This window comes from Neopsephotus bourkii, unplaced genomic scaffold (assembly GCF_033783945.1).
Source record: "Neopsephotus bourkii isolate Nb327-2 ecotype Australia unplaced genomic scaffold, CSIRO-AGI_Nbou_v1 NB_1090, whole genome shotgun sequence".
NCBI lineage: Eukaryota > Metazoa > Chordata > Aves > Psittaciformes > Psittacidae > Neopsephotus > Neopsephotus bourkii.
Window position 1 is genome coordinate 159,192 of NW_026901578.1, and position 66,767 is coordinate 225,958.

Consider the following 66,767-nt stretch of genomic DNA (forward strand, 5'->3'; position numbering starts at 1 on the left):
CCCTGTTACATCTCTATGGTTGCGAGTCTTATTATTAAGGTCTCTAAAATTGAAGGTGTCTATGCAAGAGGGTACTTAAAAAGGATTTGATCTGTTCTAAAAGTATAGCTGAACATTAAAACAACAACCAAGGGTCAAAGGATTCCAGCTACTAACAGGTAAGATGGGGAAGGGCATCAGCACCAGCTGGGCATGTGGCTCCAGCGTTCCCAAGGGGGGGGTCCTCTTTAAACCCAAGAAAAACAGAGGGAGATTCACTTACACCAACACATTTAAACTAGCTTTAAACCCAGTGGAAGCATTCACTAGACCAGGAGAAGGATGCTCTTTGGCGAGAGCTTGTCCAGAGCTCTGCTGATGGCTTCAGCACTTTGAAACTCTTCATCCTAGTTCAGAAGGAGTCGTCCTCCTCGGACTCCTCCAGGTACTGGACGGGCTTCTTGAGACGCCCAGGCCTGGCACGGGGCACGGCTGCGATGGGGCTGCCTGCACGAGCACTTGGATCAATGGTAAAGCTGTCATCGTCCTCTGGCTTGGGTTTCTGGAGGGAAAGGATGGTCAAGAAGTGACTCGGACTCTGAGCAGAAACAGGGAAGGCTCAATTAGCCCCTAACCCCCCCACTGTGGCAGGGAAAGGGATGGTTGGGCTGATGAGACCAAACCAACAGCCTGGGATAAGCCTGTGTGCCCACCCCCGGGGTGTCATACGGGAGGTTCTACCTCCACCACACTTTTCCTGCCCCTCTCTCCGGTACCCCCTCAGCCCTAATGGGTGGTGGAGCACAAACCTTTGCTGTGACTGATTTGGAAGGCTTGGAGCCCAAATCTGACTCAGAATCCGAATCCGAAATGGAAGCGGTAAGCTGCCTTTTGACAACTTTCCGTCCCTTGGTCTGCACAGGCTTCTTGTCACCCACTGCTGCGGGCTCAGAGTCCAGGGATCCCTCCTTTGCTGCTGTCTTGGTAGATTTGGGTGCAGGCTTTTTCTTGGTGAGAATATCCACGATGGATGGCTGGTTATCTGAAACGAGAGCGCTGTGTTTAAACCCTTGTTCTGCTGCCTCTCTTCTCCTTCACAGCCTGTGAGTGACTTCCAACACAAACATGCTCTGCACTACACTGTGAGGCCGCGCTGGTTGTCTCACTTTGAAGCATGGTTTTCTAGAAAGATCACTCTTCAGCAAGATGAGGAGAAATGAAGGGGTTTATCTGCTCAGTTCCACTACATTTAGAAGAGCAAATTAAAATGTACCCAAAGCAATTTGCAGGCTATTTCAGGTTGAAAAGGCCTCAGCTCTCAAGGCTGTGTGGCCAATCCAAAAGTTCTGCAAAGGAAGGAATGAATTTCCTATCTACACCAAACCCTTTCTGGAAGAGTTCTTTCTTACCTACATTCCTTAAACAGCATTTGGAAGCCCAGCTCCAAGTTGAGCTGAAATGAGCAGGCCACTTCAGAGTGATAATAGGCTTCCTCAATTTAGGAGTGGAAGAAACAGCTATTTTGCTGTGAAGTAACATGCTATTTCATTGCTGGGACCAAAACCAGCTCGTGATGGGATATGCAAAACAACTCTCCAAGTTTGACAAAGAGTCTGGGCAGCTAAAAAACCCCTGAATCAAATGTGGTAGATTTATGGGGTCAAGCTAGCACTAAATAGATCAAACTACCCCAAAGCAGCTTGTCTTCTTCCTGGGAAGTGAGCTACCACGCTGCTTTCTTCCCAAAAAGACATGAAGGAGAACATTGACTGCAAGACACAAATTCCACTCGGGTTGTCCCTGCCAAGTATTACATAGCACTGTAGGAAGCATTCACTTTTCCTGTTCCCAAACTAAAATTCACTCCCTTCAAGCATGTCTGAGATGAACTCGAACATGATCTGCTTGGAAACAGACTTCTTTAAAAAGGACAACAACCAGGAAACCTCTGCCACAAACCTCAGATCTTTCTGAAGTGAAAACTCGAGTTATTTGGGCCTCTGAATGCCTCGAAATCACTCAGACTGGTTTCCCACAGGAAAAATAATTGTTCATCTAGAAAGGTTACTAAGGTAAACCCTTACCCTTAGTGGCCCCAGCCTTCTTAGCTGCAGCAGGTTTTTTAGCTACAGCCTTGCTGCGAGGCACAGAGACAGAAGGAGCTGCAGCAGCTTGACTCCCGTTTTCAGCAGCAGCATCCCAAACTTGAGCTGAATAAAGAAAACAGAAAGCAAGTCTGAAACAGTCACATTTATCTATAAACATTAGAGCAGGAGAAAATTGGCTTAATCCACTCTATAAAAAGAGCAACTATTCCAACTGGATTTATCCCAAATCCATGTTAGAAATGGACAAGAAGTCTGGTGCCCTGAAACCACCTTGTACCACATCAGTGCCCTCTCATGGAGTTACAGGTAAAGCATGGAGGTTTGGTACTCACCAGGGATAGTGCTTTGCACTGGCTTTTGCTTGGGAGCTTCAGCTGCTTTTTCAGTGGTTTCCCTAGAACACAACACCCCAAAGTATTTTTACAATGTGCTAAATAGGTAGACTGAAGAAAATGAGCTATTAATGTCTATAGAGCAGTCACACTAGAAGCACAACTGATTTCCAGTGACTATGCAGAGAAACACTCACTTTGGAGCAGCTCTGGGCTTGGAAGGGGGTTTTTCTTTGGAGTCTGTATCCGATTCAGTGTTGCCTTCACTGCTGCCCTGAAGTTTAAACTCCTCATCTGACCTGGAGGGATCTGAATCCGAGTCCGAACAGATTACGTTCTTGACTTTGGCTGGTGAAATGACACAGATGTATTTTACACATTTGGCACCATGAAACTCAGTTTCCTTTTCATTATTTTAGCTGCAGTTATTAAAAAATATAGATCTGAATAAACCCAAACAGATACAGAGACTGCCAGCGGAAAGACTCCAAATCACAGGTGTATTCTGCACTCGCTCACCAACAACATACTCGATTTGACAAACACTTGTGCAATTAAAGCAAATGACCTATTTCTCTTGCTGCCCATTTCTGCTTTTCCTCGAAAAGCATCGTGAAAATTTGCTTAAATGGTATAAATATTTACTTCTTCTCTGCAGTATAATAAACAAACCTCTTAAAAATGATTTCTGACCGAGATCTCAGGCTCTGGGAGCTCTCTGAAGAGCCTGTTCAATTTTCTCCTTCACAGACCACCCTTCATTTGTGTTGCACTCACCCGCTGCTTGGCGAACCACTCTCTCTCTTTTAGGAGGCACTTCAAAATCAGTCTCCGAGTCAGACCCTGAGTCAGACCAAGGGTTTCGTTTCTTCCCTTTCTTTAATGGTTTAAATGGTAGCGTGGCCTGTTTCTTACCACCTGAAAAATATTGGAGGTAGGATGAACCAACTTCCAGGCTCTGTAGTTCAAGCTCAACTTAGAGATACATCACTAAATTCAGAGGATTCTGCCTTAAATACTGAAGAGAAACAGCAATCTTACCCTGCCTGTTATCCAGGATCACTTTCACAGCTCCTTTTTCCAAGGATAGTGATCCTAGATATCACTCATCACTTTAGGAAGAGGTCAGATAACCAAACGTACAACCCTTCCCCTCATTTTCCATTGATGCAGTAGCACACAAAAGCATTTACCTTGCTCAGTCTTCAGCTTCTGTGCTAGTCTCCGCTTAAGGCCTGAAGGTTCTTTGTCCCCTGATGGGCTTTCTTCTTGATTCTCATCACATTCATTTTTTTCAGTCTGAAGATACAAGCAGATATCAAATAGAAAGCAAGTCAGCTCACACAGGAGAGGCAACAGGGTAATGCAGAAAGGAGCTGCTTATTTGGGATGTACAAAAGTTGGTGAGCCAAACTGTGTGTAAAAATGATTACAAGTAAATAGGACATGATCTGCCCCCAGAGCTGGCGACTTCAGTGCAAAATTCACCTATTAACAAAAACAGGAACTTTGCCCCCACTCTGAGTGTATTTTTGGCATCGCCTTTGTGTGCTGCTGGTCTGGTTCTGGGGTGTGTGGGGGATGCAGAATTGAACAGGGTGGGTGAAAAACAACAGTGCAGATTATGTGGAAAAACTGTTCGATGGAAGCATCTGTAGGAAAGGAGCCGTGCCTGGCTCCAGGTCAAAATAGGTAAAGGGCTATTTTAGTTTTCTATGTTGCAAATGGCTGAATGGCACAATTAGTGCTATATAAAGGATTCAGTATTTGTCTCCTCAACATCAAGAACAATAATGGCATGAAGTGGCTAAAAGTATTACTGGAAATGCAGAGGCTGTTCTAGAGAAGTGAATTTACTAGCTGAATTTACTGCCTGCTAGAGGATTTATAAAACCCCTAAGGCACCTAGAACAACTTTACTTGCATCTGCCTTTTAATTTCTAAGCTACCAACCCATCTCTGACACTGTGACATACGCTCTTGCCAAAAGATTTCCCTCTAAGCCATCTCCTGATCTGTTAGCAAATCTGTTCTCCTTCAGGCTAAGAAACATCCATTTCCAGTGTTCCCCATGTGTTAGAGTTCTGTCCTTTTCCCTGAATAGCTGTTTCATCAGGACAAGTTCAGCTAACAACCTGCATTTCTTTAGGACTGTATTGATGGGGGTGTAAAGGGAGATTAAGCAGAATGTTCCTTGTTACCTTAATTTTCTTTTTACTTTTCTTCTCTGCCTCTGCCTTCATCTCTGCAGTTATCCGAGGTACAACCCTTTCGCCTTGAGGTGACGGCATTACTTCTGGCAGCTGTGCCTTCTTCACTTTCCCTCCTTTTGCTTTTAAAGGTTTCCCAACAAAGCCTGCCATCTCATCCTGCCTTTGCTTGGCTTCCACTGCCTGCAGAAGCGAGTTTGAAATAAGACAACCATGAGAACACAAAAGAAATAATGTACTCCTGAGCAAAACACCATCACAGACTGCAATGGAGGACTCTGTACTTGCTGATGCATTTCCTACCATCAGTTTAAATGAAGTTTCCCACCCTCAGAATCTGCAGATTTGCACAATTTTGAGCAACAATTTAAGCCAGAGATGCAGTTACTTGGGGAGTAAGGAGAGACACAGGCAGTGACCAGGTGTGATGGTGCAGATGCCTGCCCACAATTCAGGCTCTGTTCGGTAAAGTCCAGCTCATCCCTCATCCACCTTTGTGTTTTGACTCCCTGGCTCAGAGCTGTGGTACTCCTACCCAAGCTAGGAAGGTGAAAAAAGCTTTCATTCTCCATAGTGAGTGCAAGACAGTGCAAGACATAGGAGTTATTTTTAGTCTCCTTGTTATGACAAAAAAGTCAATAAAGAGCTGGTGGCTAAGAGTACGAGGGAGTCAGCTGTCTGCACTGAACACTGACATACATCAAGTTCTTCAACAAAGACAGCAAGGTCTTCCTTCCACAGATCAGAGGGACTCTTGCACTTCAGGGTCTCCAGCTCCTTTTCCTAAAGGGAATCACAGTTGATAATCATTAGTCACATTTTAATCTACAATCAAAAAAATATGTGATGATGCTTATGAAAAAAGGAAGTAACATACTTTGCTGTCTCTCTGCTTACACAGCTCATCTTTCTTCTCTTTAGTCAGATACCAAAGAGGCATGTTAAGCAGATAGTTGAAGTCCGGTCCAGTACTTGCAGCTGCTTCTTTGTCACTCTCCTCCTCCTCCTCCCCCTCTTCTTCCTGAATGTGGATTTAAAACAAACACTGTCAATAAATGCAGTGACATACAAGGGTAGGGTCGTTGATCAAATCTGGACTGCACTCCATGTGCTTGTGGTGTCCTAGGCAAAAAGCAACTTGGGCTTCTTCGCATGAATTAAGAAGCTTCAAGACAGTTGAGATCTATTTAGAGAGGATGACTGAAGCTTTACCTTGTTCTGTGACTCCTTCCAAGCCTTCACTGGATCAGATTCGTACCCTCTCTGGACCAGAACTTGGATCAGCTCTTTCTTGGGTTTGTTTTCTATAAACAGACAGTTCAGGATTGTCAGTTAGTGACCACTGCCAATCACTGGTCTGTAGCATCCCATGGTTCTAGCAGCTCAGCATCCTATCGGCTCTAAACCAGCCTTTCCTTATGGGAGGTGGGACATGTGGAACAGCCTGAAATAACACCTAAAATGTTCCTACTTAGCAGGTGATTTGTCAGGTCAGCATTGCTCCTAAACCTGCCAGGAACTCCTGCCAGAGCACTGTAAATATTTTTTTTCTTCATTTCCATACATGCATTTCCTCTGCTCTCAGTAGTTTTTGAACTTGGAAAAAGAGGTGTGATGGTATCAAAAAGGCTTCATGGTAATAGGCAGGTGGAGGAAAAAAAGCCCTGATAGCACTCAAAAGGCTTTGGTGTAGCTTGTACCTCATTAGACATCACCTGGGAAATTTATGCTCTTAAGTGCCCCAACCAATGGAACTGCTTCAGCTGGAATTTGTTCCTTTTTAAGATACCAGAAGCAATCAACCATGAGACACAAATACAAATGAAACCAGCTCTGTCAGCCTTGGAACTACTTATTACAAAACCCCAAGAAAATGCATTTCAAGGGAATGATTTCTCTTCCTGAGTCAAGTCAGACAGACACAGGCTGTTGGGATTCTGGGGCTGCCCTCAGATACAAACCACAAAGCATCTTATGACACTTTGTCTAGCTGAGTCCTCCAGGAATGTAAGTGAAATACAGACTTGCCTTTTAGACTGAGGTGAAGTTGATTGAAAAATCTGAATGCTGGGAACAAAGATCTGTTTCTTTTCCTAGCTCATGATTCTCAGATGCTGCTAACTTGAGTATCTCCTGAGTTTGAAATCCCAGTCCACTGAGGACACGATTTGAAATACTTTTGCAAAAGTTCACAAAGATAACACACCTTAAGTATGCATTTAAACAGAAAACACTACCTCTCCTTTTAACCCCACCAGTACTTTACTTTTATTCTGAATCAGAAATGCATAGGGATTATAACTAAAATGATTAAAAAAAAAAAAGAATTCTATTCTCAAAATAGTGTCAAACACACAGTAGGAAAGCTGCACAAGTATCTGTGCGCAATGCTCTACAGACCAAGGGTACTCTGTGAAGCATTTTCCTCTTGCATGTTACTGGAAGAAAAAGATAAGCTCTGGTGTTGTTTGCTAAGAGCCAGTCCAGGGCTGAGGGGGTGCTGACAGAACTCAAGGGAGCACCTGGTTCTCCCCATTTCATCAACCAAGTACCCAAGATCAATACATACCGATGACAATTTTGCCATCTATTTTCTCCAGGATGAACCGAGCCTGGTTGCTCAGCTTTGCAGACTCAGCCCCCAACATCCCAATCAACCATTCCTTCCTCAAATTGTAATATCGGAGCCTGAGTTCAAAGAACTCTTTAAGAATGTCTTGGGGAGAGTCGTACTTCTTGAGAAAGCCAACATGGTCAAAAAGAACCTAGATGAAAGAACACGAGTGTTACGATAAAACTGATTTCCAGACCCACTGAGGAGTACCTATAACACAGGTGTGACAGTACAATTGATTAGCAAACAGGTTATAAAACCTTTGTGTTGCTTTAGATATGATTGCAGCTTGCAAGCCCAGCAGCAGAGACAATTTTAGAATATGAAAGTTCTTGAGAGCACGCAGTAGGGTGAAGGTTACTCGAATCTTCAAGCTATCTGTAGGATAAACGTCTTGCATCAAGCTTCACACATTGTCAGAACCCAGACTTTCAAGCGGCAGTGCTGTTGTCACAACAAAGGTTTGTGTAAACTGTGTGATTTCAGATCACTTTGACTCCTTCAGGCAAAACTATACCACTCTGAGCCCATTCCCAAGCCAGCCTCTTGACCTTTTGAAGGTATATTTAGAAAGCAGATTTAAACCCAGTAACAGCAGAACAAAAATAATCAAAGTGAATAGGTTACTGCAAAGAGGATTTTTGTTACAGGCAGCTGTTTTCACAGTCTGAGTTAAACCAAGGACTTTCTTCAGCACAATCTGTTACATACCATGGAGTTGCATGTTAAACTTGTTTGGAGTTTGAAGACCTTATGCACCCCTGCTGCTTTAACTTCTGCTAGTTTTTCTTCAGTCATCTTCACTATAAACTTCACCGTCGTATCTGTGTGATACTCTTTATAGTCTGTGATCAGTGGGGGGGTCTTCTCAGTCCCGTTCAACATTGGCTCCAGAACCTGCTCCTTGTAAGTCTGAGAAAAGAGTCAAAGTCAGACCCATGTTTTCTGTGGAGATGAAAAGCTTCAAAATCAATCACTTTTATTTTACAAGGCAAACTATCCATTCCTAGGGCAAGTTCACTGTTTATTACCTGTGTCCAAGTTCTGACAGGCAGTTCGGTGATCTCAATGGTTGTAGAATTAAGGATAGACACTTCACCACTTATCACATACTGATTAGGTCCCAGCTCATCTATTGTGCCTTTGAAATTCTTGTAACTAGGAAGCTAAGCAGAGAAGAACACTGGGTTCAGTTTTGTGTTGATGCTTCAAGTTTTGAAGCACTTGCTTGAAGTGCTCCAAAGTGCTGAATGAACTGACAAATGAGGCACTGGTTTTTAAATGTATTATTTACCATTGGCAATGGCTCTTCTCCATCCATTAGGCGACGGATATTGTTCACAACTTCCCTAATATCAAAGTTGGGGATCTTACAGGACCAGCCAGTCCCAATCCCTTCTGCCCCATTTATCAGCACCATTGGAATGATAGGCATATACCACTCTGGCTCCACACGTTGGTTATCATCATACAGGAACCTCAGGACATGGTCATCCATTGGTGGGAACACCAGTCGTGCTAGTGGACTAGAATGGAAATAAGATTTTAAGCCCGAACTCTCATTATTAACCTACTCAAATTTATCCCTTTGTTTTCACTCCTATCGCCATTTCTCTGCCATGCCTTTCTCTTCTCTGGGATGATTAGGGACACAGTTTAGTGATGGACTTGTCAGCTCGAGGTTCAGACTTGGACTTCATGGTCTTAAAAGTCTTCTTCAACCTAAATGATTCTATGATAATCAAGTTTACATATCAGAATCTAGCATCCAACTCTCACTTCAGTTGTTGCTTTTGAGTATGAGAGTTGCCCAAAGTTTAAAAGGGAAAAAGTAACTTTAATTTTGAGTCCTGCAACATGCTAATAATATTTAAAACAGTAAGAAATCTTAAATGCTGACCTGAGCATTGTGAAGATGTATCGAGGACTGGCAGAGTCTTTCCCACCATGCAGCCTCGTGCCGAACTGACCAATCGGCTGTAGCAAGTTGAGGTTGTTACTGCCCACAAAGTTCTGAGCTAAGTTAATAATAGTCATCATCAATGATGCCTGTAGTAAAGGAAAGTTCAAAGCTAAGAATGCAGAATTCTTCACTGAATGGACAAAGTTAAAGGTAAAATTCACACCAAGATCAAAACTGACATAGAGGATAAACCCTACTAACATAATACTGGAGGAAACCCACTGAAAGAGCATCTCAAGACCATCTATCCAGCCTGGGTGACGGGATGTAATCCAGTGACTCACAGATACATTGCTATCTACCTGTCCTTGAAACCTCCAATGAAAGATTCTGTCAGTCTCCAAAGGGAAGCTTGTTTTAGTGCTCAACTTCTCCTTACCAAGGTATAAAGGCTACTAACATCTGCCCAAATCTAGCACAAATAAGGTGGGTTTTTCTTGCTCTACTTTTTGAATGAAAGATAGTCCCATGAAATCTAGGTAGGACAGGCAGACTGACCAATCTCAGATTAATTTAATAATGAATAATTAATAATGGATATGCAGCCACTTCGCTTTGTTTATACTCAAAACACCTAATTCTGCTCTAAAGTCATCTTAGCTGTCAAGTCAACAGAGGGGCTTTTTTGCCTTTCATTTAAAATGCATTTTGCCCAACCAGGCCAGGTTCTTACTTCACCATGATGGTATGAGGACATCTCAGCTACAGAACCAGCCAGCTGAGCAACCTTCACCTCCCGCTTATCATTTCGTTTGAAACATGTGAAGAGAACTTTTCTTTGACCCGGCTTCAAACCTGTATAAAATAGAAAACACCTTGTGGTTAGAATGTACAGCGTGTTTCACTTCGCTTCTGCTCTCTAGAGACCAAGAACTACTTGAGCACCCAAAGATTCTGCACCCAAAGAGTAAGGTACTTGCGATGAATGCTACAAAACGGACAAGGCATTCAATCCATAGGTTAAAAACTTGGACAGCAGAAAACCAACTTCAGAGCATTGATCCTGAAAACTCAGCAGGTTCACAGACTCTGATATGACATGACATACAAACACCCATTCATTGCGTGCTGGGGAACGCACTATACAGAATCACCACCTTGAAATAACTTACCATCAACCAGTGACGGGATTGATCTTTCATTATCTGAGTTTGAGAACAGCACTAGCTCCTTGTTGATGAAGTTGTTGTATGTCAGGTAAGTAGTGTTTTTCCCATATAGGTATTCCTAAGAAAAACAGATTGCCTTAATTTTAGCAAGGTCTAATCTGTTGGAAATCACACCTGGCTAGTTTCAATAGCATGGAAGCTCCTTGTACAACTGGGTAGACACAGCTCAGGAGCTGAAATCCTTAGCATGGCCCATGATGTTTGAGAAATAAAGGTCTCACAGTCCTGCTGGTATTATTATTTCCCTATTGATAAAGTAGTTTGGAAGGTGAATAGTTAAAAATTAAATTAACTGTTGGACAACTGACAATGAGGCCATGCTGATAAGATGAGAGAAGCAGCTGCTCTGTAAAATCCCAAAACATTTCAACTGTCCCATAATCCAGCAACTGACTCTCCAAATCCAAGCTGTGTGCAGCTCTGATGTGCCAGAATGAAGCTGAGAACAGCCTCAGGGAGAGACAGGAAACCAGTTTACTTATATATGTAAACCCTCTACCTCTGGCAGGCCATGCAGCTTCCGTTGTCTTCTATCCTCCATGAAATTAGTCAGCCACTCCTTTCGCTCTTCTACCTTCTTCTTGCTAAAGGCCTGTATATTACAAAATGAAAAGTAACTCAAGGTCTGACCCAGGAGAAAACTGCAGCAGAACATGCAGAAAAATGTTAAAGGAATATTTACTGTTGTGTCTGAAAATATCAATTGGTTTGTAGTGATTAGTTTGTTCTGAGCTGTATTTAAAACCCATCATTAAAAGGGTACTCTTGGCCTGAGGTCTGTGGACAGATTTGCTTCTACTGGTTAGACTAAAGCCGTAGCCTTGACAACAAAGAGATTGTCTCAAGCCCAAAGGCCTCTAAGAGCATTTTAAGAAAAATACACAGCACTCAAAGCAGTAAAATACCAAAGGTATTAAGTCAGCAGTTAAATCAAGTGCTAGTTACCAGGGTGATCGCAGCATCATCTTCAGGCCCAGTGTATTTGAAGCCAATTCGATGTTTAGCCATATCTGCAAAGTATTCTTTAGCCTCCTTCGATGTGCTGGTACCCAAACCTGCAGAGACAGTATAAGTTAATCCTAGTCAATTCTTAAGTCAAGTTGTAGTTCAAAGGAGTATTTTTGCTATGCCTAGTATCTGTGACATGTTAAAATGCACAGCATGAAGAGGACTTACTGAAAACTTAGGTTACTTTAAAATGAGGTGTAAGGTATCACAAAATACCACAAGAATTGCAGACTGGTGAGCAGTTGCATGCTGTACCGTTGGGTTTTGTTTGTTACTCCTGTAGATATCTGCAAATGTTAACTGCAGATTGGAAACAATTCCTCATATCCAGCACCTGGCAACTTTCTTATTGGTATTAAGCAATGAGCGACTACTTACCTTACAGTGCTAACAGTACACAAGGACTGTGCTATGCAAAACAGCACATAAAACTGAGGATAATTGCCTAAGAGGGGTGAAAGAACGGTTACCTACAAATACTGTCATTCCATTTTGAGATTTTATCCACTTGGAGGTTATTATTTCTTTACTTCTGTAATTTATGTTGCAGGTATTCCTAATCAGGTTATCTTGGGAGGGCAGAGACATGGAAGACACCCAGTCCAAAACTCCTTCCCCAAAGGCAGGGCTAGTTGAGTTTAATGATGAATTCTCTTGATTGGGTCATTTAATTTCACCACATTAAATTTTTTACAAACCTTTGTAGTACTTGATTTTCCATGAATTGTAGTTCTGTGTTCTGTTTTTCCATTCTTCAAATTCGGGAATGCTGTAGAATGCAATTTCTTCTTTGTTTTTAGAGGCCTACAATTAGTAAAGTAATTTGTGAAATGAGAGGCAGATTTGGACCAATGGATCCTTACTCATTCGCCTTCCCGTCCACCCAACCCTTACCTTTATGATGGGAGTAATGAATTCCTCCAGAAAGTTGTGTTTTAGGAGAGATGGCCAGTTGTGATGGATGAAGTTAATCAGCAAACCTTTGATATGTGATCCATCCTGATCCTGATTTAAGAAGAAAAAAAGAGACATTTTATCAGGGACATGCTGGAATTGGCAATTGCTAGATTGATAGTAAATGATTTGATAATTCTGGCTAACTGGCCCTATTAACATTCGCTTCTAACAAGGTGACCATGTGTTGTTTAATCGTTGAAAATTAAGAGAAATAGGAAAGGCATGTTCTTGGTGAAAAGAAGTAAAAGGGACTGGGTCAAGGACCCTGAATCAGCAGACTAAAAGACAGTAATTGGCTACTTGGTGATGCTACTCCCCCTTCTGCTTAATCTGGTTTGTGGCTGAAAAGACATTATGACCCACTAAAATAGAGAATGATGAAATAAATACAGACAATTTGGTACAACGATGGCAGTGGAAGAAAAATGCCATTTTCTTCCTTCTCCCCATTTTCAGTTTGAGTGAACCTAACCTGATCTGTCATGATCATGATCTTGCCATAGCGAAGAGTGTTCAAAGATTCTCGATCTTCATAGTTCTTTTTATACTGCAAACCCACAATCTTGATGATGTTGTTGATTTCAGCGTTTTCCATGATCTGGAAAAGACCACACAGAATAAAAACCAGTCTTTCAGACTTAAAACATAGCACTCGAAGTCTAAAATGATCCATAAACTGTTGACTGAGCTTTGTCTTGTCAGTGGATTTTTGCTGTTTAGAAACTTATTTCTGAACTGGAGCCTAGTGCTTAAATTACTATGTATAATTCCAAATATTTTATAGTCCACAACACAAACACTATTTCTTTAGGCAAAATGCTGAACAGGACTTAATATTCCCACTTAACCAGCAAGGCAGGCTGAAGATGAGACTAAATTCAGGTGTTTAAGGCACTGCTCCTCCGAGTTCCAGTGTTCCAGATTATATTGACTCATTACACTAATGTGCCTTCTAACATGCAGACTGTAACGATGTTCCAACTCACCTGTTTGTGAGAAGCTTCTCTGACATTGAGTATTTTCCCACGAAGTGGAAATACTCCATATTTATCTCTACCAACCACTCCTAGACCAGAGACAGCCAGGGTTTTGGCTGAGTCTCCCTCAGTCAGGATAAGTGTACAGTCTAAAGAATTCTTGCTGCCTAAAAAGATAAAAAAAACCAAGACAATTTCCTAAGTAAGTGAAATGAAAGCCTGCATACTCAAATTGAATGGAAATATCTTCCAACACACACAGGTTTTGTTGCACTGCATGCAGTAAATGGGGATAAACATAGTAAATGGGACTGTCAAGTGGGGATAAACTATAATTACAGGTTCTGTCTTCTTTTTTTTTTCATTCTTTCATTAGTCTAACGAACAAGTTTTAATTGTTTTTGAAGGAATTGGTTACAAAGGATGCAAAACATTTACCAGCATCGTTGGCATCATCCAGCTTAGGAACTCCCTTAATCTTCGTGTGTTTCACAGCTGAACATTTCTTATTCAGCAGGTTCTGAGCTTTAAATTTTACCCAGTTTAGGATACTTTCAACAATGCCACAGGCGATTGCCTGCAAGACAAAAAATAACCCTGAACAACTGGAAAAGCCTTAACAATGATGGAATTTTAAGGTATATACTTTAGTTCATGACACTACTTCAAAAGTATGTATTTGCCACGTTAAACGTAAAATGGAATTTACAGACATCTTGAGTGTGTATACCAATACTTACACCCTTAATAAACTTTTCACTCAGTTTACAGGTTGAGCCAAAGTTCTTTGCCTGCAAAGTCATGTTCTCCTTAGTCTGAGAGTCAAAAGTTGGGTTTTCAATTAAGGCATTCACGAAAATCCACATGTGGTTCTTCACCTGGAGTTAAATACAACAAGCACCACAGATTACACAGGCTCCTCTCAGTAACAGCAGTCAGTGCGTTCTGGTAACTGCCTGTCAGAACCACACAGTGAGGAAAAGATGTTATCACTGTATGGTCTAGAATTTTCCTAGATGTCCTGAAAGAATTTAGGACAGCTAATGAACATTCCTGAACAATACTTTATGATTTGGGATGTCAGAGAAACAACAGCAATTAGCCTAATAGGGATCAGCTAACAGATACTGAGTTTTAGTGCGGCTACACTGACTTACAGTGTTCTGATTATGAAACACATCAGCCAAACAAACAGAAGATTGTTAGTTGGCTTAAACTGGACAACACTTCTATAACTAGCAGATGTATATATATATATTGTCTGTACAGTGGAAATATGTATTAATTAATGTGGTAATGCATTAAGCTGTAGTTACAATGTGCAATAATGCTAGAGTTGTGCTTCCCACCGGGGACACTGTACCTGAAAAGGCTTCACTCCGACTCCGTTCTTGTTCTTCTTTTTCACAACTTCAATGACTTTAGTCACAAGCTGGTCAGCTATGTAATCAACGTGCCTGCCACCCTAAGGGAAAATGGGACCAGAGGCTTGATGGTAATTCCATTTAGAAAAAGAAATCTATTTCAAACTTTATGCATAGCCTTTGCAACATGAAGCAGCTAAGTCTTCTTCACTAACATACATACATTTGAAACAGCTACTGACAAAGAACATGGCATTAGCTTGACTGAATAAACCAAAGAGTTACCTTTGTAGTGGCAATGCTGTTGACAAAGCTAACTTGCTGGAAGCCTTTTTCACTTAAGGTCAAACACACTTCCCACCGAGAATTTACTTCCTCATGGACAACCTTAAGTGTGTTACCGGTTTCATCTACTTTGTCCTTCAGATAGAGGTCCACATAACTGCGGAATCCTTTCACCTGCATACAGATATAAGCAGACAACTCCTTTATAACAGCTCCTATAAATACTTAATTCATATCCTGCTGAAAAGTGGGGAGATAAACCACTCAGGCACATTTTCCACTTACTACGTGCAATGACATAAATTGCTTCAACAAAACCTCACTGTTTAAATGGCATGAGAAATGCAGATGTTACCATTTCTGTTAAATGCTCACTTACAGGCAGCCTCTGTCCATTTAGGAAAACTTTGACATCCTTTGTGGATCCAGCAATATCATATGCTCTTCGAGACATCAGTGCTACAATGTCTTTATCAAGGATTGTCATTTTGAATTTTGACAGATCAGGTTGGAACGTGACACACGTGTAATCCTCTCCATCAAAATGCTTCAGCTTCATTTCACCAGCCTTCCCCATGTTGTCGGTCCAAGTCTGAGAAAAGGAGGTTTTGTAAGCAAGTCTAACACACATAAGCCACTAAAGCTTAGTTTTTGAAAACAGAAAGCCAATTTGCAAGTTTTAGATACTTTCAACTGAAAAAAAACCCCACCACTGGTTAAAAACTAGATTCTGGTTATGTCTGCTCATTTCATTATTCATTTGAGTTTTATTTTGTGGTACAGTAACTGTGGGCTACACTTATTCTAATCACAGTGCTCTGAATGCAAGTTACACCTGGATTTTCGAAACAAAAAATTAGGGTCTTAATGGAAAATCTTGGGTATAATCTTACTGAAATGAGAAGGGTTCATACCTGTCTGAACAGCTTTTTGTATTCGCGACAGGCAGTTTCCACAGTAAATTTTGTGCTAAATATGTTGCACAGTTTGGCTCCATAACCATTTCGCCCCCCTGGAATTAAAGGGAAAAGAGACTCATGTTATTACCTTTGATCAAAACCATCTCAAAGAATTCCAGACTAACAGGAGTTCAGCCACTTCAGCGCAAAGAACAATTGGCAATAAGCAACAATATCCTACGAACTCGGTATGTGACTGTAAACCCATCTTTAATTACAACTAGCATTCAAAGAGAATTTTCCATATTTGCACTGTTATTAATATAGAACATGAAGGTATCTCTCTGGTGGACTCCAAACATCATTTTCAGTTGCATCAGGGGCCCCCTTCCCAATGTTATTTTGGTTCACACACTTTTATCCATCAGGCTGCTCATCTACTAACCCATATTCGAGAGTCTTCCCTACCTGTGACTTTCTTTTCATTGTCGTCATAGTTGCTGGATGTTAGCAGCTGTCCAAAGATAAGAGCAGGCACATAGACCTTCTCCACTTTGTGTTCAACAACTGGAATACCTTTCCCATTGTTCCATACGCTGATTGTGTTATTCTCTCTAGGTAGAGGAAAAAGGGTGTTTTTAAGGCTGCGAATGACTGAGCTATGAAACAAGTGTCACACAAAAGCTCTGGGGAAAGGCCACCATTTCATCAAAAGCAAATCGCTTCTGAGCAAGTGCAGAAACTGCCAGCAGAGGGAGAACAAGTCAACCAAAAAACTCAGCTCAACTCTCTAAATGGACCACCACACGCGGAAATCCTCCATTTGTGCTTGGTGACAGAATACAAAGGTTGAGAGGAAGAGAATGGCCACAACAGAAAACAACCACAAAGCAGTCATTTCACAAGCCAGCACTCTAAGAGACCAAGGCAAAGAAAATAGCCTTTCACCAGAGTTAAATTACTAGTCTCATTTGGATTGACCTCACGGCAGAGACCACCACCACCATCACACCAGTTTAAACAGCGCCCACGTGAGAAAATACAAGGTACTCATGTTGGGAAAGCAATGAACAGAAACAAAGCAAAACTTACACGTCAATTGTAACTTTAATGCATGTCATGTTTTTATCCCTCTGCTTGTTGTCTGCAGCATTGACTAGAATGGAAAGATTACTGTTATTATATTGCATTGTCAAGCAAGACAAAGCTATTAACTGGTAAAGTGTCTTCAGCAGAATGAATGCAAAAACTCAGTACAATGTTACTAACAACCATCTTGGCATGCAAGTATGTTGCAAGTTGAAGATGAGTACTACACGTTAACATAAAAATGAGAAGTCTAGGATGAATTACATCAGGTTTGTAAGCGAGCCATCATCCCACAAAACAGCTTACTAATAACTGATGGAAGGACTTCAGTATCCAGTATCCCCAAGCACAAACCACACACCCTGCAACCGCCACCCACCAAACTGTGCTACAGACATTCGCTGCTCAACAAGGCAACCTGATAAAAGTAGACTTGCATTTCTTAGCTGTTTATTAGACATTCAGCACCCGTTAATCAACCATCAACCACTGACTCAACAGACAGGTCTCCTTACCTAGAATCTCATCAAAGATCTTGTACAAGCCAGGCACAAAGGTCACGTCTCTGCAGTTGAGGCCCACGTCCTCATCAAAAACCCACATTTGCTGAAAAAAAAAAGGCAAAAACCACATGAATCCTTACAAACACCTCCACTTGTGTGCCCTGGGCTTGCAAAGCAGGCGTTTTGTGCTGTATAAACCAATGCTTTGTGCTGTATAAGCAGATATTAATGACTCCCCGCCTGCACCGAGGAGCTCGGGCGGCTCAGCCCCAACCCCGCACCTGGGTGACCATCTCCACGGAGCCGATGTAGGTGTCGGGCCGGAGCAGGATGTGCTCCAGCTGCGTCTTCTTCTGGTAGATGTGCTCCACCGAAAGCGTCTTCTTGACGCCATCGCCCTTCTGCAGCCGGAGGTTCCCGTCCGCGGGCTGCTCGGGGGACAGAGAGCGGCAGTGAGGGGCAGCGGGATCCGGGGGGGATCAGATCGGAGGCGGGGAGGAGTGGGCCCAGGCGGGGGGGACCGCGACACGGAGCCAAGGGAGAGGGGAAGGACCCCGGGGGATCTGAGGGGCCCGGGGGAGCGGAGGGAAGCGGGGAGGAAGCCGGAGCCGTGCGGGGAAGGGGCTCCCCGGGGCAGGAAGGGGTCGGGGGAGACGCACGCACCCTGAGAGGCGCCGGGTGCTCCTGGAGCTCCATGATGGCGGCAGCGCGCGGCTGAGCGGCGGCGATGGCGGCCCCAACCGTCCTTGGGCTTTCAAACCTTCGTTTAGCCCGCCGAAACCCTCCGCCAATCACCGCCCACGGCTCCCCTGCGCGCCGCCAATCGCAGCGGGAAGGCGGTGACATGGGTGGTGCCCCAGCTTTCCCCTCTGGCCAGTCAGAAACGCGCAGCGCGTTCAAACCAGCCACTCAGAAGGGAGAGTGGCGGGACGGGCAGAGGAGCCTGCCAATAGGAGGGCGCTGGTGCTGGAGGCTCTGCCTGCCTGGTTGCTGTTGGCGCGCTGGGCAGGCACTGGTGCCGTACTGGGACCCACTGGGCACGCTCCGGAAGCACAGCGCTGCCTCGGGGACAGGCACCAGTGCTGTGCCCCATGTGTGTACTGGTATCATTGGAGCCCCGTTCCACGGTTTCAGTGTCCCTATGGTGTCCCTGTCTCCCCATTTGTGCTGGTCCCATAGCCCACGGGTGGCCCCAGACCCTCTCCCCCTTCCCCAGGCTGGCTGCAGCGTGACCCCCATTGCCCCTTGCTGCAGCAGGCAGTGTCCTGGGTAAGCTCCCCTACCCCAGTAACAGCACGCTGGGTACCATCCAAACCCCAGCGTTTTGCATCTTTATTTCCATGGCAGTGACAGCATTCCCTTTGCTGGAGCTGCAGGGATGCAGCTGGGCACAGACCAGGGATGCATGGGATTAGCACAGCCTGCGATGAACCCGGCTGCACGCTTGGCATCCTCTTGATGCTCTCACCTGCTCCTGTGCTGCACTTCCCCCTGCACCACCCCATATCCTCACCCACAGGACAGGGGAAGCCGCATGGGGCGTGCAGCCGGAGATCACCGGTGCCACGGCGCTGGCATCACCACATGTGCCGGTAGGGAAAGGCCACCTCCACGCAGAGCACCACCAGCGCCTCGGAGCAGTTGTGCCGCTGCCCAGCCAGGAGCCTGCCCTCACCCAGTGCAGCGGCCAGGCCCTGCCCGGTGCCGGAGCTGCGCCAGCCCTGGCAATCCCGCTTGCGGGCTTGGCTGCCCCGTGGTGTGGATCCGTGCCAGGCCAGCGGCCGGGGCCTGCAGACAGGGATGGGGGTGAGAAGGGCTGGGGCACCCCCTCCAGCTCTTTGCATCCGTGCGAGCAGGAGGATGCGTGCAGACCCCCCCCAAGTGTGGGTGCATTCATTGAGGGTTACCCGGCTGGTGCCCACCGGACTCACCAGAGAGGATCCGTCAGGACATTGCCCCCATTGAAGGAGTAGATGGGACCCCGCAGGGCGGTGCTGGTCTGACCCTCAAAGAGGGAGCTCCAGGACTTGGCCAGGAGCTGCCCCTGTGGGCACAAGCAGTGGCACTGAGCTGGGGGCCAGGGGCTAAGGCGATGCCCTCAGCTCCTCCGAGCTCCCCATAACACAGGTGCTGAGCACGGCCAGGGTGCAGCAGCCCCACAGGGGACAGGGGTACCTGCCTTCAGGTTGACGATAGGGAGGTTCCTGTCCGTCCTCTTGACGATGGAGACCAAGTCCTGGGTAGGGGCTGACAGGAACGCCCGGAAAGTGCCGTAGAGCTGAGCCTCCTGGGACTGCCGGTAGCACTGCAGGTCGGCACCGCGGAGCCCGCTCATGTCCCCGGTGAGGGGCGCGTTCAGTGCGGCAAGGCGGAGCTGCGGGGGAAGCAGGGAGGCTTGGGCATGGCTGGGGTGTGAGGGCTCTGCTCTCCCTTCCCATGTGTGAGGCTGCCTGGGCACGGAAAGGTCCCCCCAGCACCTCTATCAGAGCTGGGCATCACTTACTGATGGGATCCGTGGGGCGATGGTGGTGGGCAGGGTCTGGGGCATCTCTTGTGCCCCTTCTTTCTGGACCTGCAATAACGCAGCTCAGGTCAGCCCAGTGACATCCATCCCTCTGCCATGGTGCAGCCCAACAAGACCCCAGGCCCTGCGTGTGCGCTGCCCTGCAGATACCCCAACCCCATTGCACAAGGACCTGCTGCAGGGCTCACCAGTGAGTCCATTGGGGTCAGTGCAGGCGGTGCCGTGTCAGGACCTTTTGTCTGCACCCGCTTTGCCTCCTGAATGGAAAGGAGAGGACAGTCCCACAGGAGCCTCTATCCCCCTTGGCCAACAAAGGGGGGGCTCTGTCCCCTCGATGGGTACCAGCACCCCTCACCTGGTACCGTGGGGTGGAAGCAGAGGGGTCATCACCAGCAAAGAGCGACTTCGAATCCTCCAGCTGCTCCAAGCAAAGAGCAGAGCGATGGGTTAGGGATGGGTTAGGTCCAACCCTAAACCATTCTATGATTCTATGAACCAGCTCCTTCCCAGGGCTCTGCTGCCCCAGTGACAAATCCAGCTGCCAGGGCTGGATCCTGCCCCTTCCCAACCCTATGAGGGACCCGAAGGGATGTGCTGGGTACCAGGAGGCGGCTCCAGCCGGTGGGGGTCCGGAGGAAGGCGCTGCTCCCTTCCCGCACATAAACCAAGCTCCCCTCAGGCACGGAGCTCCCCGACTTCAGCATCAGCTCCTTGGTCCTGAAGACCCACATCTGGCGCTGGGGGATGGAGAGGGTCATGGCTCAGGGTCATGGCCCAGCTGCTGTGCATGGGGCAAGCAGACAGCCTGGGGGTGCTCGACTATGGCCGTGGCCAGGACCAACCTGGAGATCAACACGGGAGTCCAGAGGCTCCGTCCGAGGGATGTCAGCACCTGGAGAGGGTTGGGGGTTATAAGGCATCCCAGTGCTGGATGCTCTCTGCAGGGATGCTGGTACTGGGAGCCGGGTGGGAGAGCCAGCTGTGGCACTGGGGACCCCATTAAGGGAGGCAAGACTTGATAGAAGGTGGTTCCAAGGAGGATGGAGCACTGGGAACACCTGAGAAATGGGCTCACCTTCTGTCCAGCCTGCATCCGAGGCTGCCTGCGGAGGCAAACGGGGCCCGTCACTGCTGTTGGGCACCAGTGCACCCTTCCCGGTGCATGGGGAGGGGACAGGGTCCCTCCTGGGGACAGTAAGTCTGTGGCTTACCGGCTGCTTGCAGGGCTGCTGGGCACGGATGGGGTAAACCCTCTGGAAGCAAAGAGAGGTGGGTTTGTGGGGAGCCCCTCGTGCTGTGCATGCTCACACATGCATGGGCTCTGGCACAGCCAGTGCTGCACCTTACATTGAGGTAGAGGAGTCCTGGTGCTCCGGGGGGACCAGGGGGCCCGGGGGGGCCGGGGTTCCCAGGGGGACCTCGAAGACCCTGCAGCAGATCAGTGTGGAGGTTGGGCTGGGCTATTGTGGTGCTGCCTTTTTGGGGGGGCAGCTATAAGACACCCCATTGCTGTCCCTCATCCATCCCACTCCCTTCCCCTCCCAGGGCTGACCCCCCCTGGGTTGGGGCAGCACACAGACTCGAGCCAGGCAGTGTCTCTCACATGGGGAATGATGGCTCCGTAAATCTCTGCCTCCTCTTTGCTGCCCTGCAGAGAAAGAGAGGAGATTGAGATGATCTCCATCCTCCTGCTCTCCATCCTCCATCCCTCCGAACCAGCTGGGGCTGTGAGCCCTGGGGCACCCAGAGCCTCCTGGGCACCCCTTGCCGTGATCCCCATGATCCCTGCCTGAGGACTCACCGTCTGGTACCCATTGATGGGTACCCAGGAGCCAGCCTGGCTGCTGGTGCTGGGGAAGTGGGGGTGGCCTGGTTTGCACCCATGTTCCCCATAGCAGCACCCCTGGGTGAGACACAGAAAAGGCACAGTCATATTCTGTGATGGGGATGCTGCGTGTGTGCATGGGGGCACTGCATGCTTGCATGGGCGTGCACACATGTGCATTGCATGTTCCACGGGGATAGCATGACTCTCCAGTCCCCCCTCCCCGTGCCCCAGCCCGTCTGGGGACCCCAGTGATGCCACTGGGTGAGTGAAGGTTGGTGCTGCCCACGGAGGCATCACTCGTGGTGCAGGGCTTCACATTCAGGTTGTGGGGATGGGGCCCACCCCCTGCACCAGTGCTCGTGGCTACTAACCCGCTCTCCGGGGTCGCCCTTTTCTCCCTGGAAGGAAAGCAGAGAGGTCCCATTGGTGCCCAGCTATGGGGTACAGTCACAGCCCCCCTGCTCAGCACTGCGCCTCACTCCACCGGTAACACCCACCATGGAGCTGCTTGGTTTTGACACCAGCACCGGGGACCAGCGTGGCCGATGCTGTCCCCATGCCCCGGGTGCCAACACCATCACTTACAGTGCCCTGGCTCACCTTGGGGCCCGGTGGCCCTGCTGATCCATGGTGCCCTGCGTGGCGCAGGTCGCACTGAAGGAGAGGATGTGCTGGGGTGAGCATGGGGCAGGTCCCTGAGCACCTGCAGCCCTGGGACCTACCCCCTACTCACCCTGTAGTCCCCCGGTGGCCCTGGTGGCCCCATGGGCCCAGGCATGCCCGGGGCACCGGTCTCTCCAGTGCGGCCAGGGTTCCCTGGCATGCCCGGCAGTCCATATTCACCCTTCTCGCCCTGCCAGCATACATGGGGTGGTGAGTGTGGGGGCTTAGCACCCTGGACCCATCACAGCAGGGCTGGGGCAGAGCAAGGGGCTCAGGGTCCATCCCCATTGCGCTGGCTCTGAGCTCCTGCAGGGCCATGGACGGGCTGGGCTGGGACCCCCTTACCTTTAGTCCAGGGAATCCCGGCTCCCCTCGGAGCCCTGGTTTGCCAGGGAGTGATGTAGGTCCAATGGGACCGGGGGGGCCTTCGTGCCCAGGCACCCCAGGGGGACCTTGGGGCCCTGGGAGCCCCGGTGCCCCTGGGGGTCCGTCTGTCCCAGCCAAGCCTGGAGATCCTGGAGGTCCTTCAGCCCCAGGGAACCCAGGGGGTCCCACAGCCCCCGGTGGGCCGGGGGGTCCTGGCTGCCCATCCCGCCCAGGGACCCCTGGGGGGCCTTCATGGCCTGGGTAGCCTGGGGGTCCGGGCAGGCCGGGGGGACCTGGGGGTCCCAGGTTTCCCACTGGGCTGGATGCTCCCAGCTGCTTGTTGGGTTGGAGGGAGAAAGAGAGAGCGGAGTTAGTGTATGGCAGCACCCCATCCCCTATTCCCATCCCCTATCCCATCCCCTATTCCCATCCCCTATTCCATCTACTGCTCCCATCTCCTGGGCTGCCCACAGCCATGAGCCCCATCCCTGCTGAGCATTGACACCACTGTCAGCCCCCCAGCCTGGCATCAACGTGCCCGAGTGCTCACCTCGTTCTCCGATCCCTTGGGAAGGGAGGCAGGCTGGCTCCTGGCTCCCCAAGCGCCTGGGGGTCCCGGGGGTCCCGGAGGACCTGGGGGACCCCGGGGCCCCTGGTGACCCGGCTGCCCTGGGCTGCCGGACTTCCCTCTCTCCCCAGAGAGCCCGGGCTGGCCTCTCTCCCCCGGGGGTCCTCGGTCTCCTTTCTCTCCCTGTTTGGAAAGGACAGAGCCTGGCCCCGGCTCCTGGTGCTCTCCTCCATCAGTGCCCACCGCGGGGACCTGATGCTCCCTGCCAGGGGCCACCCGCGCTGCTCCTGAGAGCCAGACCCCGAGGCAAGGCTCCAAATACGAGCAGAACACACAGTGCACGGGCAAAAGAGCCTCAGGGTTCCTCCCGCTGTGTCCCTATGGGTCCCTGTGCCCCTGTGTGTCCCTATGGATCCCTGTGCCCCTGTGTGTCCCTATGGATCCCTGTGCCCCAGTGTGTCCCTATGGGTCCCTGTGCCCCTGTGTGTCCCTATGGATCCCTGTGCCCCTGTGTGTCCCGGGGAGGATCACGCGATCACCGCACCTTGGGGCCGGGGGGGCCGGGAGGGCCGGGGCGCACGGGGCAGACGCAGCCGGAGCCGTTGCGCACCTGGAGAGGGAGAGCGCGGTGAGGTGCGGGCTGGGAGCCCGGCCGCAGGGTGCGGGGTTGGGTGCCCCGCGCCCCGCTCACCTGCACTGCAGGATCCACCTCTGGGGCTTGGGGCACCGGCGGGGGCAGCCCCTTTGCTGTTGTCTGCGTGGAGGAGACAAGGGGCTGAGACCGCCGAGTACCGTCCCCATCCCCTGCGGCACCGTCCCCATCCCCTGAGCACCGTCCCCATCCCCTGCAGCACCATCCCCATCCCCTACAGCACCGTCCCCATCCCCTGCAGCACCGTCCCCATCCCCTACAGCACCGTCCCCATCCCCTGAGCACCGTCCCCATCCCCTACAGCACCGTCCCCATCCCCTGAGCACCGTCCCCATCCCCTACAGCACCGTCCCCATCCCCTGAGCACCGTCCCGTCCCCATCCCCTGCAGCACCATCCCCATCCTGCCCTGCCGTCCCACATCCCCCAGAGCCCCCCACCCGGGCGCACATCCCGGGGTGTCCCTCGCAGCCCCCCATGGGATCAGGGCCCTCCACCACCTTGATCTGCAGGAACTCCTCTTCCTCCGCGCTCCCCTCGAAGATCTCCGGGGCGACTGTGGGTCGCTGCTGTGGGGATGGATGGACAGGGAGTGCTCAGTGTGGGGCTTGGGGGCATGAAGGACCCCTCCACGGCCGTGGCTGCTTGGAGAGCGGGTGGGGGCTCAGCACATCGCTGCTGTGGGGCTGTGCCATGTGTGGGGCAGTGGGAGCTGCCACAGCTCCTTCCCATGGGATAGAGGAGGCTGAGCCGCGGCCGGAGCAGGGCACGTTGCCCTACCGGGGCTGTGTGTGCAGCAGGGCACAGATAAGGGGAAGGACAGGGCAAGGAGCTCTGCAGCGGCTGGGGGGGATCGGGAGAGATGAAGGAGCTGGAGCGGGGGACACCCTGCCCGGGGTAAGGCACCTGGCCTCGTGTGCGGGGGGGGGCATGGCCCAGACCCTTCCCCGCGCCCCTGCCGAGGGGGTCCCGACGTCTGGGGGCTGTTGCCAGCGGGGGTTTGCTCAGCAGCATCTTCCGAGTGGGCTCCACAGCATCTCCGTCTGCAGGAGCAAAGGGGTGATGGGGTGGGAAGCGGTCCCAGACCCCAGCACCCCACACCTCACCCTCCAGCCTTATGCAGAGGTTCCCCTCTTTGCTGGGGTGCGGGAGCCAGGGAAGCCGTGCCCTGTCCCTCCATACCTACCTTCCTCCCCATCCAGGATGGGCGCTGTAGGGCTGGTGCCCGGGGCCGGGGTGGTGTCGTCCAAGCCCAGGGCATAAAACCACTGGGCAGTGGCAGAGGGCAGGAGCCAGAGGATGCAGAGCACAGGGAGGAGGTGCTGGGGGCTGCCGGACCCCATGCTGCTGCCTCGGGCTGGGGGTCCTGGGCTCATCCCGCTCGCCTGTGCTGTCTGCTCCCGGCACCCGCGGTTATCACTGCGGCCCCCCCGCGCCCCGACCCGCCCCTTGCCCGCCCCGGCACCCGCACCTCCGGGCCGCATCCGGCGGGGGCTCAGCACCCACATGGCCGGGTCACTGTCCGAGGGGGGGGGCAGCCGGGAGCCAAGGGGAAGGGAGCCAGGGCCGGGAGGAGCTGATGGAACCGAGGCGAGGGCGGGCTGGGGAGGAGATGCTGCCTGGGAATGGGGATTAAAACCAGCGAGGAGAGCAAGGGGCACTGAGCAAGGGGCATTGACCGCGGTGCTCTGCGGGGGCTGCTGCTGCTGGTGCCTGGAGGGGACTCGGGACTCAGGGGATCTGGGGATCAGTGGGGCTGAGCCCTGGGGACAGGGAAGTTGTGGATGTCCTGCAGCATACGGGATACCTGCGCCCTGTGGTGTGTGCAGTCATCGTGTCCACAGTGGGTGCAAAGAGCCCTGCGTGTCGGTGGCTCCATCAGGGCCACCTCACTTCGGGGTCTCCAGCACTCTCCGACTCCCAGACCCCCTTCTGCCACGGCCTTGCACTAACCTGCAGCCTTACCCCAGGCTCCAGACTCTGCTGGGGCAAGTGGCAGGGAGGCAGCAGCCAGGCCAGGCCCCAGCACCCTTGGGGACCCCAAAGAAGCACTGAGCTAGGGAAAGGTGTGCTGGGAGCCCCAAGAGCCCTGGGGCCAGGGGAAGGGGGAGCTGGGCTGCATCAAGCACCGTGCACTGAGCTCTGTGCACTGGGCATCAACCACCATCCACCAGGCCCCCTCCCTGGCTGCAGGGCTGTGATCGGGGAGGGGAACAGCATGGCTGTGGGTGCCCCAGCTCAGCCCCCCCCCATCTTTGGCAGGATGGTGCTGGACCAGGGACCTGGAGGAGCACAGCGAGAGCATCCCTGTCCCCTGCACACGCTGCAGACACAACAGTCTCTGCAGTGGGCGCTCGGCGCTGCCAAGGCCTGATAAAGTGTCCCAGGGCTGGGCACATGTTTGGGTTTGGGCCCTGCTTGGACACGGAGTCAAGGCTGGTGCCTCTGCTCCGAGTCATGGCCACTGCAGCAGTGCCAGGCAGGACAGGGGCTCCGGAGCAGCACCCGGTGCTGATGCCTTGCAGGGCCCCTGTGGCAAATGGGAGAGGAAAAGAGGGGCTGGGATGCTTGGGGGACACAGACCGTGCCTGCCTGTGTCCTGCTGGCACACTTGGTGCTTCCCAGCTCACCTGCACAGGAGAGAGATGGTCCTGGGAGCTCTTGCAGCCAGTGCCACCAGTGCTGGCACTGCACCCTCAAGATACCAGTTTGAGCACTGGATGAGTTCAGGGTTCTCAGCCTGAGCCCTAATCCTCTCATCCCACTCACTACACCGAGCCCCACACCAGGGGCATGCAGCAAGACCCAGTGTCTGGGTATGTAATGACTGTTAATCACCATGTATGTGGTGCAGGGCACGGTCACAAGCCCCCCCAAACCTGCTACTCAGCCAGGTCCTCGGTGGGATGTGGTTGTTCCCTGCGCATTGTGCTTGCCCCACAGCTGGGCTGGGCTGGCTCCCTTGTCCCATATGGTGAAGGCCATCTTCCTGACAGGATGCACCATCTCCCCACTGGTGCTGTTGGTGGGGATGGCTGGGGTGGCCGTGATCATTTCATTACTTTGTGTGGCATAGGGTGGCGTTTTAGCTGGCATTGTCCAGGGCCAGTGTGGTGACACGGGCATCACCCGAGTGCTGCTGAGCCGGTGCGTCCCTGAGTCTGCAGGACAAAGCTCCCTGCAGTGTGCAGCTGCTCCTCATCCCATGGCATGAGTTCAACGCGTCCCTGCTTTGCCCTTGCTCACGGCTCATCCTGTCCCTGGGATGAGGAGAAGGGCTCTCGGTGTCCTTGCACCCCCGCAGCGAGCCGGGTGTGTTGGGCACAGCTTGTGCAGAGCCTGCGCGGGTGCCATGGCCATTCACACAGGGCAGCCAGGCTGCGCTTGTACCGGAGCCCATCCCACCCGCAGAACCCCGCTACCGCACCCAGGCGGGTCCCCCCGGGCAGGGCACTGCGGGTACCGGCCCGCGGGGAGGGATTCCTGGGTCCCCCCCTTCCTCCTGCCGGTTTTCCCGAATAGCCGCTAGGTGCCGGCAGCTTTCAACTGATCCCGGGGCCGTGCGGGGCGCGGGGAGCCGCGGGGTACGGGGCCGGGTGCGGGGGAAGCCGGCGGGGCCTCCGCGGGGGCAGACGGGGCTGAGCTGCCCCCAGAGTGATGCCGGTGCCGGCGGGACCCCCGTGCCCGCGGCCCGGAGCCCACCCGGGGCTGCCCCACAAGGGAGGTCTCGGCCGCAGCCCCCGCGAAGCAGCCCCGGGCGGTCTCTGCGGTTCCCCTCCCCGTTCATCCCCGCTGCTCTCGGGCCCGGGCGGGTGTCGGGGCGGTTGCAGGGGGCGGCGGGGAGGGGGGCGCAGGGCCGGGGGTCTCCGCGCTGCGCGGAGCCGGAGCTGTCCCCCCGGCGGTACCGGTGCTGGCGCCGCCGCCCTCCCCGCTGCTGCCGTCGGCAGGGATCGGCTCTCCCCGGTGGCTTCCCGGTGTCAGCGAGGGCGGCCCCGCCGGTGGCCCCGGTGCCGGCGGCGGGAGGTGTGGCCAGGGGCCGCATAAAGCCTCCGCCGCCAGCCCAGCGCCGCCAGCCGCGGGCCGGAGCGCGGGCGCGGGGCCGCCATGCGCGGGGCCGCCGGGTGCGCGCTGCCGCCGCTGCCGCTGCTACCGCCGGTGCCACCGGTGCTACCGGTGCTGCTGCTACTGCTGGCGGCGGCGGCGGGGCTGGGCGGCGGCGAGGAGGCGATCCAGTGCCCGCCGTGCTCGGAGGAGCGGCTGGCGCGCTGCAAGGCACCGCAGGGCTGCGCGGAGCTGGTGCGGGAGCCGGGCTGCGGGTGCTGCGCGACCTGCGCCCTCGGCCGCGGCACCGCCTGCGGGGTCTACACCGCCCGCTGCGGCGCCGGGCTGCGCTGCTACCCCCCCCGCGGAGTGCCGCGGCCCCTGCACACCCTCATGCACGGCCAGGGCATCTGCACCGACCTGGCCGACGTCGAGGCCATCCAGGAGAGCCTCCAGCCCCCAGGTAAGGCCGGCCCCGGGCGGCAGCGGAGCGAGGGGTGGGTGCCGGGGGGTCCCTGCCCCTTGCAAGCCTGGTGGCACCCCCTGTGTGCCCCAGGCCGCGCTCCACTCACTTGGCAAGAGTCGGGGCTATGAGGCTTGGGGGCTTAGCAGGGACCCTGTGGCAGGATGGGATGGGGCAGCCTGGGGTGGGCAGACAGGGAGCATGTCCCAGTGGTGCTGAGCTGCATGAGCTCCCACAGCTGGGTACCAGTGGGTCACATCCGTGCCACCCTTACCCAGCATGGGCACAGCTGTGCCATGGCTGCTGCAGGGGCCAGGTGCTTCCCAGGGACCTGTCACCCTCTGTGCCCCGGCTGCAGAGTGCCCCTGGACGTCAGGGCAGCACCCGTGGTCCCTGGGACAGGTCCCAGCTGTTTGGGAGGCTCCTGCTGCACGGTGACCCTTTCCCAGGGATGTTGTCCACAGCTCTGCTGGGAGGAAACAGGAAAGAGGCCTCGGGGCACCTGCTTCCCTCCCAGGCAGGTCAGGCTGGGCTTTGCCAAGGGCTGTGTCCTTCCTATGGCCGGACAGGGCAGTGGGATGCAGGCAGGGCCAGGGCAAAGAAGCTGCCTCTGTGTGTCTGCCCCAGGACCCTCTTGCTGGTGATTGTGCAACCCCTGCGGTCAGGCAGGGGCTGGGGCTGGAGCAGGTCACGCTGTGGCTTTGACAGTGGGAACAGAGCTGCTCCTGTGTGGGCTGAGTGTGGAGACCAGGCCCGTGGAGCTGGTCCGGTGGGTCTGGGTACCGCCACATCCCCATTTCCCATCGTGTGAGCTGTGCTCAGGACCACGTCCTCTGGAGCTAGGGAGCAGCATCCTGCCATGGGATAGTCCATGGGCTGTTCTGGTCCTGTGTGCCCATGCGGGGTCACCCAGAGCTCCCCAAGGGGCAGAAGGGTCTGGAGCGGTGTCTGTCCCTGTCCACCTCGATGGCCACATCCCAGCTCCATTCCCTCCTCGTGTAGCTGGTCCACAGCAGCTCTGCTGGTGTCCCATAGAGAGGAATGCCCTTTGTGGATGGGCCCCTCTCCAGGGACAAGACATCCCCACGAGTGCTCGGCATGGGGTCTGCTGCGGAGACCCCCTGCCCTGCCTGTCTGTCCTCATCCCACATCCTGCAGGAGCTGTCTGGGCTGCCTGGCCCGGGGCTGCGTGGGGCTGCCAAGGCCTGTTGGTTTTGGCTGTGCCCCGGTAACGCAGCATTTTTTCCCAGAGCCTTTAGGAAACAGACTTGCAGATTTTTCCCTTCCTTCCCGCCGTGTTTTGGCCTCGCTGGGCACGGGTGGGTGGCCGTGGGAGCCGGGCTGGACCGCTGGGCTCCGTGCCTGCCTGCCTGCCTGCAGCATCGCAGGTGGCAGGAAAGGGGAGCACCTTCCCCTGGGACACCCCATAGCACAGTGCTCGGTGCAGTCCCAGTGGGATGTCTGAGCCGTGGGTCCCTGTCCCGCTCCAGCAGCCCGGAGCAAGTGGGAATGTGGGGCTGGGGACTGTGGGCTCTGTGACTCCCACCATAACCGTGCCTGGCACAGCGAGGGCATCGCAGCATCCGGTGGGTGCCCTCTGGGTAAGGAGAAGGGGATTAAATGCCTGTTTAGGGGCAGGGGCATAGGGATCTGAGTGGGTGCCGGGGAGCAGAGGCTGCAGCAGGAGGGTGGCTGGGAAGTGGTTAACGTGCAGCTCGTACAGTGAACACTTTGTCTGGGGGCTCAGCCCAGGGGGGCTCTGCATTCCAGGGAAGAGGCTGGGATCGAGGGGGCTGGGCTTGGAGCACCATCAGGAAAGAGCCTCTCTGCTCACCCAGGACCTGCAGCACCGTGGGATGGGGCTTCCTAGGAGTGGGGATGCGGGTGGCTGCTCTCCCGACACAAGACCCTCACCCGTGGCTGTGGGTCTGAGCACCTTGCGCAGGACCCTGGTCTCTGCTCCCCACTCCCAGCCCTGCCAGCTCCCGGAGCATCCCCGCTGGTCAGGCCAACCCCAGGAGGATCCAGCCGTGGGGTTCTGGCACTGCCTGTGGGTGCCTGGGGGAGGTGATGGCTGAAGCCGCGTGTGGCAGCAGGGAAGAGGTGAGGACGTTTTCCCCAGCACTCATGCCAAGGGATTTAATGCTGGTTAAATAATTACGTCTGGGAAGAACTGACCCCACGGGAGCTGCATTCATCCCATGTGGTTGCTGGAAGCAGTGTCTGGGACAGACCCCATTCCCTTCCCATGTGCGGTGACTGGGAGGGACAGTGGTAGCTGTGCCCAGCTGGATGGCACAGGGATGGTGAGGACAGGCTGGGTTCATCATGGTGGTCACGCTGCATTCATCTGTCCCGTTCTGCCCTGGCAGGGGGCCCTGTCCCATCTGTCACCCGGGATGGTGTCTGGCCTTTGCCCATGCTTGGGTTTTTCCAGGCTGGGATCTGCTCCCAGCAAGGCTCTGGTCCTTACCAGGAATCATCCACATCCCAGTATCCCGACCTTATCTCCACTGGACTCACACTGGGCACTGAGCCGGGAGGTGCAGATGTGCTTGGCCGTGTTTGAGCACAGCAGGGGCTCAGCACCCTGTTCCTGTGGGATGAGGACGGGCTTGGCCAAGGGGCAGGAGGTCCCTGTTCCCAGCCGCCCCTGTGCCTGGCTCCCTGCTCTCTCCTGGGGCCAGCTCTCACCAGGACAAGCACAGAGCTCCCTGTGCCAGTGCTGCTGGTCCCTGCCAGGGCCACCCACCGGCCGCACCAGTGCTCCCAGATGGGGAAGAGGAGGGTGCCGGGACCCTGCGGCTTGTGTTGGCCATGGACACATGGATGTGTCCCTGCTGGCTCCCTCTGGTCCATTGCCCCTGGGCTGGTGGACTGGGGGAGCAGGGCTGGAGCTGTGGGGCCCTGGCATTGTCCCTCTCCCATGGATGCACTCAGTGCCCCGGGCTCTTCTCCCATGGGAACCATGTGGTGGAGCCGGAGCCCTTCCCAGCTCCCTTGGAATCACAAGCTCCGCATGTGACCGACCTCATCTGCAGCTCCCCTTAATTGAAGTTGATGCTGAATGACCCGTTTGTGTCTCCCATCCACAGCTCGAAACCCTCCTCCTGCCAGGGCAGGGCGGGCAGCACCGGTTCCCATCCCATTGTGCTTTTCCCATGTCCCTTTGTGAGGAGCTCCCTCATGCAGCCGGTGCAGGAGCATTGCCAAGGGCGCCTCGAGCTGCTGCCTGTCTCTCAGTGGGTGAGAAAATCACCCCGAGGATTGCAGGGATCTGTGTGCAAGTCGGGGACCATGGGCACAGAGCTCTGAGTGCAGGACCAGGAGGCTCCTTCCTGCCCAGAGGCACTGACGCTTCATGTGACCTTAGGAGAATGTTACCGGCATCTGGTTTTATTTAAGCTGAGGGATGTGATGCTCTGAAAGCAGTTGGATTTCAAGGGGGGGAGATGGGGCGGTCCATGCTAGGGCTGGCTGAGGGCTTCCCCCAGGCAGTGTTTCCCAGTGCCTTTCCATGGTGTGGTGATGGTGCCAGGACTTCGGCTTGCTGGTCCCCCCCGGTGCCAAAGCTCCCAGCTGGCTCTTCCCTGTGTGCATCCCCAAGGAGGTGCAGGGGGAGGCCGGGGAGGGAAGGAGCTCTGCTGCCAGCAGAGCCACGGCCCCGTGGTTGGTGCCACTGGGGCTGGCACCGCTCTGCGCCGGGCGCTGGAGGCTTTGGGTTTGTGTTTCAAATTTCAAGGGCATGAGCCATTTCCTGGAAAAGAAAAAAAAAAAGAAAAAAAAAGGACAAATGAAACAAAAAGCAAATAACACAAATTGAGGGAGAAAGCTTCGATCCAGGCTTCGCTGTGAACTTTAACCAGGCTGCTGGGAGCTGGTCCAGGAGCCTTGCACTGCAGGGGAGCTGATGGGAGCCCAGGGCTGGGATCCCATGGGGCTGTGGCTCTGACCCCGCTGCCTGTGGGTGGGAAGGGCTGGTGCTGGGCATCACCCCGGCAGCCTCCATCCCTGGTGCTGTGGGGCCCTGGGTGCTTCCACCCGTGCTGCGCGGTGACCGCCTCCTGCCTGGTTTGGGGAGGTTTTTCCCGTTGCTGGCTGCGGTATTGATTAACACAAGCCAAATCCTGGGATAAGCTCCGGCAGGAAAGGGCCCTGGCTGCTTCCCTCTTGCAGCCCAGCCGGGCTGGGAGTCAAAACACTGCCTGACGTGGCCATGAGAGCAGGCAGGACCCAGCTGCCCAGCGTGTCCCTGTTCTGCAGAGCATTAACGGGCCCCAAGCTGCAGTGACCAGCAGCTCCTTAAGAAACAGTGGCCCCAGGAGCTGGGTCTCATGACACCTCATCCAGCTGCCAACATCTGGGATCGCAGTTTGGCTGCGCTCCTGGCACAGGCGAGGATGCCAAGCGCCGCCTTTCGGGATCGGCCCTGTGGGAGATTAACTTTCCTATTCCAGGAATTCCTTCTTTCATGTCTTTGCGGGGGCCGTGCCCTGCGGCAGAGCGCGGCTCCGGTCCCAGCCACGGCGCCCGGTGCTGCCCCAGGCCTGGCGGGTGCTCAGCACCGTCCCGGTGCAGCCCCAGTGCCCCCGTTCCTGCTGCAGCTCCTCAGAGGGAGCATTTTGGGGGCATCAGGATGCTCTTGGGGCTCACTGGCCATGGTCACCTTTCAGCCCCGTGGATGTAGTGCATGTGTCTGGCCAGGGCACATCCAGACACTGGTGCTCTGCATTTGCAACCCTACAATAACAGACACATGGCAATAAACCTGTGAATCATGGCTAATGGGTTGTCAAAACTCCCCGGAGCCTTTCCCAGCACCGCAGTGCTCAGCCCAGCAGCAGGAAGGGACCCAGGGCTGGGGGTGATGCCCATGGGGATCAGGGTTTCAATGCAGGGCTGAGCCCCCTCTTGCCCGTGTCCTTGCAGAGAAGGAGGAGATCGACCACCCCAACAACAGCTTCAGCCCCTGCAGCATCCACGACCGCAAGTGCCTGCAGAAGCAGCAGGCGAAGCGGGTCAACAACGGCAACAAGATGCGCAACAGCGGGAGCCCGTACCACCGCGAGGAGACACGGCCCATAGTGAGCACTGGGCTGGGGAGGGCAGGATGGGTGCTGGGCAGCCCGGGGCTGTGCTCCGGAGTCGGGGTGTTGGGGTTCGGGGCTGGAGGCATCCATCATATCCCCCCCCTTTGTTCCTGCAGGCACAGGGCTCGTGCCAGAGCGAGCTGCACCGGGCGCTGGAGCGGCTGGCCGCCTCGCAGACCCGTACGCACGAGGACCTCTACGTCATCCCCATCCCCAACTGCGACCGCAACGGCAACTTCCACCCCAAGCAGGTAGGACAGGGTCCCAGCCCTCATGGCGGTGCCACCTGTGTGGCTTGGACAGGCTGGGAGCAGGACACGGACGATGGGGGCAAAAGCCACCAGTGGGAATCACGCTTCAGGGTGGGATAGGGGTGGCAAAGCCCCCCCCGTGAGAGCTCCCTGTTGCCCCAGCCATGGGAATGGGGCTGTGGGGGCCAGGCTGAGCATCCCTCCCTGAACGTGTCCCCTCAGTGTCACCCAGCGCTGGACGGGCAGCGGGGCAAGTGCTGGTGCGTGGACCGCAAGACCGGGGTGAAGCTGCCGGGCTTCCTGGAGCTGAAGGGGGACTTGGACTGTCACCAGCTGGCAGACAGCATGTGAGCATGAGCGGGACACGCAGGAGAGGAAGAGAGGGGACACGACTGTCGAGCAGCTCCTGTGTACCGGGGGACCCCGCCATGAACCCCGGCTCTCTGCAGTGCTCTGCGCCCCAGCACCGGGCACCTGCGCCATGACCACTACCTGCCAGTGCCGAGGGCTCCCCGGCACCCCTCCATCCTGCACCGACACTCGCTGGGACTGATGCTGCACTGGGGCTGGTGTCACCGCAACATCCTCCTGCCCCTGGATGCTGCTCCCATCCTGTGGTAACCCTCTGGTTTTCGTCCTGGGTCCCCCATGCAGTGGTGTGGCCGTGGACACTCCAGTGGCTGCATCAGCAGCATTGCCCCTGCCCACGGTGCATTGTGTCCACACTGGACCTCTGCATGTGGCGGCAGCAGAAGTGCCTCATCCTGCCCTCCCTGGCAGCAGGTATGGGCTGGAGGTGCCCAAAGAGACCCCCCCCTCCCACTGCCACTGCCTGCCTGGAGCCCTCCCTGCCTGCACCTCACCCAGTGTGTGTGCACCATGGGCACCGCAGCCACACAGAGCAATAAGAAACCTTCCCCCTCCCCACTGCAGCCCCCCAGCTCCACAGCCCAGGTCCTGCCTGCCCCGTGGCCCAGCCCCATCCCTGCACAGGGACAAAGCCAGTGGCTGCAGCATTTTCCTCCCATGCATCCATCTATCAATCCATCCATCCATCCATCCATCCATCCATCCATCCATCCATCCATTCACCCACCCATCCATCCATTCACCCATCCATCCATCCATCCATCCATCCATCCATCCATTCACCCGTCCATCCATCCACCCACCCACCCATCCATCCATCCATCCATCCATCCATCCACCAATCCATCCATCCATCCATCCATCCATCCATCCATCCATCCATTCACCCACCCATCCATTCACCCACCCACCCATCCATCCATCCATCCATCCATCCATCCACCCATCCATCCATCCATCCATCCATCCATCCATCCATCCATCCATCCATCCATCCATCCACCCACCCATCCATCCATCCATCCATCCACCAATCCATCCATCCATCCATCCATCCATCCATCCATCCATCCATCCATCCATCCATCCATCCATCCATCCACCCACCCACCCACCCATCCACCCATCCATCCATCCATCCATCCATCCATCCATCCATCCACCCATCCATCCATCCATTCATCCATCCATCCATCCATCCCATCTCCCCATGCCCGGTCCCCATGGGTGAGGGGGGTCATGCACCCCCAGGCATGTCTTCTTCCAACTTGGCCAACATGACAAAACCAGGATGAGTTTCTGGCGCATCCCAATGATGGGATCTGCAGGTTTCACCAGCACCAAGTTCTCAGCTGGGAAATTGTCACCACTTTTGTCATGTTTTTTTTCCTTAATTCCCTTTTTTTTTGTGTTATTTTTTAAGCTGGGCTGGAAGTTTTCCCCTGGACGGCTTTAGGTGAGGAGTGGCCTTGCTGGCTGCCATGGCGGGTACCAAAGATGGGGGGGGGTTTGCTGATCCCCTGCTCCCAGACCCATCCCCTGCCTCCATGGCCTCAGTGGGAGGTTTTGGTTTTCCGTGTGGATTCTCCCTGGTGGGTGCCAAGGCCCCGATGGGAAGGAAATGTTTCAGTTTTAGTGAAACACCCTGTGCAGCTGCCTGGCACAGCATGGCACAGCATGGCATGGCATGGCACAGCATGGCATGGCATGGCACAGCATGGCACAGCACCAGCGAGGATGTCCCCATGTGTCTCTGGCCAGCGCTGGCCGGATGGTGAGGACGGAGCAGGGACGGGGCTGGCACTGGGCTCTGTTGCAGCTCATCAGCACGGCTGCGTGTGGCTCCTCATCCATGTGCTGGTGTCCTTGTGTCACATCCCATGTCCCCACGTTCACCTGTCCCAGCACGGCCCAGTGCCTGGCTGGGCTCCTGCTGGATCCCCTGCTTGGCATCACCAGGGTGGGTTTCCTGGGATGCTGCTGGGCACCATGGCCGGTCCCAGTGCCGGTCCATGCGCTGCAGCGGCAGCACCACAGCAGATCCCATGGGACCTCTCCTGCTTTGGGGTGGTTATGCAGGAACTTCAGTATCCAGCTCAGAGGGCTCCAGTGTTTTGTATTGTCTCTCCTGTAGGTTAAGGCTGTATTTACACACGATCATATACCAGCGTAAGGCTCCCCAACCCCAGCTGCGTTTTTCCATGCCGATGTGATTTACGTCAGTTCCTCCCGGGCCAAGCCCGTCCCTTCAGCCCCCCATGTAGCACCGACCCCCTTTTACAGTAAACTTGAACCTTTGTATCCTCAACAAGGAAAAAAAGTAATCCCTGTATTAACTGTCCCTGTTACTTAATGTGTTTCTGTCGAGTGTATTTTATCATCCCATTGAGGAGAGGGGGGGTCTGTGGGGATCCCCCCCCCCCCGTGTTCCTGCAGTGCTGCTGTATGGAAACGCTCCCAAACAAATCAGAGGCTGCCCCACAGCCTTGGCACCATCCTGCTGCCACCTGGAGCCCTGGCAGGGGGCAGAGGAGCAGCCCTGACCCATGGAACCCCATCCAGAGGGACCACGGCTGCTCCTCACACCCATGGCACCCCCTTTGGGCACCTCCAAAGCACCTTGGCCAGGGGCTGCGGAGCAGGAGGAGGGAGGATGAGGGAGGCCAGGGCAGGGGGAGCTGGGCAGGGCGAGGGGCTGGCCTGCAGCAGTGGATCCCGGGATGGGACCGGTGCACTCGGAGCTCAGGGACGGCAATGGGCGTCCCATGGGTGCAGGGACCGGCCCAGCCAGGGGGACCCCGCACTGGGATTGGGGATCAGCACCACAAGCCTCAGGAATTGCTGCACGAGCTGGGATGGGGCAGGAGGTGAATGAGTTCATGCCTTGTCCTGAGTCCCAGCCCAGTCTCTGCTTGGTGCCACAGTGAAGGCAGCAGAGCCCATCACCACCAGCCTGGCACAGGGCAGAGTGGGGCCTGGGGATGGTGCTGGGCTGGGATGGGGCTGGACAAGGTTCAAGGGACGATAGGGACAGGCACTGGTTTGTGCCAGGGCACTGTGCTCATGGCCAGGCAGCACCACTGGCTGCAGCATGTGTGTGTGTACGTGCTGGTGCTGCTACACACCGAGCACCACCGGCTCTGCTCTGTCCTGCCAGGGTGTCAGGGGATGCATTGCAGAGATGCCCAGCCATGGGAATGCTGGTGGCCCAGTGCTCCTGGCTTTCCCATGGTGTTTGCAGACCGGGGCACCTGCATCCCCACGGCTGCCTCCGCTTGTACCCATCAGCTGAGGTTGTGCCGTGGCCTTTTTCCTCTTCTGGAGGTCATCAGGAAGGCGGTGACAGGAGGAAACCAAACCCTCTGCACCCTCCATGTGTCTGGGAGTGCTGCTGGCTGGGACCCCGGGCAGGCCCGTGCCGAATGGTACCCGCTGTGCTGGGATGCGGTGATGCTCACCCCAGCAGCGCTGCTCTGCACCTCAGCAGGGAGTAAAGCTCCACCTGCAGCAGATATGGAGAGGGATTTGTGTCCCCCACACGTGTCCATGCACCCCATGCACCGGTGCCATCCTTGCCACGGGCTGCACTTGTTGGCTCTCGGGGTCCTGCTGCAGCTGGGGCCATGGGGCAGAGGCTGCCGGGAACAGAGCCATGAGTGCAGCCACAGAGGGGCTGGGCTGGTTACAGAATGGCTGGAACGGGACCCAGGCACCAAACCCAAGAGCCGCGCTTCCAGGAAGGCTGGGACAGGCTTTGGAAGCCACGAGGAGCTCAGAGAATTGTTTGTTTTCTCCTGAATCCAGGTGGTTTTGGCTGAGCTCTCCCTGCCGCCGCCTGGGCCCGGGCTCCAGCTCCGCTGCACTGGAAAAGGCTTTCCAATGAACTGAAAATTCCATGTGTGAAAGACAGCGCCTGGCGAGGGGCCTGCTCCCACCCCACAGTGGTCCTGAAGTGGGGGAAAGGCAGCATTGACCTCCCCATCCCCTCCCTCCTGGAATCATGCAGCAGGGAGGGGGATTTGCCAGGACAAGGAGCAGGGCAGGGATGAGGGACAGCAGCGTGCCCCCTCTTGGGTCAGAGCCTTTGAACGTGACCATCATACTCCCTTGTGCTTATCGCTGCTGTCCCAACAGCATGGTGATGCACATGATGGAGCTGTGCTGCATGGCCCTTAGGGTGGATGCAGGGGCCGGAGTTCTGCAGGCTCTGCAGTGCTGATGAAGTGTTGGGTACTGGAAACAGCTCTGAGCATCCAGCTCTGCCCTCCTCTGTGGCTCCCAGCAGCCGGGCAGAGCACAGGCAGGGCGCAGGCAGGGCTGCTGGTGTGGTGCTGGGGCCCCTTGCCGGCTGCAGCGTGCACTGCAGCGGGTCACATCCTGCACAAGGGGCTGAGCTGCCCTCCTTGACCTTGGGGAGCTGCGGTCCCCTGGGTCTGGGTCTGTGCAGTGCAATGCAATGGGGCCCATGGGCTCACCACTCACAGCCAAAGGGACACGAAGCTGATGGTGAAGGAGAGCCCTCCTCCCCTCACAGTGACCCCAGTGTCTGTCTGCTCTGTCGGTCCCGAGGAGCTGCGGCAGACGGATGCTGCTTCCCTGCCTGGCTGGGGGAGCAGCACAGGGATGCCCGTCAGTGGAAGGGAACAAAGCAACGTGTTTCAGTGGCCAACACCGATAAGTGACCCCCTCCTTTATTGAAGACCACCCCTGAGCAGGATGCATTACACAGGGCCCAGAGTGGAACCCCACAGAGGCACCAGGTAAGCGTGGGCTAAGGGAGGAGGCAGAGCCTTCAGCTGGGGTAAATCAGAGCAGCGCCGGCTGCACCGCCCCGCGCCAATTCACGTCATCGCAGGGCCTGGCCCGAAGTCACACAAATCCATTTCCAAAGGCCAGCATTTCAGTGTCCTGAAGACGTCAACATCCGCTCCTCGGCTCCAGGGCTGATGCTGCTTTGCGGGAGATGAGCAGCACCAGGCAGGAATACGCTGCCCCGATGCAGCAGCTTCGTGCTCCTTAGGGAAGCCGGACTTTTCAGCGGGGCCTGATGGGTTTATATGCTTTGATTTGCAAAACTGCCTCCTGATGCTGGTCTGTGAGCAGTGGGGTGAGACCCCCCCCCCAGCTTCACCAGGGGTTAGGGTTGAGGCTCCAAAGGCAGGAGCTCAGCTCCTGCTTGGACACCCCGAGCGCTGGTAGAGACCTCAGCCAGAGTATTCCACTGCTCCAGAGCAATGGAATGGTGCGTGCCCAGTGAGGGAGGCAAAGCAGTTCCATTCGGGAGCACAGCTCCTATCCTGCGATGCCCCAAAAGGAGGGTCCTGGAGCAATATTTTGTCTCACCAGAGCATGAAAATCTTTAACCGAGGCTTTTGATGTGCTGGTATGTAACAAAAAATATAGATATAAATACGAGCCGTTGCCAAAATGCAACCTAGAAGCAGGAAAAGGGGAGCAGGGAAAGCTCAGAGCGAGGGGGCCTGAGCTGTCCCAGGGTTCCTGTGCCCTATGGGCCCGGCAGGAGCTTGCAGAGCAGGTCGATGACGAGGGACGCGGGCTGCACAGCGTCGTACTCTGCAAACAGGTGGCAGAGGTTCTCCGAATCCGTCTGGCTTTTGGCCACGAACCCGAAGATTCTTGGACAAGGGAAAGAGATTCGCTCGGTTTGCATCCAGGAATCCAACGGAATCCGCTCAAACCAGCCCCAGCCCCAGAGCAGAACCCCGGCTCCAGCAGTTCCACCTTGGCCCGCTCCCCAAGCACGTTCACTTGGAAGCAAAAGACCCCGGAGAAGCGTTTCTGGCAAGGCTGTGCAGGGTTTCTTGAGCACAAGGTAGAGCCAGATATAAACTCACTTCCTGAGCCCAGAGCGAGCAAGACCCTGGGAAGGCTGAGATGGGCTTGGGCAGGAGCTTTCTACACGGGTGGATGAGGAGAACAGGGCTTAGCCAAGCCTCTCACCAAAGCCTACAGAGCAAAACGCCCCCCATATCTCACCCTGCCACCACGTTAACCTTTATCACACCCCCTCTTTGTTTCTAAGCTTTGATTCTTTGCTGCTCTGCACAGCTTTACAATGCACCCATGGAAGAGACAGCATCTTCCCCCCTGGGTTTCCACCAGCACCCTTTGGCTGCTCTTACCTGGAGGACTTGCAGTACTTCTGCCACCTGAGGGGAGAACAGAATTGGGTTCACAGACTGGTTTTTAACTCATCCCATCAGCTGCAAAGCCAAGGTTTGTGTTTAGCTAAGCCACAGCCTGGGGCAGGGGCTGCAGGGCTGGTGGCGGGGGTTACAAGTGGTGCAGAGACAGGAGCCATGGAGCACCCCTTGGACCTGCTCCCACTGGGATGGGAGCCCTCAGCCCAGAACTCACTTTCTGTTCTCAGGGTCCATCCCACAGAAGCGGATGGCAGCCAAGGGGTAGTGTCGCCTGAAGAACACCCTGTGGGAGGAGGAGGAGAGCGGTGTTAGAGGAGGGAAGCCCCTGGGCAGAGCTGGAGGAAGAAATGGGTATCTGCAAAACTAAGCCCTGGTTGCACTGTTCTGGCTGCTGGGGATGGGGTTTGGGGGTCCTGCTCCCTGGGGCTGCCACCAAGCTGATGATGGCAAAGCTCTCGGGATGAGCCTGCTCCTGCCTCCCACTTGGGAGATGCTGCCCCTGGCTCCGTGTAAAGCAGCGTCCTGCCCTGTTGCCCTGTGCTCTAACAGGAGGGGTCAAGTCCGCCCCTGGATTGCGACACGGGCTTGTGCTCGCAGGCCAGCTCTTGACGTGCTGCAGATCAGCCCGTTGGCAGCCTGAGAGGCAAGAGCAGGGCCGGGCGCTCACGGGTGAGCTCTGTTTCTATCGGCCATGGAGCTCTCCCTGCACTCCCCAGCCGTGAGCCCTCGGCTCCATCCTCACCCTCCCCAAGCAGCTCTTACCCAGCTCCATCCTCACCCTCCCCAAGCAGCTCTTACCCAGCTCCATCCTCACCCTCCCCAAGCAGCTCTTACCCAGCTCCATCCTCACCCTCCCACACCCCTCCTCACCCTCCCCAAGCAGCTCTTACCCAGCTCCATCCTCACCCTCCCCAAGCAGCTCTTACCCAGCTCCATCCTCACCCTCCCCAAGCAGCTCTTACCCAGCTCCATCCTCACCCTCCCCAAGCAGCTCTTACCCAGCTCCATCCTCACCCTCCCCAAGCAGCTCTTACCCAGCTCCATCCTCACCCTCCCCAAGCAGCTCTTACTCAGCTCCATCCTCACCCTCCCCAAGCAGCTCTTACTCAGCTCCATCCTCACCCTCCCCAAGCAGCTCTTACCCAGCTCCATCCTCACCCTCCCCAAGCAGCTCTTACTCAGCTCCATCCTCACCCTCCCCAAGCAGCTCTTACCCAGCTCCATCCTCACCCTCCCCAAGCAGCTCTTACCCAGCTCCATCCTCACCCTCCCCAAGCAGCTCTTGGCTCCATCCTCACCCTCCCCAAGCAGCTCTTGGCTCCATCCTCACCCTCCCCAAGCAGCTCTTACCCAGCTCCATCCTCACCCTCCCCAAGCAGCTCTTACCCAGCTCCATCCTCACCCTCCCCAAGCAGCTCTTACCCAGCTCCATCCTCACCCTCCCAGAGCTCTTACCCAGCTCCATCCTCACCCTCCCCAAGCAGCTCTTACCCAGCTCCATCCTCACCCTCCCCAAGCAGCTCTTACCCAGCTCCATCCTCACCCTCCCCAAGCAGCTCTTACCCAGCTCCATCCTCACCCTCCCCAAGCAGCTCTTACCCAGCTCCATCCTCACCCTCCCCAAGCAGCTCTTACTTCCTCTGGATGTCCGTCAGCGTCACCCCCTGCTCCGTCACTCTGAAGTGCACCAGGGTGGGTATGGGCAGCGTCTCCAGCTCGAAGGTGCAGGAGATGGCTTTCTGGATGGCCGGGGCCCCCGTCAGTGTCTCCATGCTCACCGAGTTGAGGTACAAGACATTGCACACTGCAAGGACAGCACAGAGCCCTGCTCAGCGCAGCACCAGCGCTGCCATGTGCGGTGCTGGTCCAGGGGGGGTCACAGGCATCATCCTGTGACACCGGCCACATGGATGGGGTCAGGTTTGTTTGATGGAAACTGAAGATCTGGTGACTCAGAAATCCACCGTGAATTTACTTTGGTTTACTTTAATTCTTTGTGCTCAGAGTTTTAAAAGTATTTCATTTCCAGTTCCTAAATGTCACATTTGTTTGGGATTTTTTTTTCCTGTTTAGTGCATATTTCCTTTAATGAAAAGCAGAAATACCCCGAGCCAACAGAGGGCTGAAGCCAACCCTAAACCATCACTTTTTGGGCTGATTGAGCTCTGTAAAGGGCTGTTCTGGGTCAAACTGAACTTTCCATCTTGCCAACTTATTTTCCAGCATTTCCAGTGAAGCAAAGCGGTTCCTGACTATACTGGGATCCTCCCCATGGCCTCCTGCCCATCACCCTCTGCTCTCACCTGGAGAGCACCCACCACTGCACCCAGGCTGGGGGTACCGGTGGTGGAAGAGAAGCAAAGACCCTTCCCCATCCTGCTGTGCTGTTTCCACGTGCCTTCCATCAGCAATTTAACCAGCCCCAACTGCCCCATTCCTGTCCTAGAAACCCCAGATATTCAATACCCATCAGTTCAATACAATTAGGAGAGGCTTAAAAACCACAGGCTATTTAAAACTGTGGGAATTATGGGTCTTTTATCAGCCTTGTGACCTCGAGAACTGTGTTTTCACCATCCTGAGGACCAAAAGTCTCCTTTCCTTAAAGATACCCGGCTCCTCTGCAGGCCACATTTGAGGATGTGAAGAAACCCTGCAGGTATCTCCAGCCTGGTGATAAAGGCAGGAGGGGACATGGGAGCTGTGCAAGGCAGCAGGTCACCCATGGGTGTTGGTGCAAAGACACCTTCAGCATCCCCACCAGAAGGAACGACATAGAAAATAGAGCTTCTTGTTTGATGGGTAAAGGATTAAAGCCCGGGTGCCTGCCCAGAGCTGTGGCTATCACCAGCTCAGCTTTACCCTGGTGCCCTCCCTAGCTCGTTTCCTCACCAGCAGTCTTCTTCAGCAAGGACAGTGTGGATTCCGGAGCACAGTCAGGGCTGTCTTCTCCATCAGCAAGATCTGCACAAACAACAAGCAGGAGCACTGATGCACAGGGCGCTCTGGGTCACCACTTACCCTCCATTTCCCTCATCTCCGATCTCCCCGCTCCTCCTTTCCTTGCCCACCCTCAGTGGTCCCCTGCTCCCCACTGCTTTGCTGACCCCCCTCCATCAGCAGCAGTCACCACTGACTCGGGCTCAAGTCACCTCTTGCATGTCCCTGCTCCACCTCCAGCCCTCCTGCAGGGGCACTGGGGTTCAGCCCCCTCCCACTGCAGGACCTCACCCACCTCCCCAGGCTGGGGACCACTCAGAGCATCTCTCCTGTCCCCAGCACCTACCTCTGGTGGGGATGCTGAGCCTGCAGGGCAGTGCCAGCGGCGTGATGGCATGCTGGTACACGAAGGCAGAGAGGCTCCCTGCAACACAGACCTGCGAGCTGAGGGGTTGCTGGTGCCCAAACCCTCCCACCTGTGTGCCTCAGGCCCTGTTAGTGTCCCATGGAGCTCAGAAGGAAGGGAGGGGGGGCTAAGTTTGACTATGTGGGGTCTCAGGTGTGTTTTCCAACCCGCATCCCATGTCCCTGTTTTGGACACTGATTTTGAGGGCTTTTAGGGGCTTTTCTGTGCTGCCGTGGTTGATGGCAGCATCCTCACCGAAGTACAGCTCCTCGCTGGCTCCTTTCAAGTGAACCCCTTTGGCAGAGGACTCGATGAGGAAGTGCCGGACGAGGTCACTGCTCTCATCACCTGCAGGCAGGAGGGGAGGCAGTGTCAGCACCAGCATCAGAGCCGTTGTCACCCCTGTCCTTCCCCACCTGCCCCTGCCAGCCCCGGTGCATCCCCATGCAACAAGTGCGGTGCCAGCCCCAGCACAGGGGTTCAGGGAGATGCCACTTGCATCTCTCATAGACAAGAGCAGCTTCCCAGCTCGCTCCAGTTTGTGTAGTTTCGGTTACACTTTCTGAGTGAGCCCTGTACCTGTCTGGCTGCCGGATGGAGACACGAGAACCTTCATGGCCAGCCCGAACGAGCCGCGGTACGACGTGCTGTCCCGCACCACGAACGTGCCTGGCTCCTTGTCCTTCAGCAGCTGGATCGCTGTCAAAGCACAGGAAGAGGCTCAGCCAAGTTAAACAGGTAGAACCTCCCCGTGTTGCTGATGCTCTCAAGGGGAGTCGCTCCTTGGCAGCACGTGCAGAGGACACACACGTCCCTTATGTGGGTACCAGATGTGGTGCCCCTGCGGAGTGAGGGACCTGGCTTGGTCCCATGGGTCCTGTAGTCCCAGGACAGAGTCAGTCCCTGCCCAGGCCATGCTGAGTAGCAGCACATCAGAAGGAGGAGGAACTGTTGGAGTTAAGGGAGTCACAAAGGGGCTGTGGCACCTGGGAGTGGGGATCAGTATACTTTGAGTTGCCCTGAGTCTGCACAGGACCTCAGCATCGGCACTGGGATGCTGCGGGGGGAAAGCTCCAGCCTGGGGAACAGGCAGCATCCTCCTAAGAGCAATCCTATGGTGGGTTTACCCCTGCAGAGCCCCTTTGCTGCCTTACCTTGCTCCCTGGTTATGCTTGGCTTGAACCAGTATTTCGATGTGTCCATCACAAACTTCATAGTCGGCTGCCCAGCCCTGAGGGGACCTGCAAGAGACCGTGCAGTGCCTAGGACCTGGCACACTTCACAGCAGCCATCACCAAGAGGATGGAGCTCTGGCAAAGAGACTCCTCTTTCAGGCTGGCTGGGGTTGAAGGTTGTTGTGTTCAATCCCTGTGAGCAGAGCTTCCTCCCTGCTCCTCACAAGGATACATTCCCCTTGTAATGATCTCTCTTGGCAGGCTGTGATGGAGCGCAGGCAGGCAGCGCATGGAATCCCCCAGCAGTGCCCATCCGCACAAGTCCACCAGCCCATGGGGATTTACACCCGCTGAGGATCTGACCCACAAAGCCCTCCTGCTATTCCCACCAGGGTCCCAATTAAAACCCTCTGCCCTGAGAGAACAATAGCCCCAGTGTTTCCCATTGAATGAGGGACCCGATGAGCTCTGGTATCTTTAGATACCCTGAGAGCAAACTGGAACCCTAACCCCTCCTCCCCAGCCGTTCTGGGCTCAGACAAGCATGAAACAGCACAAGTGTGGTTGGCATCCTCAGGTACTATAAATAAGTGTATCCACATCTCCTGGAGGGGATCTGAGTGTTTCTGCCTGCTGAGCAGAACACTGTGGCTAATGCAGGCTCATAGCAAAGAGCTGGGGACCTCCGCAGAGCTCTGCGACCTGGTGGGGATGGAGCGAGGATCTCCAGCTCCAGCAAGGACACCCTGTCCTTTATGTCTATAACCCATGGACAAACCAGAGTAGAGAACAGTGTTTGCTCCCCCTTTCCTGCAGCTCTGCAGCTCCTTCCCCCCTCAGGCCTGGCGTATGGCAGGGAGGTGACTTACTGTCCGGGATGCAGGAGAGTGCTGGTGCTGACAGCGCGGTGTTCAGGCCACTGAGCCCTGAGGATGGGCTGCAGGTGGGAGCAGGGACCTGCTTGACAGAGGCTGGGGGGGCTTTGGCCAGCCTGGAAGATGCATCCCCTTGTTTCAGGCACCCGTTCACCAGCAGCACCGGGATGTCAGCTGAGTTGAGGATGGAGGGGGGGCAGCTGCTGGCCTGTCCCTTCTGGGCTGGGGAGGTGCTGGCTTTGGTGGAGGAGTCTGCCCTGGGCTGGGGGGCACTCAGGCCAAAAGCTTCTCCTGAGTGTGAGGTGATGCTTGGGGAAGGTGGGCAGGGGCTGCCCAGGGAGCTGGCAGGGGACGGGCAGTCAGCGGGGTGAGCATCCGAGTCGTCGTTGTGGAGCGAGTAGGTGCTGCTGCAAAGGGACACAGAGAGCAGGAGGGGTTGCTTAGCTGGGATGCAATGCACAGAGCACCCCAGGGACCACAGCATCCCTGTGGGGCATCGAGCCCCAGCCTGAGGAAGGAGGTTTTGGACCGTGGGACTTGGGATAACCACCCCATGCCCCTTCCATCCCCACCATCAGACGCGAGGCAGCAGTTACCTTCCAAGGATGTAACTGGTGTCCGAGCCGGGGCTGGTGGACAGCATGGACACCCGGCTGCCCCTCTGCTGAGCCCTCACCACGGGCACTGGTTTCAGCAGGTTGTCGAGGCCTGGGGAGGTGCTGGGAGTGCTGGGGCCATAGGAGATGCTCTCGGTCCGGCACTGCTGGGGCACAGCCACGCACTCGGCTGCGCTGCTCTGCGGTGGGGAGGCTGCAGGGGTTGGCCTGGGGCTGGATGGGCTGGAGAAAACCACGCTGCCACTGGTGCTCACGTTGCCTCTGAGCCCCCCTTTTTGGGACAGGAAACCATTGCCCTGGGGGGACCTCGAGAATGGGGTGCCCGAAGGGCTGGGGGAGCCCTGCAGCCGCTCGGGACACGTGGCTCTGCCTGGCGTCATCTCAATGTATTTGATGTCTGCAGGAGGAAAGAGGAGGTCGTTACCAGCTCAGTGTGAATCAGGTTTGTTAGCTAAGCTCCATGGCACACACTCATCCCTTCTTGCTATTCATCCTGGCTCTGCTGCACATGCCCTGCAGGGTGCTGCACCCAGGGAGGACCCCATGGCCCAACACTGTCTTCATTAAGACCCTGTGAGGGCTGATTCCTTCACAGACCCCAAGCCACAGGGACCCCCCCCCGGTGCTGGCAGGGAGAAGGGGTTACACACGGTCAGGTCTGACTGCACAGACCCCCCCATCCTGCACTGCACCCCCGGGGCCTGCTGGGACCTGCAGCCAAGCAGGGAGCTTCCTCCGGCTGCGGCTCTGCTTGTACCTGACTCAGGAGACAAACACGGGGCTGCTTCCCCAGGGGTGGCACCGGGCTGCAGGGGGCCCACGGCAGCAGGCACGGGGCCCTGCACACCCTCTGAGCACAGGGAGAGGGGTCCTTGGCCCCCCAGGGGCACCAGCACCCAGGCAGAGGGCAGCCACAAGGCTGTAGGTGCGAGCTATGGGGCCTGCGCACCCTTCCCTTCTCCCATTCTGCACAAGAGTGCTCATTCCCAAGGCAATTTCTGCCCCTGTGTCCTGCTGTGGGGTCCCTCGTGCTCTTCCAGTCACGCTCGGGGCAGGCAAGGCACTGCCCCATCTCCTCCTCCCTCTTTGCCAACCATTATCTGGATCTAGCAGAGCATCGCTTGCTCCCAGACTTCAGTGCGACCTCAGGGACAGGACAAGGGGGTGCTGGCTCCCCATGGTGCATGTCAGTCTCTATGTGCCTTGGACAAGCCATCATCTCTGTCTGGGCTAGAAGATGCCTTTTAGCAAGAGCCACTCAGGCTTGATTTATGTGCTCGCAGTGCTGGTGAATTCATCACCTCCCTAGGGAGGCTGTTCCAGTGTTTAATCACCTCCACTGCTTTAAGCATGCTCCTTTCTAGTCTGAACGTGCCCAGCTCTGTTTTCGGCTCCTGGTTCTTGCCCTGCCATGGAGCTCAGGAAAGTTCCCCTTCTTGAAGGTGTTTTTGGAGGGGGAAAAGCCCCTTTGCTGCAGCAACGAGAAGCTGCTCTTGCGAGCCCTGAGCTCCCTGGCAGTTGGTGGTTTATGTGCCTGGTTCCTGTGCTGGGACCCGCTGGCCAGGGCAGAGCAGCTGCCCCTGGGATGCCAAGTGCTGCAGACCCAGTTTACTGCAAGGAACAAGCAGACCCCTAGGGCATAAAGCTGGATGAGCAGGAAGAGCACAAGTCTGTACAAAAGTTACTCCCTGAGCCCCTTCTCTGTGCTGATCCCAGCATGAGATCCGGTCGGCACAGCCAGAGGAGAGCTGCCGAGGAGGCACTGGGGCAGGATGCTCCCAGTGGGAACACGGCTGGACCATGCACAGGGAAGGAGCCGGAGCCCTGTGGGTCTGGTGTCAGCATCAAACCTTTTTTGGGTGCTTTTTGTCAATGTCTCCCTCAAAAGGGGGAAATAAATGGGGATTTTAATTGTGCTTTAAAGAAATAACTAAAAGCATCTGTGCGCTGCTGGGGCCTTTTGCCTCCTGCTTTGTTGCCTTCGCTCCTGCTTATCATAGAGCTCAAATATTTACTCAAGACCTTGGCAAGGGTCTCAGCATCAAGGAGTGGCAGGAGTGTCACCAGCACGGAGCAGAGCTGGGATGCTTTCCCCTTCTCCAGGAGCAAGCAAGTACCAGAGGGAGTTGGTGACTCCCATCAATGTGTCTCCAGCAGCTGTGATGTTAAACCCCTCCTCATGGTTTCCACTAGACCAGAACAAGCCCCTCTCATGGGCTCAGGGCACTGTCAGTCTCCTGCCGCATCAAGTGGCTGTGCCTGCAGGGAAGAAAGAACCTTAGAAAGAGCATCAGGCAGAAAAGGAGGGTGTGGAAGTGATGCAGGGGCGTTGTGGGGCCTCCCCTGTGTGGCCAAGGGAAGGAAGGGGAGGCAGGAACCCAAGGAGATGAGGAGATGAGAGCAGGGCTGGGCAGCAGGAGGTGGGTGATGGGAGATGTGCAGCAGTTGGGAGTTTGTGTTAAGAAAGAGGAGAGCTGTTAGAAGAAAATGAAAGCTGCAGCAAGGCTTTTCCCATGAATCCGGAGCCAGATTCCCAGATGTTCAGTTCCACACTAGGAGCCAGATTCTCTAACCCATGGGCATGATACCGATACCTGCGGGCTGCTGGGGACTCCAGCCCTCGAGTGATGCTTGGGGGGGCATCCAAAAGCCTCTGCAGCCAGGCTGAGGAGCCAAGAGCTGAACTTGCCCTTTGCCACAGTACTTTATGTGCAAGGCCACCCCTTCCATCCCAGTGGGAAGCGGGAATGCCTCTGTTCCACAATCGCCCGAGCCCCATGGCAATGCCTTTGACATCCTCTCACTTGCCTTTCCTCTGGAAGCAGCCTGGGGACACACTTGCAGGGTGTTTCTAAAGACACAGACAGATAAAAAGGCTTTCCAGAAGCATGGAGACTGTGTCTTTAGGCACCCAAACACACCGCAGAGCTGCCCCGAGGCGCACCCCGGTGCTTGCAGCAGCGTGCGGCACAGTCTGCTGCTGTCACCCTGTGCAAGGCTGTTGAGCAGCTCACACACTGCACAGGAGCCACAGGCAGGAGCAGCACAGAGAGCAGGGTGCTGGGGTGATAGGGGGCTGTTGTACAAGGGTTCGCATAGGCACTCAGGCATGAGAGCAGGAAGAAGGGGTTGGTGTGTGCTGCTGATGCTCTGCCTCGTGCATGCCAGGTATGCTGCTGGAGGAGTGCACGGGCTCTGGAAAAAGGATTTCCCTGGCAAAATGACTTTGGAACCTGTAAATGGGCTGCTTGTGCAACAACCGGTACCTTAGCAAGTCTGGCTCCAAGTCCTTGTGCTTCCACGGGTCAAGTATGACCCTGAGGAAGGCTCTGCTGCCCTTGGGTAGAACCAGACCTCTGCTGCAAGGGTGAGCACGTCCACACATCCCATCCAGGGTCGGTGCCCGTCCCTAATCACTGATGGCAATAACAAGGATTAGGAGCTTTCCTCAGAGCTACAAGTCCCATTTCTAATGAGAAATGTTTCCCCAACCACAGAGGAGCAAAGATCAGGTGGAATTAAAGGCTTCTTCCTGCAGATGGTTTTCACTGCCTCTGAGCTGCACCAGCTCCACCACTCACCCAGCACCTTTTGCCTCACCTATTGCCTCTGGATCCTGTTTCTTGGTGGCAGCAGTGTCACCCTGAGGCGCCACTTGGCCTGCATCCTTCACTGCCTTGCACGGGAGCGGCTGAAAGGTCGGATCGATTTCTAGGATCATCTTGTTGAGGCTCTCTATGTCCAAGGTAGGAGACCCCAGGTGAACCTCTGGATCCACACCGGGGTTCTCCTCCTCCTTTGGCTGATACGGTCTCTCCAAAGGGGTATCCTTTGGAGCCATGTGCTCAAACACAGGGTGGGCTCCGTAGAGCCCCCCATGGGGCAGCAGGCGTGTGTTGGTGTGCACCATGGCCGGCGGGTCAGCCCAGCCCTCTGTGGAGTAGTAGGTGCACTGCATGGGCAGCGCTGAGCATCCCTGGTACCCGGCTGGGTGCAAGCTCTTGCTCTCCTCCCGTGAGGAAACACACACAGTCTGTCCGACGCGCAGCACGTGGCTTTGTATGACCTGGGACATGCTTTGGCTTCCTGCTTGGATGGCTTAGGGAAATCTCCTCCTCGGCCTCCCCTCTTCCTTTTCTCCACCAAGGACTTCGGACCCCTTCGCTCCAGTCTCAAGCAGAAGAATCTGAGGAATGCAGAGAGAGGAGCGGTTACACAGGCATGCCCCGGGCAGGAGCAGGCTGCAGCGGAAAGCTCTATAAAAGCAGGGATTTGGAGCGCAAAGCTGGAATCCAGCTCATAAGCAAACAAGTCATCCCCTATTGCTTTTCCACCCCCTTCCAGCCCCTGCTCCCGCCGCCACAGTGCATCCGGGCAAGTGCAAGGGGGATTAATTCCCACCAGCTTCTCAGGATTCGAAGGCCTGAACGCTGCATTCCGCTCCAGCTGCACACTGCTTGTTTGCCTGGGGAGGAATGAAGGACGACTCCAACAACATCAATGTGGGACCCTTGGAAGCCACCCGGAGCAGACAGTGAGCCCGGAACCACGCAGGTCAGACCTGCCACGGGCCATAGGGATGGAGCTGCTGCCAGGGCAGTGGGTGTACACTTAACTGGAGGGTTTATTTGGCTGGCACAACGTGAGCTGAGCCCTGGAGGGCTGTGTATGTGTCTGCTTTCTCTAGGAATCTGATTGCTATTAAATTCGGAATACTCTCAGGCTTTGCTTCAGATAGAAAGTATTCTTTAAGCCTCCATTCCAAGAGACCCATGACAGGAGCTGGATTCCTCTGGGGGTTTCTCAGACACCATTTGGAGGTGAGGGAAGTCGTGCAACTGCATCTGCAAACAATGGGGGTCCCCCTGGCTGCTGCTCTCCCTCCTGCTCATTGGCACAGTCAGCAAACCTCAGTGCCACCAATGTGCTGAGGGAGCCTCGCTCTGCCTTAGGAGGAGGAAAATAAACCTGTCCCCCTTCATACCCACCAGGGCAGCCAAACCCCAGTGTCTCGGTGCTTGGACACCAAAGCCAAGTGCATTTCCCAGTATGCCAGATGCATGGGAACGTGCCCATCTTCTCCGGTCCTCAGGGAGGGCAGCACCAGTGGGGACCACAAAGCCAGAGCCAAACACTCGCTGACCCTCGCTCCTGTGTCCTGTGCAGAGCTGGTGTGTAATACACCCAAACAGTGGGCTACACTTATCACTGTATTCATCCTTCCCTGCATCAGCCCTGAAGGAGTTATTTGCTCTCCTATCTCGGGCTGATTAACCGTGGAGTCACAGGATGGAGGCAGAGAGGCTGCGCTGGGTCCATCGCGCCATGGGCAGGGCTGGCGCCGCACATCGCGTCTGCCGAGCGGTGACTAACGGCTGCGCTGGGTGAGGTGGCTCAGGGCAGGCTGGCTTTGCCCTCCGTGAACGCTGTAACCCTGGAGAAGCTTCTCCTCTCGCTTACACCCGGAATAGCACAGCTTACCAAGGTTTGAGTGCATTAGAAGCAAAGCCGCTGCTGCTGTCTGCTGTGTGAGCGGCTGAGGATGGTGAGTCACACCACTTAACACGCTCTAAAGAGCAAGGAGAGGTTTTTAAGGACTGCAGGAAGTGAATAAATACTTCAGACCCATTTAGAATCCTGCCCAGACCCCACTGTGTCTCCTGAGCCTCTTGAGAGATGTTATTTAGAGGACCAGCAGGCTGGCTCATAAGAAAGGCTCAGGATGAGGATGTGTCCTGCACCAAGACCTGTGCTGCAGGAAGGAAAACACCTCTGGGAGGCAACTGCTGTGCCTTTAGCTGGGAATCAGACAGGCACATGGCATCTCTGAGTTGGAGCTAAGTAATGCTACAGATGGGATAGACACAGCCCCTCCAGGCATTCAGGGCTCTGCACGCCAGGTCTGTCCCATCCCAATGGGAGATGAGCCTGGAGCAGGTTATCCCTATGGAGTGGCAGCTGGGATGTACCAGAAAACGGGTGGGAAGAGCTGGACCACAGGGGAGCTGCCATCAGCACAGGTCCACGGGTCCTGCCTGGGAGCACGTATGTGCCATGGTGCCACAGGCGATGCTGCGAGGGGTGCAGCGCAGCACAAGGCTTGCAGAGAGTATAAAAAGAAGAGTCATTCCAGGTCAAAAACACAAGTGAGATGGAGTGAAAATTGGATTCTCCCCTGGGGACAAGAGCTGCCTGGCTCCAGTCAGCGTCCGCAAGACAGGGCTGGTTTTAATTTAAGTAGGTACAGAAATAACGTGCAGTATGCATGAACCGGGACTGTCAGGGGGCTCCAGGAGCATGCACACAACAGCTTCCCTCCTCTCTTGTACTCCTGCCCTGACTTTCTGATCTGTCTCATGCCTGATGCTGCCAGAATGAGCCTCCAAACCTACCCTCCCTTCCCTGGGTTAAAGTGGGAGGGCTCCAGGCTCCTCGCAAGAATCCTGAGCATCGGGTGCAGGCTCTTTCTGCTCGGAGGAGCCAACGCGAAGGGCTGGGATGAAGGAGGTTAACTGCTCACAACCAGCCCGTGGCACGTCTGTGCCGTGCTGTGGGGCACGATGCATCGGCGCTGCAGCAGAAGCATCGCAGCGCTGGCAGAGATCACCCAGCGCTGCAGCCGTGCCTTGCAGGGCTTGGCTGGGAGCTCACCCGAGCCTGAGCGCGTCCCCTGGCTGCACAGGAACACGGAGGGGGGGAAGCAGCGCTGTTGTTTGGGTGAAGACAAGGCCAGCACAGGCAGAAATGGAAATAAGCTTGCCACAAACACATCTAGAGTGGAAATTACAGAGCTTCTGCTGCTGGAAGCAGGCTCTGGAGAGGAATCCCCCTGCAGATGGAGGCAGAGACAGACACGCTTATAAAGGCTCTTGGTGGGGTAGCTGCTTAATGCACCAGACCCCCAGCTTGGGGAGGCAGGCTTCAGCCCAGTAACCCCGGTCCTCATCGCCTCCTCCAGCCCAGCTCGGCGGCAGCCCCTGCTATGAAAACCCAAAGCCCCCCCATGGTGGCTCGGGGTTGCCAGCCCCGGGACTGGAGCGGGAGCACCCATGCAGGGCTGGGTCTGGAGGTGCCTCCTGGGCGGGTGAATCCGGGTGCCCTCGGGCCAGGGCTGTGCCAGGCACACCCTGGTGCTCCCTAACAGCCCATAGCCCTTGCCAAGCCCAGCCAACGGCCACGTGGAATGGGCCCCATGGGTCCTGCATAGAGCAAAGCACTGGCGGTGGGAGCACAGCGAGACCCCAGCTCCAGCTCTGCCCAGTGTGAGCCAGGACACAGCCTTGTCCCCTGTCTGCTCGGAGACCCCAGCACAGCAGAGCCAGCTGCTGAGTCTGGGCTGGTTTCCCTTGCAGTGTGAGCCCTGGAAGCCTCCCAGTGACACGTCCATTCCACCAGGAAGAGTGGAAGGAGCTGCGGGGACACCCAAGATTTACGAGGCTCGTTACACCCGGTTTAATCACGGGGAGGGCTGCAGGGTGACTTGCCTGGATTAGCAGGTCACGCTGATGAGGGTGAGGATAAGGGTTCCCATGGTTATGCTGTGTTTTGCCCACAGAGCAGGGAGTGCAAATACCAATACACCTCCAGCTACAGCGGGTTCCAGCACCTCTGGAGCAGGAGGCAGCTGAGAGGGGTGACGGTCAGACAAAGCCAGCTCCCTCCTTGCTCAAACAAGAACTCCTTAGGAAGTCCAGCAGCCAAAAGAAGCCTTTATGAAATCCCTGACAGCTTCTTGGTATTGGAGCAGCCCCCAGAGCCCCACAATGGGGGAGCATCCGTGCAGCCATTGCCAAAGGGGGACTTGCTGCTGGGGCAGGGAGAAGCACTGCAACAGCAGCCATCCTCCCGCAGAGATCCCCCGCCAGCAGCCCCAGCGCATCCTTGTTTAGCAACGTTTCAGGCTCCTGACAGGGTCTCCAGGGCTTTGGAAGAGGAGGGTTATTTGCAGTGTTGAAACTGCTCCTCTCCCGCTGCCGTGTTCCCTTTTCCTCTCCCGGGATGGCTCTTTCCCCGTTGGCAAGAACTTGTCTGGGTATGAGGCAAGCACCAGAGCCTGGTTCTCCATCCCCAGGAGAGATCCCAGTGCAGCCAGGAGGGGTTTGCCTCCAGCTCTTTGCAGGCTGGGCAGTGGGCACGGGAAGCAAGGGCATTGGGCAGCAAGAGGAGCTTTGGAAGAGGGTGTGTGTCCAGAAGTAGACTAAGTTAGCTAATCCTAGGAACATCTGAGATGAGTTAGGGGAATAGGAGAGCTCTCAGTCCCACCAACAAGCTCCTCGGAGCACCAGCTCCCTTCTGATACCACAGACACATCGCACCTCTGTTCCCACATGGCAAGGAAAGCTGCAGCATTAGGGAAGCTGTTCCCTTGTGTTTCAGGGGTGCCAAGGGAAGGGAGAGGATGGGAGCTGCTCTACGGATGCTCTGCAGGTTCTCGGTGTTCCAGAAGGACACCGTACATCAGCTCTCCCCAAACACATCCCCTTGAGCATACAGCACCGCACCCCAGGGCTTGAAGCCTTGAGAAGGCACAGCCCATGCTCCATGCTCTTCTCTTTGGTCCAAAGGACAAACAGCACAAGGTGGGACTCGGTGCTCTTCCTCCCCTCCTCAGAACTCCATCTTCCTGCCAGTACATCTGCCTGCACAGCACTGTGCCTGCAGTGCCCCTGGCTGGAGCTTCCACAGGGTGACCCTGATGCTCTGCTGCTCTCTTAGGCAAGGATGGATCCCAGACCTTGGCTGTGGGTTCAGAGCATCTCTTGACACCGACCCGAGCCACCATGCTGTGACCTTACTGACTGTCAATGGCTTAAGAAGGTACAGTGATACCAAACAACCTCGACAAAGCACTGCCTCTGACTTCTTGCTACCACGTGGCATTTTGATTGCCTTGGACTCTCAACACTTTGCCACGCCACAAAGCCCTGTGTACACACAGAACACGTTACACGTTCTCATTGCCTCCTTGCTATGGGCTGAATGCACTTCGGAGTGAGTGGAGCACCTCGCACCACCGCTACAGCAAACATCACGGGGAAGCTTCAGGCTCTGGGTGAATCAGAAAGGTGATTGCTGCTAAACTAAAACCCATTGAAGACTGAGGAAAGCCCAAACCCTTTGCCTGAGCAACAAGCATAATCCCATGGCATTTCCCACAGAACATCCAGCAACATTCCCCACCCAGGATAAACAGCCCTTGGTCTCTCTGCCAGCCAGCAGCGTTGTTCAGGCAGGAACAGCCATGTCTTGGCTTATTCCAGATCTCTGCAGCAGATTTCTCCCAAGGCACAGGAACAAACACCAGTTAAATGCAAAGCAGCAGCAGCAGAAAGAGGAGCGATGGAAGAGAGGAAGGATACAAGCTGCAAACAACATTAGCATGGAGGATGGAAGGAGAGAGCTGGAAAAGCAGACAGGGCCCCTGAAGGGAGCACTCAGCAGTACCTGCACTGCAGCCGCTCGTCCTCTCTCCTGCAGCAGCACCTCTAACAGCACCTTGAGCTCTTAAACCCAGCACAAGGGTGGGTCCGTGAAGGACTCAGTCCTCTGGGAGCCTTGGATTTAATGGGAGCCCAGTCCCTCCCACCTGGGCTGAGCTTTGCTCGCCCCCCCTCTGTGCATGGGTGCAGCCCTGCTCCGGCCAGGTGTGATGCAAGAGGGAAGATCCAGGGTTTGGGATCCAGCTGGAGCATCCAGCACATGGGCACAGCACAGCCCGAGGCAGAGTGACCCGGACGAGCTGGTGCAGGGCAAGGTAACTGCTGGCAGCCCCTGAGGGTTTGATGCTGCCGTTGACAGCCCTGGCCATGAGGTCCCACCTGGGCCAGCAGTAGCCCAAAAACCAGCCCCCAGCCATGGCATGGGCCCCTCACAGCTTGTGGAGGGAGAGCAGACAGGGACTGGGCTTGAGCCTCACTCCCTGGCCTGAAACCATTGCCTTGATTCGGCCTCTGCTGAAGCGAAGCAGTGAAGCTCTTGACTCATGATGCTCCTTTGTGTGTTCGAGCCCCCTGATCCTATCCAAACGCCAGGAAAGCCTCAAGTACCTCAGCCAGATCATGCTAGCAGTGGGAAAGGCTCCTGTGAGCTTTTGTTATTCCTTTACTCTTAGTTGAATTCATTTATTTTCACAGCTGTGGAGAGAGATCTGGAGCATCGCAATTGTGGTGTCTCCCTGCTCCTCCTCAGTGCAGAGGGCACCCACAGAGCTGTCACTGGGAGCAGTCTGACAGGTCACAGCCTGCCTCATTGGGTGAGATGGGTCCAACTGGGTGCAAAGGGGAAGAGATGATCTCCCATCACATCTGGCTAAAGGGCGGCTATAGCCTTCTAAGGCTGTTCTGGCCTGATCTGAACCAAGACCTGGGTCTGCCCACACCCTCAGCACGTTATCAGCTGGCACACCACGGGGAGCTGATTCAAGAGTGTATTTAAAGGCAACTGTGCCTCCGAGTCCTGCTTGTGCAGTGTCCATCCCCGAGCAGCCCGGCCCGACTGCTGCGTTCAGCGTTCCCACGTTGGGAACGGAGGGTGATAAATAACCCCCAAACATCCACATTTTGGATGGCTGTACGTTTTGGCTCAAGGGTTTCTTCCAGTTTCAATGGGCACGGAGCCACGCGGCAGCCTTTGAAATCCCACATGTGAAATACCCGTTTTTGGGGGAAATGCCTCTTCTGCTCCCAAAACTGCTCTCTGCTGGCTGCGGCGTTGCCACACGGCGGAGGGACGCTTTGAAATGGCCGATTTGATCAGGAAATACACCATATAAACTCCCTTCCTTTAAATTCCTTGATCTCACTTTACAACCTTTCCAACGTTTCATTTATTATTGGCGGTTGTTGCTTCCTTTCCTTACATCCCTGGAATTTACAGTGCTCCACGCTGCCAGCACAGCCCCTTTCCTGCTGCAGGACTGAGGAGGGGAGTGAGTGATCTCCCAGCAGCTTTCCTATTTCCTGGCTGGTAAAATCCCCCATTGATGGGGGACCTGACAGGCGGTGTTTGCAACCTGGAGGACAGTCAGTACTGCTGTTGCTGCACACACAGCATGAGGCTCCAGCTGGAAGCAGGCAAGGAGTCATGTTGGGAGACCAGGATCTGTGTTAGGTTGTAAAATCAGACTCATAGAATGGGTTGGAAAGGACCTTAAAGCTCACCCAGTCCCAACCCCTGCCACAGGCAGGGACCCCTTCCACTGGAGCAGCTTGCTCCAAGCCCCTGTGTCCAACCTGGCCTTGAGCACTGCCAGGGATGGGGCAGCCACAGCTTCTCTGGGCACCCTGTGCCAGCGCCTCAGCACCCTCACAGGGAAGAGCTTCTGCCTAAGAGCTCAGCTCAGTCTCCTCTCGGGCAGGTTCAAGCCATTCCCCTTGCCCTGTCCCTACATCCCTTGTCCCAAGCCCCTCTCCAGGTTTCCTGCAGCCCCTTTAGGCACTGGAGCTGCTCTCAGGTCTCCCCTTCAGGAGCCTTCTCTTCTCCAGGCTGCCCCAGCCCAGCTCTCTCAGCCTGGCTCCAGAGCAGAGCTGCTCCAGCCCCTGGATCATCTTTGCGACCTCCTCTAGACTTGCTCAAGGTCCCTTGAGCTGAGCATCTACACTGTCCTCTGAGGCCTGCAGCCCCGGTAAGACAAACCCTGTGTCAGCAGGATGAAGCATGTGGGTCCGGGTTAAGCACATCCCCGAGTGAGCCTGTGCTGGACCACCCTGTCCCACCGCCCAGCTCCAGCCTGCGGCTGCTTCATGCCTCGTTTGACACAAGGTGCTGATGAGCCAGACTGGGTGATGCAAAGCTGCTTGCTGTGTTCTAACATCCCGTCCCATTCGCCCCGGGCCTGAAGGGGCCTCTCTGTCCCAGCCTGATGCAATTCCTCTTCAGAGGGTATTGGATTGTTACTGCTGTTGGCACTGACAAAGCCCAGCTGAAATCCTGGGTTGGTTTTCGAGCATCGCTTTCAATCTGCAGCGCAGACACTCACGTCTCAGTGCTTTTCCATCTGCGTTGTGTAAGGCACTCAGAGGTGTCCTGCAGGGGCCAGTTGCTATAGAAAAGGGCTTGTTTGTTGCAGGGCTGTCCAACTCCTTGCCAAGTGCTGAAGCAAACACGATATTGCAAGACCCCTCTGAAGAAAAACCCCATCCTTTTCCTCTGGCTTTGACTTTGCTGGTTTTGCAGGGAAGCCAAGAAGCTCCGTGGCTCCTTTGCCAAGCCCCTGCATCTCCGTACGCATGGGAGATTAACAGGAATAACCCAACGAGGTGCACTGGGGGCCTGCCAGCGCAGCAGCGTGTTCTGCCCTGCCCTGATGGATCACTAACCACAGCCTGTCCTGCCCAGGTGTGAAAACGTGCTTGCGCTAGGGCTTGTTACCCCAGTCACAGCCTGGGTTGAGCGGATTTACGGAGGATGTTGTGCATTTGAGCAGCAGCATCTGCACACTGAGGGTGTGCTTGGAGAGGTGGAAAAATCCCACTGTGGACAAGCCTCTGCCTCCTCCTGGATTTCCCCCCCCCGAAGGCCCCAAACATTATTACAAACAGCCTATCCCAAGACTCTTACATAGCTGTGCAGGTGGAGAAGATCGTGGTACCGCAGCTCCCCCGAGGTGCAATGGGATGGTGGAAAGGTGGCAGGGGCTGTTTGCACATTGGCATTCCCAACAGGAGCAGGCTGCTCCTCCGGGTCCCTGTGAGCACCCCATGGCACACATCCTCTGCTGGTAGCTCTGTCTCTTCTCAACTAAACCAGACCTGCCTGTGCAGCACAGATCTCCCCAAGCATGGCTCTACCTGGGATGTGCTTATAGAAGACCAAGCATTGATCTGACAGCTAAAACACCCCAAACAAAACTCATGAGCTGGCCCCAGCACCTGCTCTGCCCCGTTGTCCTTCAGCAGTGCTGTGTCCTGTGTCCTGTGTTAAGCACTGAGCCCACCTCCCTCCCATCACCGGCTCCAAGGCTGGCACTTGAGAGTGAATGGCACCGTGCCCCAGACAGCAGGAGTGACACGGGAAGCTGACTGAGCAGTGAATCTGGGCAGGAAGCAGACTGATGCTCTCTTCTTCCTCCCTCTTCCTCCTCACCCTCCAGCCTTCGTCCCTCCTCTGGGGCCTTCAGAAATGAAGCAGAAGTGCTATACACTGGAATACCTACTTGAAGAGCCACAGAGGGCTCTGACCTGCCTAGAACTGATGGCACAACTGCCATCAACAGAGCAAGTCCAGCCAGCATCTGAGGGATGCCTGACCGGCTTTGCACTTGAATGGACCTCAACCAGCCCACCAAGCAGCACAGGGCAGTGGAGAGGACCACAGTCACCCACTGAGGTCTGGAATTAGGCCCTGCTGCCACCTCCAAACACCCCCAGAGGCACCCTGAGCCCTTCTCTTGGGGCCTGTGGGCACGGCGTGTAGCAGCGCTCAACAGCACTGAGCATCCAACAGCACTCGTGATGCTGTGAGCTGCGCAGCACAGGGGGCATGAGGACAGATGGATGCTGAGGAGGCAGCTCTTCACACTCCACTGACCCTGGCACTGCAGGGCTCCTTTTAACAGCTACGTGTGCGCTGCAGAGACCTCAGTGCTTCCGAAGCCTCTGCCAGGTGAATCACCCTTGGGCTTGGAACAAGCAGCACTGGGAGGGTGACGAGGCCCTTTGGTTCCCCGGAGGGGATGTTAATCAGCCTCCTCTAACCGACAGAAAGGACCTTTTGTTTTCTACACCTTACAGTTATGATTTCCATCGACTCAAGCACAAGCCAACGTGGAAGCCACACTGGAGCATCAGTGAGAGTCACGAGAGCCAGCAAGGGAAGGGGCCGGCTCCCTCTGTGCCCTATGGGGTGCCCCAACCCAACAGGGTGCCTGTGCAGGACGGAACCAAGCAGCAACCGCTGTGGCCAGGGGCTGGGCTGCTCCATGGACCTGTCTGCACAAGCCGAGTGGTGCGAGGGCTTCGGCAGCCGGCGAGGGGAAAACCACTGACGTCAGTGAGATGGGATGGGGGTGCTGCTGCTGCCCTGCATGGCGAAGCTGGGGCGGCAGCACCTCAAGGAGTTCCCTTGCTGCGGAGGTGGAGCGCTGAGAAAACACCTTTTTTGGTCAGCGCTGTGCTGCAGCACCGGCGGTTTCTGGTGTGCTAAGGAGCAAAGCCCCAAAGGGGGCTGGTTCTGGGCTCCCTGTCCCAAAGGGGTGCTCAGCACATAACAGCCTCCAAGCCCCTGTCAAAGGCTCACCTGTGATGTCTCTGGGGTGTTTTCTCAGAGGCTGGGGATGTTAAAGCCGGTGAAAGAGCATCCTGCAGCGTGCATCTGAGGCTTGCGTTTTGCTCTCAAAACAGCACTTAGAGACTGGATTCTTCTTTTCTTGCTGCCCCTTTTAGCTGATCATTTCCAGTGAGGAAACCTCCCATGGGGAATGAGCGCTTATACACTGCTGTGGCGAGGGGTGATGCAGGGAGCTGGCAGCGCTGGTTGTGCCATGTGGTAGCACCCATCTGTCAGCTGAGACGTCACGGTCCAAAACTTTCCTTGGAAAGATGCTTTCAGGATCCACCCCGGAAACAGCCGTGACCAACCCCGCACTGATGTAAGGCATGGAGTGAATCACGGAGCCACCTGCCTCCCCACCACAGGCCTATTTTAGCCTGTGCCAAGTGACACTATCGCCCTGCAGCTTGTCATCACAGACTGGTGTTGGCCCTGGGGGCCAGCAGAGTCCTGAGGGATGCTCATTTGGGGGGGTTGGAGGGGGTTTTCCACTGCCATAGGATCTTCCCAGTGCCTGTGCCAGACACATGGACTCAATAGGGACAGCACAGTGTGGTGGCCATGGGCTATGGGAGACCTTCCCCTCCTCTCTTGTTGCCACAGCAGAGTCCCTGGGGCTCTTTCTCTATCCACCAGTCCCCATGTGCTGCATCAAGCTTTGCTCCCAGCCAGCCAGAGCCAGAACGTGGATGGACACCTCCATGGAGCACGTGAGCATTGGTTCCATAGGCACTTTCAGTGTCCTGGGTGTCCTGTGGCACAGGGCTGTGGGGAAGAAACACACTTGGAGCCATTCCAGTAACTATCAGCACTAAATCCCAGGGATCTGTGCTGCTCCCCCCCAGCAGCAGGACCGATGGCATGGGTGTGATGTGCACAGAGAGTGATGGTGCATGGACCTGAGATGAAGGCATCTCCCCTGCCTGTGTGCACACTGGGCTGTGCTCCAGTGGCCCCTCAGCAGAGGCAGTGCTGCAGGAGGGAGACGGTGACCCCTGAGCTGTAGGTGCTGACAGCATTCCATTACAGAACCATGGAAAGGTTTTGCTCCCCAGGGTAAGAGGCTCACGGTGGGTGGCAGAAGAACAGGAGATGAGACCCAGCTCTTCCCACTCCGAGCTGCATTTGAAACTAACACCATCAATTTTCCCTTTTCCAGGAATGAGACTCCTGCAACCCCAGGGCACGGAGCCGTGAAACAGCCTTTGTCTTGGAGCTGGCGTCTTTGTTATCAAGGTGAAGTCAAGGAGAACAATCGCTTTCCACACTTGCTTTTCCTCTCCGCCATCAGCCTTGTTTGCTCATGCTGCAATGCCCTAAGCTGATAGGGCTTGGCAATGCAGGTAAATTGCACCATATTTGCTCAGCAGAAAACCCTGTAAACCCCCCTGGAAGCAGGGAGCGGGTTCTGGGCACAGCCAGCAGTGTTGATTACAGCTCTGATTGCTACCAGGAATGAGCAGGAATGAAAGAAGGGATGGACAGGAAGGGGAAAGGTAAAGCCAAAGTGTACAGAGGGCCTCCGGATGGGTGCAGCAGCAAAGGGCTGGAGAAGAATAGGTTGATTAATGCAGGTTTATGGGAAGAAGTGGGCAAGGATGGTGGGAGGTGAGAATCATTCGGAGCTGGAGGAGTGCCAGGGGCTGTGAGTGGGACAGGGCAGTGCTGAGGGTGTGCAGCTGCCTCTGCAGCCCTGCACCGTTTCCATCTTCCAGTGGCTAAAATGCACTGAGCTCTGTAGCAGCCCTTGAGGGGCTGAGGATCAAACCCTCTCTGCAGCTGTTCCCAGACCTCAGGAGAGCAGGAATGTTCTCTCAGGGTCTGTTTCACACATGGAGCCACACTGGTTGTACCCAAAACACTCATGTGCTACCTGCAGAGTGGCATCTTCCCCTCCATCCCTTAGCCTGGGCATGCATCAGTGCATCAGGGCTTCCCAATGTGCTTGCTTCACTCCTGCCCGCAGCCCAGGGGAGCAGCGGGGCTGGCAGGGTGGGCTCCTGTGTGGCTCACATTCCAAGGACCCAGAGACAATGAAAGCATGGTTTGTGTGATTGGGAGCATTGCAAAGGGCTGATTCACAGCTGCTGACACTTGTCACGCTGCGAGAGCATTTTGATATTTATGGAAGGCTGTTCACATCCGCAGTGCAGGGTACAGGGGGGCCGGATGCTCCGCGTGCCTTCCCCATGCCTCAGCCCTTGCTGGGCCTGGGCTCCCAGGATGGAAATGCTCTGGCCCTGCTCTGCCCATCGGCCCCACTGTGGGCTCCAGGCTGGGCCATTGCTCAGTCCTGGCCAAAGCCCTCAGTAGAGTCCTGTCCATCCCTGTCCCACAGGCTTTTGGTGCAGGGATGCGAAGGGCTCTCCAGCTGGGACACTGGGCTGTGGTAGTGATAACCAGATAGCAGAGACAGCTCACAGTAAAGCACCAGTGCCCCCAAAACCCACTCTGCAGGACTAGCAAGTGCCTGTCAGACACAGGCACCTGGCTTGGATGGTGGAAAACCCATCGCTACGTCTCCTTCAAGTCCTTGCCTCTGCTGTTGTCCAAGTGTGCAGGAAAGGGAAGGAGAAGAGGCCCCTGCGGTTCCTTCCTGCACTGGGGACCAGGCAGAATCCGTGGGTTCCTCTGCACAGCAGAGCTGGGCAGGGAGCTGGCTTCAGCCCTGCACTGCCGTGCCAACACCTTTCCCCAGTGCTAACCTCACTTGGAGGCGAAAGGAGACTGAGGTGCTAATGGACTCTAATGGAGCCATGCTGATTCTCCTGGGGGGCAGAGGAGCTGTCCTGAAGAGAGAAAAGCAGTGAGCAGGTCATTGGCACTTCCACGGTTGTTCTGGCTGTCATTCCCAGGCATCCCTTGGGGTCACAGCTTCCATAGATTGCAGAGGAGGAAGATGAAGCGCAGCTCCAGGCATGCCCACCAAGGCAGGCAGGGTGTGCAGCCGGGTGCCAGTGCCACCACTTAGGAGGACTTTGGGTATCTCAGGCTCTGCCTCGCCAGCATCCCAGGTAACACCAGCATCTTCCTCTGCAGAGGGGCTGTTTGGTGAGCATCCTGCCCGAGGTGGAGCCTGGCAGTGGGAGCAGGCCTGGCCCATGCATTAGGTGTGATGTGCTGCCCTCTTTAACTTCTATTTTGCTAACAGCAATCCCCAGTGCTTTTCTCATGACACCGACAAAAATGAGTCACAGGAAAGCAGAACAAGCCAAAAAGAGATGCTCAGCTTGTACAAGAACAAGATGCTTTGCTCTGGTTTTGTTTGTTTCCCTGCATGTTTGTGAATTAGCACTTCCTCACTTGCCCGTGTTCTCCCTCCTGCCCCTGCCTGTGGATAACCCACGAGGCTACAGCTCTCCAGCCGCAGCACGAGGAAAGGATCAGCTCCAAGACCTCGGCCAAGAAATGAACAGCTCCAAGCAGCAGTGCCCTTGTAGTGCACTGCAGACAGGTCACGCTCTATTTATTGATTCATTTCAATACCAGGAGTGCTGTGTTAATACTTCCTTCCCTGTTAATTCAAGTGCTGCAGTTCTGCGCTGCAGTCCTGTGCCAGCAAGACAGGCAAGAGACACTGGAAACCCATGCCCAGCTCTGCTCATGCTTCCAAGCATCACCTCGGTCTTACTTCTCTCCCTCCGGAACACACACTTAGAGCTTGGCTCTCGTTTCCAAAGGCCCTTGAGATCCTCAAAAGGCACCAGAGCAACGCAAACTGTGGCTCTCCCACCGTGGGCTTTCCCAATGCATTGTTCCCGGTTTGCAGAAGTGGAAATCATGCCCCAGTGGCCACCGACAGGACACAGGGCGCCAGGATTTATATGGTGCAAGCCTGCCTTCAAAGGAGGATGCCAAGAACGCTGCCAAGAATGTGTTTTCTCTGGATATCTTGGGCATTATCTGACTCCCCGCAGCAGCACTGAGGGGAGGCTGTAACAGCATCTGCTTGGGAGGCCTGAGGACATTCAGGCATCAAATCGAGCATTTAGACACTTTAAAAAGTAATGAAGGGCACCACGCTGTTCCACTTAAACCAGCAGTACGTGACACAGCTTGGAGAAGGATTTAGAAACCTTTTTTTGGGTGGGAATAGAGGGAAGGAAACACATAAAGGCTAATGAGGGCTTGGTCTCATCGGCACGCTGCAGCTCCCGCATCCTTCTGCTGGGCTCAGCTTCCCAGGAGACCGGTTCTGCACCCGCGGGTTGGTTCCGTCTGCTCTTTGTGCTCATTGCACAGGACCGGGGTGGGAGAAATCCCGTGGTTTCCTGTTGCCCTCCAGTGGCAGCGGCTCAGAGCAGCCGCAGCCCTGGGCATGCAGTGTGCTCCTCACCTGGGCGGCTTGGAGATGATGGTAACTCCCCCCCTAGTGTTTAATACCTGTCTAATGAGCATACGGCAAAGCCACCCCAACGGAGTACAGATCCTGGCATTCCCCAGCACAGGGAAGCCTGTGTCTGCTCCAACAACCAGTTCCAGACCATCACACCTGCATCACCACATAGACCGCTCGTGTGTCCTTCCCCACTTCCAACGTTGGAATGGGAATGGCCTGATTTTTAAATCTTCTCCTTTTTTTCCTATTTCCCTTTCAGAGTCTTTGTATGTTGGGTCACTACATGGCAACTCTTAGGTGGCAATGCTCTCCTCCACTTATTATCAGGGAACGGTCTGGGATGAAGGAACCTTAAGCCATTCCCCCTTGTCCCATCCCTACAGGCCCTTGTCCCAAGCCCCTCTCCAGCTTTCCTGCAGCCCCTTTAGGCACTGGAGCTGCTCTAAGGTCTCCCCTTCAGGAGTCTTCTCTCCTCCAGGCTGCCCCAGCCCAGCTCTCTCAGCCTGGCTCCAGAGCAGAGCTGCTCCAGCCCTCGCAGCATCCCCATGGCCTCCTCCTCAGCTCCACACACACAGTGAGCATCCCCAGCCCATAGGGCTCGCTCCCGCCTTTATCCCCAGCACCGCCGGAATGGCCCTTTAAATCCCCCCGGCCCAGCTTCTCCTCCTCCCCTTCCCATCCCCATCCCCATCCCCATCCCCATCCCCATCCCCATCCCCATCCCCATCCCCATCCCCATCCCTATCCCACTCCAGCCGCGCACGGTGCTTCCCTCTCCCTCGGGGTGGGGAATGGTTGCGGAGCCGTGCGGGTCCCGGTCACGGCTGAGCACGGCCCGGCCCGGGTGTAACCGTGCTGCGGCTGCAGGGAGCGGGGATGGCAGCGGCGAGGTGCGTGGGGATGGGGGCTTGAACAGGGCGAAATCCACCAGTGACTGCTTTGGACAAGGGCCTGTAGGGACAAGCCAAGGGGAATGGCTTGAACCTGCCCGAGGGGAGCCTGAGCTGAGCTCTGAGGCAGAAGCTCTTCCCTGTGAGGGTGCTGAGGTGCTGGCACAGGGTGCCCAGAGAAGCTGTGGCTGCCCCATCCCTGTCAGTGTTCAAGGCCAGGTTGGACACAGGGGCTTGGAGCAAGCTGCTCCAGTGGAAGGGGTCCCTGCCCATGGCAGGGGTTAGAGCTGGGTGAGCTCTAAGTTCCCTTCCAGCACAAACCATGGTGTTTCTATGAAGCATGCTGTCCTCATGGCAGCACCATGGTGCTGTGTGGGCTGCACAGAGCCTGGTGAGCTTCATGCGCTCGTTGCTGGCGGTGCTGCAGGGAGGATGCAACCGGCAGCTGCTGAGGAGGGGATGGTGGGATCCGGCTGGGGGTCTGTGAGCCCTTCCCAGGAGAGCAGTGAGGAGCCTCCTGAGAGGGTGTTTATCACTGTCATGAAGTGCAAGCCGTGTGTTTCTGTCCTGCCCTGCTCCTCCTGCCTCTGCCTGCTGGGGGTTTAGAATTGCTATTTCATATTTCATTTATGCCTGGAGGCTCCTTCACGCAGTGTCTGTACGAGCACACACAGGCCTTCCTACTGAGCTAACAACCCAGGCAGACAACGGGTGAGAGGAGTTAAGTGTTAATGGCCCCATTTTATAGCTTGGGGGTGGAGACCTGCTGTTCGTCTAGGATCACACAGGGACTGTGTAGGCAAGCTGGGAAGGGGACCAGAT

General features: G+C 55.3%; 5 protein-coding genes across 6 annotated transcripts; 1 reads left to right on the top strand and 4 right to left on the bottom strand.

Annotated features, from left to right (window-relative positions):
• Nucleotides 1-335: 335 nt before the first annotated feature.
• TOP2A (DNA topoisomerase II alpha) lies at nucleotides 336-18,279 on the bottom strand. The gene is made up of 35 exons (XM_061362172.1): nucleotides 18,121-18,279; nucleotides 17,739-17,885; nucleotides 17,470-17,560; nucleotides 16,958-17,021; nucleotides 16,334-16,479; nucleotides 15,881-15,978; nucleotides 15,346-15,558; nucleotides 14,967-15,140; nucleotides 14,681-14,782; nucleotides 14,058-14,195; nucleotides 13,756-13,894; nucleotides 13,327-13,484; nucleotides 12,813-12,938; nucleotides 12,278-12,388; nucleotides 12,082-12,187; nucleotides 11,321-11,430; nucleotides 10,875-10,967; nucleotides 10,319-10,433; nucleotides 9,880-10,001; nucleotides 9,144-9,292; nucleotides 8,538-8,769; nucleotides 8,275-8,409; nucleotides 7,955-8,155; nucleotides 7,199-7,394; nucleotides 5,842-5,933; nucleotides 5,507-5,650; nucleotides 5,329-5,412; nucleotides 4,621-4,812; nucleotides 3,613-3,718; nucleotides 3,197-3,337; nucleotides 2,617-2,767; nucleotides 2,420-2,481; nucleotides 2,064-2,189; nucleotides 789-1,021; nucleotides 336-541 (listed from the first exon to the last, which is right to left on the bottom strand). Exons 1-35 carry the CDS (start codon nucleotides 18,151-18,153, stop codon nucleotides 392-394), a joined length of 4,680 nt encoding a protein of 1,559 aa, XP_061218156.1. The 5' UTR covers nucleotides 18,154-18,279; the 3' UTR covers nucleotides 336-391.
• Nucleotides 18,280-19,555: 1,276 nt separating this feature from the next.
• On the bottom strand, nucleotides 19,556-23,243 carry LOC133217085 (collagen alpha-1(XVIII) chain-like). The gene is made up of 15 exons (XM_061362227.1): nucleotides 22,818-23,243; nucleotides 22,543-22,662; nucleotides 22,410-22,463; nucleotides 22,181-22,207; nucleotides 21,783-21,884; nucleotides 21,585-21,629; nucleotides 21,329-21,409; nucleotides 21,193-21,234; nucleotides 21,057-21,084; nucleotides 20,824-20,873; nucleotides 20,584-20,718; nucleotides 20,337-20,399; nucleotides 20,170-20,238; nucleotides 19,961-20,029; nucleotides 19,556-19,831 (listed from the first exon to the last, which is right to left on the bottom strand). The coding sequence occupies exons 1-15, from the start codon at nucleotides 23,241-23,243 to the stop codon at nucleotides 19,556-19,558; spliced, it is 1,587 nt and encodes a 528-aa protein (XP_061218211.1).
• Nucleotides 23,244-23,367: 124 nt separating this feature from the next.
• LOC133217090 (collagen alpha-2(VIII) chain-like) lies at nucleotides 23,368-25,565 on the bottom strand. Its single transcript, XM_061362232.1, has 6 exons — nucleotides 25,244-25,565; nucleotides 24,964-25,100; nucleotides 24,558-24,626; nucleotides 24,098-24,160; nucleotides 23,951-24,016; nucleotides 23,368-23,589 (listed from the first exon to the last, which is right to left on the bottom strand). The coding sequence occupies exons 1-6, from the start codon at nucleotides 25,563-25,565 to the stop codon at nucleotides 23,368-23,370; spliced, it is 879 nt and encodes a 292-aa protein (XP_061218216.1).
• Nucleotides 25,566-28,120: 2,555 nt separating this feature from the next.
• Nucleotides 28,121-35,016, top strand: IGFBP4 (insulin like growth factor binding protein 4). Its single transcript, XM_061362174.1, has 4 exons — nucleotides 28,121-28,561; nucleotides 33,491-33,645; nucleotides 33,768-33,902; nucleotides 34,125-35,016. The coding sequence occupies exons 1-4, from the start codon at nucleotides 28,162-28,164 to the stop codon at nucleotides 34,251-34,253; spliced, it is 819 nt and encodes a 272-aa protein (XP_061218158.1). The 5' UTR covers nucleotides 28,121-28,161; the 3' UTR covers nucleotides 34,254-35,016.
• Nucleotides 35,017-39,241: 4,225 nt separating this feature from the next.
• TNS4 (tensin 4) lies at nucleotides 39,242-50,731 on the bottom strand. Of its 2 annotated transcripts, XM_061362175.1 has the most exons (12): nucleotides 50,049-50,731; nucleotides 46,428-46,845; nucleotides 45,826-46,238; nucleotides 44,936-45,022; nucleotides 44,361-44,480; nucleotides 44,037-44,129; nucleotides 43,722-43,799; nucleotides 43,328-43,399; nucleotides 42,071-42,239; nucleotides 40,650-40,718; nucleotides 40,415-40,441; nucleotides 39,242-39,907 (listed from the first exon to the last, which is right to left on the bottom strand). In XM_061362175.1, exons 1-12 carry the CDS (start codon nucleotides 50,521-50,523, stop codon nucleotides 39,778-39,780), a joined length of 2,151 nt encoding a protein of 716 aa, XP_061218159.1. In that variant the 5' UTR covers nucleotides 50,524-50,731; the 3' UTR covers nucleotides 39,242-39,777. The 2 variants fall into 2 exon arrangements, with proteins under 2 accessions (XP_061218159.1, XP_061218160.1); XM_061362176.1 differs by lacking the exon at nucleotides 40,415-40,441 and having other exon boundaries at nucleotides 39,765-39,930; nucleotides 40,646-40,718; nucleotides 50,049-50,730.
• Nucleotides 50,732-66,767: the final 16,036 nt, after the last annotated feature.

What these genes read in the sequence shown, in the direction of transcription:
- TOP2A (XM_061362172.1), bottom strand. Translation starts at nt 18,153, where the DNA reads ATGGAGCTCCAGGAGCACCCGGCGCCTCTCAGG. An exon ending in GATCTTTGATGAGATTCTAG is followed by an intron (nt 17,022 to 17,469) that starts GTAAGGAGACCT and finishes TTTCCATTCTAG; the next exon opens with TCAATGCTGCAGACAACAAG. An exon ending in ATTAAAGTTACAATTGACGT is followed by an intron (nt 16,480 to 16,957) that starts GTAAGTTTTGCT and finishes TCCTCTACCTAG; the next exon opens with AGAGAATAACACAATCAGCG.
- LOC133217085 (XM_061362227.1), bottom strand. Translation starts at nt 23,243, where the DNA reads ATGGGAATAGGGGATGGGGTGCTGCCATACACTAACTCCGCTCTCTCT. An exon ending in GGCCACCGGGGGACTACAGG is followed by an intron (nt 22,464 to 22,542) that starts GTGAGTAGGGGG and finishes CCTCTCCTTCAG; the next exon opens with TGCGACCTGCGCCACGCAGG. An exon ending in AGGGCGACCCCGGAGAGCGG is followed by an intron (nt 21,885 to 22,180) that starts GTTAGTAGCCAC and finishes TGTCTCACCCAG; the next exon opens with GGGTGCTGCTATGGGGAACA.
- LOC133217090 (XM_061362232.1), bottom strand. Translation starts at nt 25,565, where the DNA reads ATGTGGGTGCTGAGCCCCCGCCGGATGCGGCCCGGAGGTGCGGGTGCC. An exon ending in CATCCTGGATGGGGAGGAAG is followed by an intron (nt 25,101 to 25,243) that starts GTAGGTATGGAG and finishes TTGCTCCTGCAG; the next exon opens with ACGGAGATGCTGTGGAGCCC. An exon ending in CCGGCCCCCCCGGCCCCAAG is followed by an intron (nt 23,590 to 23,950) that starts GTGCGGTGATCG and finishes CTTTCCAAACAG; the next exon opens with GGAGAGAAAGGAGACCGAGG.
- IGFBP4 (XM_061362174.1), top strand. Translation starts at nt 28,162, where the DNA reads ATGCGCGGGGCCGCCGGGTGCGCGCTGCCGCCGCTGCCGCTGCTACCG. An exon ending in GGAGAGCCTCCAGCCCCCAG is followed by an intron (nt 28,562 to 33,490) that starts GTAAGGCCGGCC and finishes GTGTCCTTGCAG; the next exon opens with AGAAGGAGGAGATCGACCAC. An exon ending in GCGAGGAGACACGGCCCATA is followed by an intron (nt 33,646 to 33,767) that starts GTGAGCACTGGG and finishes TTGTTCCTGCAG; the next exon opens with GCACAGGGCTCGTGCCAGAG.
- TNS4 (XM_061362175.1), bottom strand. Translation starts at nt 50,523, where the DNA reads ATGTCCCAGGTCATACAAAGCCACGTGCTGCGCGTCGGACAGACTGTG. An exon ending in AAGCATAACCAGGGAGCAAG is followed by an intron (nt 44,481 to 44,935) that starts GTAAGGCAGCAA and finishes GTGCTTTGACAG; the next exon opens with CGATCCAGCTGCTGAAGGAC. An exon ending in TCCATCCGGCAGCCAGACAG is followed by an intron (nt 44,130 to 44,360) that starts GTACAGGGCTCA and finishes TCCTGCCTGCAG; the next exon opens with GTGATGAGAGCAGTGACCTC.